We start from the raw sequence: 59,347 nt of genomic DNA, 5'->3' as shown, positions 1-59,347 counted from the left end.
TCTGTCTGTCTGTCTGTCTGTCTGTCTGTCTGTCTGTCTGTCTGTCTATCTATCTGTCTATCTATCTATCTATCTATCTATCTATCTATCTATCTATCTATCTATCTATCTATCTATCTATCTATCTATCTTTTTTTTAGGCGGTTCTGGGCTTGAGTTCTGGTAATTGTATTTATGATTCAATGCAACAAAGTAAACAAATTAAAAAGGTAACAGATATTTCTAATACTTTGTTTATTTACATAATGAATTTAATTGCTGGATGTCCGGCCCCTGAGCTGCTGGCTTTCAGTAACTGTGGCCTCCAGAACAGTTTAGTTGAATAGCCCTGCTTTGGGTGGAATTCAGTTTATTCCATTTCCAAAACCTAAACTGAGTCTGGAAAAATGCAAAATATGGATAAAGCCCTGCGGCCGACCCCACGAGGAGCTGAACACAACAGTGGTAAACAGGAAGTACTGCATGTTCATCTTTACAATGGTACTGCAGGTAAATCCTCCATTTTCTGTCATTGTATGCTTAATGGTTAAATTAAAAGTTAATGCTTGAAGCTAGTTGCACTTTGTTTTGTGTGTTGGGTATGTAGATATACGTTGTAACTTCTGGTTGTATAGTCTTTGTTTGTTATGATCAATTAACACTAAACTGATTTTGTGCAAAGTGTTTATCAGGTTGTGTAATGTAAAGCAGAGTGCTACATCTGTAGCATCTTAGTTAGCACGTCTGTATTGCAAGCTGCTAGCTTAGCGCTACTTCTTTTTGTGCCGAGCTCTCTAAAATAGTTATTGAATTATGTGTTTACTTATGTAGGTAAATGCACCAGAATGCAGGAACCAGTATGTCCCCCCCCCCACACCACCACCACCCATATCACGAATGCTTCTGATGCCAATGTCCACCAAGCCACGAAACATTGTCAGCACTGGGGGCTAGGCACCCCTTAAGGGAAGATTCTAGGATCACCCCTGGTTCTTAGTCTAAAATCTGTCAGAGGTGGTGGGCGATATGCATTCAAGGAATGCTAGGATTTGTGTTTACGTGAGGGGGAGCAGATCTTTGACTTTATTTGTGATGATGAGAGAGAACAGACAGTTTCATCTTGTTCAGGAGGAGAGGATGCTTCAATCTCTCCCTCAGAGGACCGAACTGATGCTTGGGTAGGTGGTGGAGGTGGAGGGGGTGTTGGTGGAGGCAGAACTTCCTGTCTGTCTCTCCACAACTCAGAGAAAGCCACGCATTCATTCAAGGACCTTGACTGGCGCTGCTGAAGCCTGGAGTGTGCGTGATTCAGCAGCACTGAGCACCGGACAGCAAGGAAAGAGGAGAGAACGGAGGGAGGAGACGGCTTTTACTCCCCAACAACAAAACCAAAGCATGCGAGCAAGGACTCCCCCCAGAACAGATGAGATTTTGTCTTTTTCAGAAACTTCTTGAACCTCGTGCTTTCATTTAAACTCATCCAAACTTCAGAGTTTCTGTGGATTTCGCGGATGCGTCGAGCGCGCAGGAACCATCCAGGGGTGTAGCCGCCGTGCGTCTTTACGCTGCTTGATGCGCTTTGGATGACCGAGTGATTGTGTGAGCGCGTGAGTAACAAAGAGAGGAGGAGGAGGATCAGCCGGAGCAGTCAGGAGGATGCTGGAGGGCAATGCCTGCAGAAAGAGAGGATGAGATTTGTCGAAAGGCGCTGGAGCTGCTCTCCGACCTGTGCTCCAAGGGGGAGGTGCAGGACGACAACTGCCTGGATTTCATCTACTACTTCAGGGACCTGGCCAGACCGCGCTACACCGACTCAGGTCAGCCTCGTGCGTAAATTACGCGTTTGAGATCCATTAAGAGCTCCAGAGGCAGACTGACAAGAACTTTTATTTTCAGGAAAACGAGCAGATTTCAAGTCTTTTATTGCAGCAGCTGTTGAGCACGACTGCGAGAAAACAGAGTTTTTCAGCTCATGCATACAGATTTAAAGCGATAAAAAATGATTGCAAACTGCATACATATACATTTAAAGGATCTTTACAAGAAAAAGTTGTGGGGAATCTAGTGATGAATGAGTCTAAAACACCCAAAGAAAAACTGTTTACATCCAAAAGTGCAAAAAAAAAAAAAAAAAAAAAAAAAAAACGCGCGTGAATCACTCATCACTGTTAATTTCGCTGCAAATGCAAGAGAAGAACGAACTGTGAACTTGTTGTTGGATCCATTAGCATTAGAAGATTTCCCAAAGTGTTTCAGATCTGTGTGTGTGTGTGTGTGTGTGATGGAGAGCGTGTGCGCGCGCGCGTGGACGCTGCAAGAGGAGCTGTTCTCCTCGCAGGCTGAATGGAAGTGCTGGTTTGATTTGTCTTTGCAGCCTGGAGAGGAGGAAAGAGTGAGACAAAGCCCCACCCAGCACATGGCTGTGTAGCCATGGATGTGGAATAAATTAATAAATAAAAAGATCAGCCACGTAAATTAAAAAAAATAAATAAATAAATAGACCCCCAATCTGCAGTTCACATGAATTTCTCTGATGATTGAAAATATATTAAAATAAAAGTCCACATAAATTTGTAAAAAATCAAAATAAAGGTAAACCACATTGATAAAGGACACTTCCTAAATATGAGACTTTAAAAAAAAAACTTATTAAAGCAGGATACCATAGACAATTCCTTATTTTCCTTTGGAATTAAATGTTTAATGATGTGTTAATATGAAATAAGCACAGGACTTTATGTGGTCCACAGTGTGAATGCACACATTTTCCCCCACTGTTTTTTTTTAATGCATGTGAATAGGCAGAGACTTTCAAAAATGTTACAATCCATTATTAAACATGTATGATGGAGAGAAGGTTCAAACTACCAGATTGGCTCTCCTGAGACTTTGTGACCCACTTCCTCTTGTAGTCTACCATAAATGTACGCACACACAGCTTGATTTGCAACAACCAACTTTCCCTGCAAGCATCATGGGAGAGGCTGCAGCCGACCAGAGATACTCAAAGTTTTGGTTGGTGTCTTCGCAGCTTTAGCGTCTCTAAAGAGTCCATTCAACTGAGACACAAACAAATGATTCACAGATGAAAAGCAGAGCCACAGCTGGAGAGGAGAGTTCTGCTCGCACCGTAGGAAGCGCATTATGCATCAGGCTGTGGTTTGTGCACTACTTTGATTTGCGTTAAAGGTACTCGTCGCAAAGTATGAAATGTAACAAATGGTGAAGCTGGAAAGAGTTCACGCTGGTTCACACTTAATATAATCAAAGCATTTGTCAGAAGCAGCTGAAAACCACATGGAAACTTGAGTCATGTGACTGACCTACATTGGGCAGGCTGTAGGTAAACAAACATGGCCGGTAAGTTGAACCTATTTTTAGTCAGTTCAGCTGTTTCTGTAAGTAAACCAACGTGCTACTTTGCATTTAGTCACACTTTTTGCTTACATGTTTTTAAATAAGGGACACAAAAAACATGAACATACATTTATTTTTGTTCAGTATTTATGCCATTGCAATGATTACTTTTATGTATAGGCTATCCAGCATGTAATAACATTAACTTTGCAATTAGTTCAGTCATTTATTAGTGATGTGACTATAGTAGTCAATCAATAGTAGCAACTGACCCTACTGCACGTTTTAAAAACTACAAAACAAACATATGTAATTTAAAACCCTTTACCATCCATCCAGTTAGATCCCCTTCACACTGGATGATGACCTTGCTACACTCTTCATGTCATTCATGATCGATTAGAAAATAAACAAGCTGTCACTGATGTCCCGTCGCTGTGGGATCTCAATAGTGAATGTTTTTTGGTTTTTTTTTGGACTGGAGTTGAAAAGGGAATGCAAGTAAACCTAAATGTTTTAGGTGCAAGATAATCAAGTGCATTGGAGTTCCATGGTGGAGAAGAACAGAGGTAGTTTTGCTTTTCTGAGGCGGAGCAGAGTGACAGATTATGGCAAGTGGAGGGAGCCTCTTTATCCACCACCAGGTGCAATGGAGGGGCCAGGGGGCGGGGTGGGGGGATACAATGGTGACCTCTGTCATCCACCACACCGGCCGCCCAAATCATTTGAGCAGAAAGCAAAGTTTCCAATCTTTCTTATGTTTTGATATAGCCACACACAAAAAAGGAAGTTGGTACCTGATTTATTTTTCAAGTTCTCAAGATCACAAAATGAATGGATGGCTGGATGGACGGGTGGACAGGCAAAAGTCGAGTATTTCCAGTTCCCCACGTTTTTACGCAATGAGAGTCAAAAAGAATCTGAAGCTCACTGATCAATTTTCAACTTCAATATACAAACACGGTTTTCACACGACCTGTGAATTCAGAACCAAAGTTAACCTGTTTCCACATTAAAGCTAAACATGACTCCGTAAACTCTTAGCATTTCTTTAATTTTGTAAAGGTTTGTCCTAATTTTGAGGCACCTGATCCAGTCGTTTACAGTCAAACTGATGTGCAGAGGACCATTTGCTAGTGATCCATTTGACCATGTCTGGATTACAGCAACCTTTGAAAACTTGCTTCAGTGTGAAACAGTCGTGTCAAGTTTATGCTCTTTGCACTGTTAGCTATTCCAGCTAATTTTTTCTTCTGAAATACCCTCGTCATGCTCTGTACACTCACCCTGTCAGTACTCTCACAAACCACAGGATGCAGCTTCGTGCAAGAATATTATGCCAACACTTGTTTAAGCCAGGTTATGTTTAAAACCTTGTTTCAACCCCTGCCTCAACCTAAAGGCTGCATCTCTTGTTAGTCGGCCACCAGCATTCATGACGTATCTTCTTTGTGTGACTAATTATTTCTCAAAATAGTCAGAGTGGTTGTGGGTGTCTCAAACCCATCACACATCCTTTTTGATTTTAAAAGTAAAGGGTAGCTGCTAAGGTGGGTGCAGAACAGGCTGAGGCAGGTTGATGTGTGCGAAGGTGGGCAATGAATCAGTGTGCATGAAAATAGTTTTACAAACAGGCCAACATAAAAAACATGTCAAACATCAACCACTCACTACCAGAGATCGTAACTTAAGTTGTTTCATTTAGAGAGTATTCAGACCTCTACTGACCCAGGGCCGTCATATTTTGTCATCACAGTAATAAACCACACAAGTTTTGTGCACTAAACTGTTACACATATGCAAAGTCCACTGCACTTTTAATCTGGCCACCCTGCAAAGACCCTCCATATTCTGGTGCTTTTTTTTTTTTTTACATCAGCAAAGTCATCATGAAGTATAAAGGAGGACATTACATTTAGCAACAATCAGTTCATAGTTTGATCAACTGGCCCTCATACTCTAAAGGTCCAATCCTGTGCTCACCACAGTGAAAATCATAATACAATCAGATAAATTGTTCCCCTCCTGTGTCACTATGTTTGTGAGGGCTGCCTGCTCCATCAGAATCAGAATCAGAATAAGCTTTATTATCATTGCACTGAAGTACAGCGAGATTTTATTCTGTACAGTCGTCTGAAAGATGGGCGGCGTGCACGTGGCTGCAGCTCCTAGGAGCGTGGCCCCTTATTCTTTAGATAGAAAAGGGGAAAGACCATGAGGATAGTTTAGTGGTATTAAAAAAAAAGATCTCTTCACACCTTATCCTTGTGAGGACACCATTTCAGACATAAAAAACCTCTACGAGCAGGCACATTAACACATTACATATGCGTTTGAAAACAAGACGATGAGATTTGTCCATGAAGGACTTCCAGATAGCACCATAGTCCTGATAAGATGTTAATGTGTCAGCGGTACAGTTCTGTTAAGCGTTCACAAAAGTTCTCGGGGGGCGGGGGTGGATAGAGCAGAGCCTTCTTAGTTTACACATCCCCAGGAGCAGTTTGATAAGTTTGTCCTATTCAAGGCCAAACAGGGAGGCCAGATTCAGATATAGGCCACAGTTGTTTTTTGTGCAGGCAGACTGTTTTTCTCTTCATCCTTGAGTTCTGCTGGTACTCTCATGATCCAAAATGTCCAGATTTGTGGGATTTCCACTGGTCCATGCTTATTAGCCTTCTCCAACATCAACCCCAAACATGCTGGTGAGTTCCAAAGCTGAAAGTGGTCTACGATTCTCATAAATCACTTCTATCTTACAGTTGAGCCCATAAATCAGCTGAGTCTGAGAGCTTGAAGCATGAACTAATCCTTCACATAAGATCGGCACCTTTGTCATGGCCGAAACTGCTGCCGCCGTCTTCCTTAAAAGCCAATAGCATAGGTATACGGCGGTAAATGATGTGGTGAGGTAAATGATGGACCGCAATGTTAGCGCCAGCTGTGGGGGATAAACTGACAAAATTACACAGTTCTTTTTTTTTCTTGGCATCATTTGTAGCCATACAGAAATTGTATCTTTCCACTGTAACACCGGGAGATTTAAGGATATTTTCAGATTTTAAATGATATTTCAGTTAAATGGGTTGAAATTGGTGATTGCACAAATTGAACGAAAATGAGCTACTCAGTCTCCTACCTCGTGCTGCATGTAGAATGGAAATTTTCTTTTAGTTTACGCATCATTACTTACCTCAAGTCTTTCCTGCTTGTTGTTTCCAACTAAACTCACTGTGCGCTCCACTTTGAAAACAGATTTACTTTACGAGTTTTGTTAAACTCCAAACTCTAACATCGTTTAGCATCTAATCTGATTGGAAGGTAATTATTCCCCTAAATCAATGTGTCTGATTAACTCTGGGCTTCTGGTATGGCTTCGTTCAGGATAATATGCAAACCAAATTATGGTGACGCCCACAAGCCTTTCCTCTTGATCTTCTTGTGAAATGTCAACAGGAACTATTGTGCTCTTTGAGTTTAGTACTTTTGTGTTTTACACCATTTCATTCATTTAGATCGTCTGGTGTCCATTTCCTGAAGGGGCAACTGTTCTGCATGTTTTGGTTATTTCTTTGATACAAAACTTCTGATTTAATGAATAAATTACCTCCTCAGTATGTCCTCAAGCTCTATAGAAGTCTGCTAATCACCCATTCATTCAAATCAGGTGCTTTAAGCAGAGAAAACTAAAATACCCGCAGGAGCTTGGCCCTCGAGGATCAGGATTGGAAATGACTGCTCTAAAACAACCAGAAATAGGCGACTGATTAGTTTCGCACAGAAAACACTTTTCTGAGCTCATCTCATCTGTAGTCCAGGATTTTGCTTCTTTAATTTGACGACGGTCGCCTGAAACTAATCTCAGATGACAAATCTACCTTTCAGTCCAATGTTTTATACCAAGTAATGGGAAAGAGGTCTTAAAGAAACAGAAGTTGAATCCAGGGAGCTAATGCTTAACAAAAAAACATTTTTTTATTAACGACAAAAGTGGCACCCAAGTGATTTTAAAAGAGCCAAATAATGTATACGAATACATCCCATAAACCAGTACAATACAAAAAGTAAATTCAGTATTAGCATAAAATAAACTTAATTTTATGTTAACATGTAGTTTGACTGATGGTAAATGGAATGGACTGTACTTATATAGCGCCTTTCTATCTTATTTCAAGACACTCAAAGTGCTTTACACTACAGTCTGTGTCCTCATTTACCCATTCATACAGCACTCTACTAGATCACTACAAAGCTAATTGAACAAATCATTCTAAAGAGACTAATCAGTGCTTTAGATCCCAGTCATACACTGATGGGACACACATCAGAGGCTATGAGGGGTTCAGTGTCTTGCCCAGGGACACTTCGACATGTGACTGCTAGTGGATTCGAACCCCCAACTCTCGCATTGGAGGACGACTGCTCTGACCCCTCAGCCACAGCCGCCCCATCTGATAAGATTAAAAAAAGGCAGACACTAACTAATAGGAGCTAAAGGAGCAAACACTAGTTAAAAATGTTCACAGCCCAAAGTAGAAAAATACTAGTTATAAAGTATCAAAATACTACGTAAAAGCTAATAGGGTAGCTTTAAATTAAATTTAGCAAAAAGCTAGGTAAAGGTGACACTACAGTAGCAAAATTGTTTGTAGTAGCAAAATGGTAGCTAAGTGCTAAAAGTAGCAAAATGCTAACTAAAACAAAAATTACCTTTAAATATAAAAGTTACAGAAGTATAGCTAAAAGTACCTAAAGACCAGCGGCTAAAGACTAAAAGTAGCTAGAAAGTAAAAGTAGCCAAAGGTTAGCAAAATGTTAACCGTTGCAAAAGACAAGGAAGAAGCAACAATGTGCAAAAGGCAACTAAAACTTTAAGTGGCAAAACGATAACTAAATGCTAAAAATAACAAAAATACTGAATAGAAGCTACAAGTAGCAAAAAGCTAAATGTATTGAAAGTAGCAAAAGGTAAGCTAACAGCTGAAAGTTACATAAGAAGACAAAAGTGAAATTAAACAACTTTTGACAGAATCAAAATGATCTCCATGTTTTTCTAGGTGGGAAATATTTAAATAAAGTAAAATATTTTGAAAAGTATAAAAGTTACAAAGACAAAAAGCCTGTTAATTTCTAGGCTTCCTTTTTTGAGGGCTTGATTAACTGTCAGGAGAAATAGGGTAGGTTTCATTACACCCCTGATTGCATTATGGTGGTGTTGTTGCCGGGCAACATAACATTATTGGATATTCAGTTTAGAAATCTTGGAGCCTCTGGTGATATTTTTGAATGAGCCCAATAAAGTTAATGAGTTATTCCTTCTTCTTTTTTTTTTCTCGTTAACTGCTCGGCTGTGTAAAACATGATTTTAATATACGACCACCATTCCTGAACTCCACACTCTCTTGCCCTTTTACCCCTTACTGCCTTATTGACCCAGTGCTGACTTGGACGGAGCTGCTTATTGACCTGATCATCTCTGGGCTCTCTGGAGGATGGTCGGCAGAATGGAGAAGCGTTTAATGAGGCGGCCTCAGACTGTGACTCAATATCTGAGAGAAGTGGGCATTAAACTCTCCAGAAAATAATAATTCTAGTGCTATCAGTGACGTTACCTGCTGCCAGTAATTGTACAACCTGAAGGTCAAAGCATTACTCAAGGATTCAAGGATTTTTTAAATTGTTATACCAGTTCACATTTGCATGTTTATGGTTCGAAATTTGTACTTAGTTCCCAGATCAAGAAGCCTAACAATTAACAAATAAATAAATACAAAGAGTATATATATATATATATATATATATATATATATATATATAATTAAAGTTTAAAAAATGCAAGATGAAGCTGAATTAAGTGTAGCTCGAGTTCAGCAGTCTGACAACTGCAGGGAAGAAACTGTTTCTGAGCCTGGTGGTCTTGCTCTGAATGCTCCTCAGCCGCCTGCTTGAGGGGAGGAGCTGGAACAGACTGTGTGCAGGATGAGTGGAGTCCTTCATGATGCGGAGCACCCTCCCCCTGCATCGTGATGTGTAGAGGTCCGAGGTGGTGGGAAGGCTGCTCCTCACAGTTTTCTGTGCAGCCTTAACCACCCTCTTCAGAGCCATCCTCTCAGCAGCAGTGCAGCTGCTGCGACACACGGTGATGCAGGTGCAGAGAACGCTCTCCACCACACAGTGATGGAAGCTCTTCAGGACAGAGCTCTCAAGTCCAGCTCTCCACAGCTTCCTGAAGGAGTAGATGCTGGTGGGCATTCTTGACCAGCCATTATGGAGCATAGACCATTATTTCCATTATGGAGATATTAAAAAGTTAATTTCCTTGAAAAGCTGTCAGTACGGTAAACCTCTTAATATATACATTCAAATAATATCATTTAAACCAAAACAAAAAGGAGAATGTTGGTTTTGCCACAATAATGTATCAAATAACAGCAGTGAGAGAAATTTTAGCTCATAATGTATATACGTACAGTATTCCTCATACTGAAGGATTGCAATGGAATTCAAAAACACACTCAGCGTTGCAGATCTTAGCACTGAACGAACGTCTGTTGGGGATGACTCTCAGCTACTACCATGTCGTTTAGCTCGGCTAACAGTGTTATGGACACGTTTGTGTTGTGCTCAAGTTGATAAGCTGCGGTGGCCATCTTGTATTTGTTTAACTTAGAAAGAAATCATTAGATGTACATCTACAACTGATTTACTTTCAGCGAGCTCTGGTAAAATTCATCCAGCGTCTCACCAGATGCTTTGTTCATCATCAGACAGGGTCATCTCCAAAGTTTAATGCAAAAAGATTTAACGAAAGATCTTGCACAACCTGTTTGTGCTTGACATACGTGCTCTGGAGGACTCTGTGCTTCTGTCACACCAAACTTTAGCTAAATGTCTGTAAAAATTATTGTGTGAAACTTGAGTTCAGGCTCCAAACCAGTAAACTCACATTTTCATCTGCTGACAAGTGACAAACAAAGTGGGTGTTTTGTTTTTTATTTTGCAAACACATAAGGTCATTTATAGCTAATTAACTGTGTACTTGACCATTGTATTTAAAGTGATCATTATAATAAATTGAATTATTCAGGAATAAATTAAAACATGGGTTCATTCACATATTTGTGTTACCTTTTAAAATCTACAGTAAGTGGTCACAATCAGACCTTTCCTCTTTCTGGCATATATTTGAATAGGCTTGGCTGCTGGTTATATAAATTTTAAATAATTTGTAAACAAAAGTTTGACTTTGCAAAATTGTTTTAAAGGCAGTTTTCATTTTTTAAAATTGGTTTGTTGCACCTTTTAAATGCTTGTTTAACTAAGACTTCTGAAAAGCTATTTAAATTATAGTTTTTGTTAAAAATGTATCCTTTAAATTGTTTTTCCTTCTCTTTTTGACATATGTATTATTAGTCTGTTTCTGCAAAAGCTTCAACATCCTAACCAGGCAAAAGAAATCCCATTTTAATTTAAATTTGGTCAGTAAATTTAGCTTGAAATCACCTCATTAGAAATGAGAAAAATATAATTGCATTATTTTATTTCAAGTTGTTCTGTTGTTTGTAACTATTGAGGGTTGACAGCCAAGGCCTATGAGCTGCTTCTGTTTTTGGGCCATATTGTATCCATGCATGGTGTTGGTGATGTATATCAGTTAAGCATTGCTGAGAGGATTTTGTGTCTGATCAATGTCCACCCTGCTCAGAGAGTGATGGACAGGTATTAAACCCTCTTCAGAGGGAGAGGAACGTTGGTCATCACCACAGAAATGTCTGCACCTTCAGAAACAAATGGAAGTTTAAAGTGACAGACATGCAAAACCAACAAACAGCATGAACTCTGCCAACCATCATCAGCTCCAATAATGCTCATGTATGCTATTATGATGGATAGAAGCAATAAAAGAAAGCAAAGAGCTTTCAGAGGATTAACTCAGGGAATAATGTAGCCGTAAGGAACAGAAGAAAAGGTTCACCTGTATACATTAATAGGAACTTTATACTTTTTTTGCTTTCACTTTCCCAACACTGGACTGTTAAACAGCACAGTCCACAAAAATTGAGGTAAGTAAAGATTTGTAAGCAGATTTTAACAGAATAAAGTCAACACTGGCAGTTTCTGCACAATCAAAGCACCATCTGCTTCTCTTTTCCAGCTGATCTGAAATGTTCGCAGGCAGCACCTTTTAGTCCCACTGAGAAGTTTTAGGCTTTTAAAAATGAGAAGGCTCTTTTTTATCATGTTTTCACAGCAGCTTAATCTGTTTTTTGTCTCCCTTTGTTTGAATTATTTTGGTGTTTTTGACATAAAACAGTTCTATGAATATTTTTTTTATTTTTAAAAGTTGAGTTCTCAGGAAACAAGGGCTTTATTTTTCTATCACTGATCAACAGTTAGAACTTTTTTAAGAATTTTTTTTAAAATTCATGTCAACAACCTTTGATTCAGTTTCAATGACAGGGCCATCATTTACTGAATCTTTAACACTTGAAGGAAAACCCATACAACGGGGATAACAGTAAAAAAAAAAAAAAAGTAAAGTAAAAAAAACAAAGGATGCTGCCAAAGTATGGAATCTAAAATCAGAAAATCCCTTCAACCACAAAGTTAGGCAGAAATGGAAAATATGAAGCTGGACAGTGATGGAGCTGAAGTACCTGACAGAAAACAAAGAAACAAAACAGGCAAAAGTAAAATGTACACACAGCCGAAAGGTAAAAAAATAAGAATTTTGTCCTTGAATAATACAAATACATCTTCAGATATACAACATAGAGTTTTTATACTATCCAAAAAAAAGGTTAAAAAAACCAAACAACTAAAACAACTGTACTTTTATTCTGAAGATGAAGACATTTTGCTTCCCGTCCAGGAGTCTTTATCAATTTAAAATGCCTGGTGTGTGTGGAGTTCACAGCTTTATACCACTCGTCTTCTCTGTCTAAAATATACTGGTCCACAAAACAGGCAGAAGGACTGAGAGGGGATGATGGAAGTCATTTATGTCAAACGAGAAAAAAACAACTTTAAACAGAGGAGGAGGTTTCAGATTTCATCCATTCATGCAGCGTTAGGCCTGATTCCAGGTCAGTTCCATTACAATCCACATGTTCATGCAGGTGACCCAAACATCTCTAAACGAGGCTGACAAAGAGCTTCACGAGCCTCCACTGCACGGGGTGAATAGTCTAACCTGCATGTGAATTTAAGAACTCAACCAGGCCTCTTGCAGTTTTATGAAGCTGTCAGCTCCAAACACTCCAGATATTTCAGAACTGATACAACCTCCTGGATGGGAAGCGAAACGTCTTCAGCTTCAGAACAGAAGTCCAGTTGTTCGTGTTTTTTAACCCTTATTATTATTTTTTACTGATCATGGCCTGGATATCTGTGTATATTCACCAACAGTTTGATACTATAATTTTATTTATGGAAATAAAACAAAGCAAGACGATTGCTGCATAAATCCACTTTGAGCAGAAGATTAAGTCCTCAGCGCTGCCGATCAAGACCTGCTGTATCACTTTACTACATCACTTTCTTTTTCCTCTGCTTCTGTTTTCTAAAAAAAAAAAAAATAAATGTGCTGACAACTAAAGACCAATAATTGGAAACAAACAAACCAGAGAAAAAACCTGAAGCAGTCGGTTTAATAAAAAATCTTCTGTAACTTGCAATCTGTAGTAAAACACTTTGTATTTATGTGTGCATGTTGTTGTTTTCCTATATGCTCCCTTCTCTGAGAGTTAATTAATTTATTAACCTTTAAAGGCAAATCCCATTGAGCTCCCTGGGCATGAAGGCAGCCTAATATGCATGTTTTTGGTCTGTGGGAGGAAACCGGAATACCCGCAGAAAACCCGTGCGAGCACGAGAAGAACATGCAAACTCCACCCAGAAAGACCCCAGGTCCAACCGGGGATTGAATCCATGACCTTGTTGCTGTGAGGCAACAGTGCTGAGCCTAGTTGCCACAGCGAGCCATTTCTCATGAAAAATTGGAACTTGTTTTACCCTGGATGCCCTTCCTGAGACAACTCAAACCTGCAGCCTCAGTATTACAACCACTGCACCGACCACCAAGCTATTTAAGTGTGCAAACATACATACTACAAATCCAACTTAAGCAAAATTATACACCTTTCAAATTAAACCGTAAAAATAACATGCATGCCAAAGGGTGTCTTACTAGTCACTAAGACACGACTAGTTGAGGAACAACATTTGCCCCAAGTCTCCAACATGTTTCAAAACGTTTGATGAGATTCTCACTTTTGTCACTCGAGCTGCAGAGGCTTGCCGCCCTGTAGCTGTTATAACAGTTGACAGGAAACATTGTGTCTAAAGCGCATTCTGATGACAAATAAGAATTATTTAAAAAACAAGTCCAAATCTGCCTGTCTTCATTTCAAAATTGTACTTTAGTAGATGAAATCCTGAACATGCGGGTGACTGATGAAGTGGGTAAGATGTGAGAGGAGCTGGACAATGAGCTAATTTGCAGCCCTGTATCTTAATGCTTGTTTTCATGCATTCATTATTCTATTTATCATTTTGTAAGAGATTGAGAAAGTATAAAAATTCAGTATGCTAGTTTACAAAAAACTATTTTCAGTGACAAGAAGTTAAAAGAAAACCAAGCTAGTTAAACATATTGTTTTGCATAAATGTATACATTAATGTAAAGGTTTTATCCTTTTTTTATTCTGATGATTATTGTTCTTGAAGTAAAACAAAAAAAATGGCTTCTGGAGGAAAAGGAGCTTTCACTTCAGCTGAACCACTAAAACTATGTTCAGTCATTGACAAAGTCTATAAGGATGATAATAATTTAGTTACCTAATTTTTTATGGTTTAAACTCATAAACAAGAACAAAACAAAACAGAGTTATCTTTGGAAAACCTTTGAAAGATTCCAGCGGCAGTGTGCAGTGTTGGTGCATTCATCTTAAACGAGTGAATAAAACATGTGGAGCTGGCAGGGAGATATCTGGTCCACAGTTAGAGCTGCAAACGCCTTCATCACCTCAGAGATGATGGACCATCACACCGCTCAGTCCAAATAAATCTTTAATTATCACCAGGCTGCTTGAAGCATGTTGTTTGTTTGTTTGCTCGTTTTCTCATCAAATGGAGATTTAGTCCAAATCCGTGAGCCAGTTCACTTTGAGGCTTAAAACTAGATTTAGTTGGTTTATATTTAGTGTGATTGGAGTGTATGAATGAATGGGTGAATGAGAGACTATATACAGCATGTTGTAGAGCCTGAGGTTAAAAAAGATGCTATTTAAGATGTGGACCTTTTACCAAAACTCACACAGAGAAATTTAAACCAACAAAACGTATGTGCAAAGATTTTTATGAAATTTAACTATATATTTGAGTTAGTGCATTTAGACCTAACCATTTTTTTTTTCATGTGAACATAAAAGAAATGGCACTGGTTCCAGTCACATCTGCAAGCCTCATATTCTGTCTCATCTCAAAACATATTTCCCATTTGGTTGTTTTAATCGCAATAATGATTTCCTTACCATCTCAAAATTAGTTGTAAAAAGTCGTTAAAGTTAGAGAATGATAAGTAAAAAGAACCTGCATGATTGTACGTTGCAAAGCTAAGATGAGGAGATGAACATACCCTCCATCTCTCTGTGTTGTGAGCATGACCACGTGAGAAATAGGCGAAGAACTGACTTCCAGTTAGGTGTGTGGCTGCATTGAGGTGTAAGAAAGGTCACGCTGGAAAATTGGTCTGACATGCCAAAATTCAAGATGGCCACCACTGTTCACCCATCATTTAAGGAAATTATGATGTCTAGTTGTTGTAGTGCTTAAAAGTATATTTTCCTCAAATAATTGAGGTGACCCTTGGGGTAGCCAAAGATTAATCTATGGGGGTCAAGGTCACTATTGGCCACCCCCTGGCTCCACCACCGCACCTGGTGGTGGATAGAATTGCTCCCTCCACTCACTAGGGTCCATCACTCTTCACTGCCTTAGACAAGGAAAAACACCTGACCTCTCCTCTTATATATACGGTTTAACTACTACTCAAATATATTGTACCAAAAAACATTAAGGTTTACTTGCATTCCCTGTTCAATTCCATCCATCCATCCATCCATTATCTTTAACCCGCTTCTTCCTTTTTGGGTCACAGGGGTCACTGGTACCCATGTCCAGCAGTCATTGTGCGAGAGGCAGGATACACTCTGGAGAGGGCTCCAGTCCATCACAGGGACACATCGAGACAAACAACCATTCACTCTCTCACTCACATCTACTGTAGGGACAGTTTAGAGTTACCAGTGATTTCAATATTCATGTAGATGTTGAAAGTGATAGCTCAAGCATAGCCTTGACAAATTTAATAGAATCAGTTGGTTATACCCAAAGCATCCACACATCTACTCACTCTCATCATCACACTCTTGACCTGGTTCAGACCTACGGCATAGAGATTAATGCATGTTTTTTTGTCTGTGGGAGGAAACCGGAGTATCTGGAGAAAACCCACGGATGCACAGAGAAAACATGCAAACTCCACCCAGAAAGGTTCCCAGCCCGGATTCGAGCCGGTAGCCTTCTTGCTGAGAGGCAGTAGCTCTACCAACTGCACCACCGTGCCGCCCCCTGTTCAACTCCAGTCCAGAAAAACACTAATCTCCATAACCAGAAACATACATTTTTCAAATTCCTCAGCGACGAGGTACATCAGTGTTTCGTTTGTTTATGTCTGCTGTGGCATTATTTTCAAATGAACAACAAATGTTGGAATTTTGGGCTCTTTAAAAACCAAAATCCCACAAAGTATTCAAGTTCTGGGAATATAAGAAACATTTCTCACTTTACGTCTTCTGTTGTAACTTACATCCCAGTGGATGTTTGTTCTTGTTTCTATATTTGTCACTTAAAAAACAATCATGGCTGCCGCAGACTCATGAAAATAACCTCTGTAACCTTTTTAATTATAATTGTCGGCTTCCTTCAGTGAGGAGTGAGCTCGCTGATTAACAGAATCCAATTAATCGAGAGCAGCATTACAGAAAGCCATCCTCACAGTTTGACTGCAACCTGCAAGAGGACATGAAAGGTGTCGACAGGCAGCGACGTCAGAAAAGGTGTTTTTTATTGAATTTCATGCAGATATTTAGAGAGAATTTTAATGCAAAATTAAAGTATATGTAAATGCAAATGATTATGTGGAGAAACTAAACAAAAATGAATATAAAAAACTCTTGTCTTGTTTTACAAATTTTCGTGCTGATTGTGCTCCCATTCAAATTCAGTTCCAGTTTATTTATATAGCACCAAATCACATCAGAAGTTGTCTCAGGGCAAATGAGAATAAGCAGCTTTAAGACATTTATTTTTTAATTGTTGGCTGCCGCCATGAAAGGTGCATCATTCAGTTTTTGCTTTGTGTGTGCATGTGTATGTGTCAATTAGCAAAATATCTCAACTGCAACAGCTAACTGATCAAACACTAACACGGCTAAATGTCTGTTAGTTTTACAGGTAGTGAGTTAAACTCTGGTGCGGTAGGAGCTGAAAGTCTTTCATAAAACACACTAAGTGCTAACAGGCTGCCAAAGTTTGTTGTTAAAAACTGTGGCATGAAAAGTAGTGGCAAGAAATCATTGGAGGAGTTTAAATATCTGGGCGTCTTGCTTCTGAGTGATACAGGATGGGGCAGGAGATAGAACAGATTGAGGCCTGGTCATCAGTAATGAAGGCGTTGCTTCGGTTGGTCCTGGTAAGGAAGGAGTCGAGTTGAAAGACAAAGGTCCCAATATACTGGTCTGTCTATGTTCCAAACCTCATCTGTTCTCATGAGGTTTGGATCATGACTCAAATATTGAGATCCTGGAAACAAGCATGAAATGAGCTTCCTTTGTAGGGGGACCGAACTCAGCCGTAGAGAGAGGATGAGGAGCTCTGCGTCATCTGGAGGGAGCTGTGGAGCTGCTGCTCCTCTGCATCCTAAGGAGTCAGTTGAGGTGGTTCATCAGATTTATGATGTCTGCTGGATGCCTACTTTTGGAGGTTTTCTGTGCATGTCCCATTGGGAAGAGGCCCCAGAGACTATCTGTGAACCAACTACAAAGAAACAGTAGAAGATGGAGATGAATGGCAGTGGGCGACATGCATTCCTTGGAGGAAATTTACTTTCATTAAGAACATTTTTATTCAAATTACTTTGCTGTGACAATAAAACAAAACAGTAAATTTATGTTATGAAACCAATGTCAGTTCTGTTTTGCTCGTCATACATTTTTAGCATCTTTATGAGATTTATTTTGTCTCCACTGAGCTGCAGCTCTGCAGAGCTTTAATTCTTCCAGTGCTGCTAACAAGTCCCAGTAAATGCTAACAGTCAGCATAATTGCGTTCCATAATCAGGAACTCTTCAGATTTGTTGAACTGTCTCACTGAAAGAGGTGTCCAAGGTCAGAAATAAACAATATGAGGACATTTTTATTTCACAGTGGCAAGATTTTCACAAGATTTTCATCTGAAGTTAAAAAACAAAAACTATACAGAAAAAGCTAAAAAAAAAAAAGTTTAATTGAAACCCAATGAAACCTTGACTCATTTGATAATAAAATTGTTCTTTAAATTATTGAACCCTATCGTGTCTGATGTTCGTCCCGTGTGTGACAACATGTTCGGTTATAGTGAACTACACACAAACATTCTGTTCACTTTATCAAAACCAGAAGTGGTACCCTTACAAAAATCACATTTGAGTGAGACGTTTGTCTACGTGTCCTTGAGACAGACCTGCGAACTGTCCAGGGTGTCCCTCGCCTCTCGCCCATCAACGCTAGAAATAGGCTGCCAATATACATATACCGGTATATATTCTTCTTCTTCTTCTTTTGTCTTTTTTCTGTTCAGGGGTTGTCACAGCGAATCATCATCCTCCATCTCTGTCCTCACTCCAACTACCTCCATGTCCTCTCTAACTGCATCCATATAGATCCTCTTTGTCTTTTTCCTGGCAGCTGCATTTCTAACATCCTTCTACCAATATACCCACTGTCCCTCCACTGGACATGTCCAAACCATCTCAGTATGTCCTCTCTACCTTTATCTCCCAGTTGTCCAACCTGTGCTGTACCTCTGATGATCTCATTCCTAATCTTATCCATCCTTGTCACTCCTAAGGAGAACTTAAACATCTTCATTTCTGCCACTTCCAGTTCTTTCTCCTGTCTGTTTGACAATGCCACCGTCTCCAGACCATACAACATGGCTGGTCTCACCATTGTCGTGTAAACTTTTCTATACTATACAACCATATTCCTGGCTTCATGCAATTCCTGTTAACAACCATCTGCTTGCAGAACAAAAAACAGCGATCGTCGCTATGGAGACCATTCGAGACCCTAATCTTTGCCATTTAATTTTAGGCTCTATAGCATAGCTTGATTTAGCAGGTATTGTCATCGGCTGTGCAGCATATCATACATGTTGTGAAGGTTTCTCTCACTGTGTGTGTTCCAATTGTTCAAACCTCTTATTTTTTGTCACAGAACCATTCAGAAGTGACTGAAATCTAATTGGTGTTTGTGATTTAGACACCGCAGCCAAAAGTCAGTATCGACAGAACCTCAAACAACTGAGCTTTCTGCACAAACACTGCTGGAATTTATGATTCATAAATGAAGACTTCATTGTGTTAATTAGAAACTTATGCAACTTATTTGTTTTAGCTGATTCATGGGATGCTTTTCTGTAAAGCATTGATGCAATACATCATCAAAACACCAACTATGTTGAAAACACACCTTTTGTTTTTAGCTTGTTCCCTTCTGTTCTGCATTATTGATATGAAGCTGTGTATATTATCTTTGAATTGCAGTTTTCCCCTTTGTTGCGGTCTTGTAATTATTCAAAAGAAATATTAAAGACAGTCGTTGAATTTTGCCAAAGTTGGAAATTATAATTCTAGTTCTTGAAGGAAAATAAAGATTGTACTGACATGACAAATAAAAAAATTCAAATAGCTTATAGGTCATCCGTCACAGAGCGAAGAGGAAGATATGGAAATACCCTTTGTTCATCCTTCTCTCCTTCCATTTACAAAAAGTAAAACCTTTTCTTGGACACTGAGGATGGAAACTCAGTGGATCATTGATTTTGTTGCTTTATTACAGAACCTGCTGAAAAATTCAGGCATTTTCTCTTGCTGTTGAGTCTGATTCAGAATGACTAGCAGCAAAGAAAACAGGCCAGAGAGGCAGACACAGAGGACGCCGTCATCTCTGAAACCATTCTTCTGAAAAGCTTCTTACCTCAGCAGGCAGTTCTTTCAGACAACTTTCTGAAAGGCTGCTTCCCAAGAAAGACGTCTCAGCGAGCATTACTGTGCTATTACCCAGCTGTTAAAGGAAAAACCGCTCCTCTGTTAATGGATAACATCACTCATGCTTGATGATCTCATTAAAGCCACTTGTGGATATTTTGTAGATCCTCTATAGAGATGGAGTCTAATCATGGCCAATAAAAGAGAGGATAAGCATCATTCTGATTGTTTTCATTCAAAAATAAGCTAATTACAGTGTTTTTAATAGAAGCTCAGCTGAAGCAACAGTCTGCCCAATTTTCCATGCTGGGTTCTCACATGTTATGAAGCATAAAGTTGTTTTGGAGTGTAACCGAGACCCTCCTCTCATGTTTGCGTATCTGCCTTTCATGTCGCTTGAGATGTGCTGCTGCAGAAAATATCTCATTGCCTCTTTACAAATCAGAACCTCTGGGATATCCAGCAATGCCAGGTGGCAACAGATTTATCTGTCAAGTTCATACCTTTCATGATATGAAGGCAGCAACTTTGAAATATCACATTCACCTCACATGCACGTCCTAATATCACAGCTGATGTAGCTGTGACCCAGCAATAATGTTTTACAGCCGGATGCTTCACTGTGCAAACAGTACCTGTTGCATAATGCAGCTGCTGGCGTGACAGATTTGCCTCCATCTTTTTAATTTTTATTCTTTTTGCGTGCTTGATGTCAGTGCAATGCACAGGTGTTGCTGGTTGTCATGTTCTGCGGTTGCTCTTATTCTGGGTAAAGCAACAATCCACCAGCAGTGTCAAGCAGGACACACAACTTCACAGTAAGTCCTTCACAGTAAGAGTCTTCAACATGTACACTGAGCGTTGCTTTAAAAAGACTCTAAACACCAGCAACTAATAAAACAATATTGTTACTGTTGTTATTCAACAGGGACAAATGCAGCAAACAATATTTCTCATCATCATAATATTTCAAAGCAGATGCATTGTGTGAGGCTAAAAGCTAATAATTTCCACAACAACCACCGTGTGAGCCTCTCCTTTATACTCACCTGTGAATGTGGCTGAAAAAAATAACCACACCAACAAAAACAATAATGAGGTTATGACAAGGCTACTTGGCACAAGTGATTCTCAAGCTGTAGTACACCAACTTTTCCACCGTCCAACCAAAATACAGAAGTCCCCCGATTATTGCGGTGGTTAAGTTCCAGACACCACTGAGATCGGGGAAAAACAGTGAAGTAGGAACAATATATTTATTTTAGTATTTATATATACAGTATTTCAAGGCTTGATAAACCCTTCCCACACTCTTGCAACGTTCTTAATGTTCTAATTTTAACTACATACGTACATGTACCAGTGAAGATACTACAGCTTGAAGGATGAGTTCAGCTTTAGGATTATTTGTTAGTTTCCTGCCAGTTCTGTGAGTTAATAGATAGATCGTTGCTTCTGACTCTGCAATGCAAAACTATTTTTACCACACCGGTTTCTCCACTACTGTTAGCTACCTCCATTGCTGTTCTTTTTGGCAGAAAGCACTGTTGGCTTCTGGGACATGTAGTTCTTTTGACTTGCATTACAGTATACAATAATTGAAAGAAAACTACAAAATGGTGGCACCTGTCCTATTGGTTGGTTCCCGCTCCCGTCACCTTTTTATCCCATACCGTCCCAATCATGTGAGTAATATTAAAATTGACAATCATGTGTCGTGTACAATCGTGTAGTGGTCAGAGCAGTCGTCCTGTAATACAAAAGTTGGGGCAAGACATTGAACCCCTCGTTGCCTCTGATGTGTGTCCCATCGGTGTATGAATGTGATAAAGCACTGATTAGTCTCTTTTGAATGATTTGTTCAATTAGCTTTGCAGAGATCTAGTAGAGTGCTGTATGAATGGGTACATGAGGCACATATTGTAGTGTAAAAGGTTTCGAGTGTCTTGATAAGATAGAAAGACGCTATAAGTACAGTCCATTTAGCATTTACAATCTTACGTTGAAAACCCGCGAAAGAATGAGTCCACAAATGTCGAACCACAAAGTATCAATGGACTACTGTATACAAAGTAAACGTAACAGGAACACGTCATGATGTTTACCGTTTATGTCACAGTACTTATTCTTCACAGGGATAGTATTTCACACTTTCGTTTGTATTCAGGACACCAGAGATACACACGTTAAAGTCAGATTTTTAATGCCTACCTTGTGGAATGTGGTCCACTATTTGCATACTATAGAACCCCAGCATCTGCTTACTGGTGTTCAACCTAAATGTGGACAGAATATCTACTCTAAAGGCACGAGGAGTAATACCAAATTCTGCATGTGGTTACAGGTTTCAGAGGCTTGATCTGATCAAACCCAGTAGCTCTGAACACAAATGGTTGAACACATAATGGATGGCAAAGACCTAAATTAATACATAAAGATAAAAATGTAACCAAAAAAAAAAAAGGCTTAATGCTTAGAAGTGTCTGATGTTTTTCCTCTTTATTGCTTTTCTTTGACATGCTTCACAAAAACTGTAATGAAAAAGACAATTACATTATTTTACTGATATACTTTGTAGAAAGCAACACTAGCAAAACTAATTAAAAAAATATTGCTTAAAAACATGCATTTATAACGACGCAAATTGGTTTTAAGCAGTGATGAGAATTCTCTGCTGCTGGCAGTTCCATTTTTCTGTGTTCTGATGAACTAATATGTATCTGACGTGTTTGCCTTCAGAGAGAGAATGGTTCACTTTTTTAAATTCTCATTTATAAAATCAGAATAAACACAGTCTGTCCTCTCTGGAGCTCTGCTGTAGGTTTGTCTGAGCCAACAGTTTTCCCTGGCAAAGCCGCGTCGCCTCTTCACTGAGCACCTGTCCTTTCTCTGTAGATGTGTCGGTGAGCCTGTTGTCCCTGCTGGTCACCACTTGTGGTCTGGCGCTTTTCAGCGTCTCCCTTTTCGTCTCATGGAAGTTGTGCTGGGTGCCACTGAGTGGTCGCTTCCTCCCAGATGTCCTCAAAGGGGCGCACTTCTTGGGAGGCGACCAACAACCAGTCCTCACAGAGGTAAGGAGTCAGACTCAAACTGGTGTTTGAGGAAATTTAAAATACAATTTTAAGGAGGTTGAGTCTCTGTTGAAGGATGAATCCTCTGGATGGATTCTTCTTTGTTGAAATGCTTTGTCTTTTATCTAAATGACATCTTCAGTCTTTTGAATATAAGATGAAACATTTCAATAAAGAAGAAGAATCCGTCCAGAGGACCTGACTCAACCTTGTGAGATTCATCCACCTGGATTATTGAGCATGCATCAGGACATTAAGATACAGTTGTTGAAAAATAAAAGCATTTATTGTTTCGATAAAAATCCTCCTGGGACACTTTTGTTTAAATCCTTTGTTAAAATTCCAGTATGATCCAGAGTCTGTTTGCAGTTTCAGAAATGTTTGGCTCAAACTCATACAGCATTTAATACAACGTGTCCCACTCTTACAGAGTCTTCTACAGTTCTATTGTTCAAAATCAGGGCTGACGCAACATACCATTTCACAACAAAATGAATATGACTAAAATTATTATCAATAAAACTGTTTCAGGATTTAAATTATAATGTAAATTTTTTGGTACCATTTTACAATAAGGCTCCCTTTATTGATATTAAACATTTCAGACTAAGTTACTACCTTGTAAGCACAAAAAGCATCTGTAAACCTATTTTTTTAGCATATAATATTATACTTTATCACTGCATTATAAGCATTTACAACTATATATATACTTATAATGCAACAATAAAGTACAATATGCTAAAAAATAGGCTTACAAGGTAGTAACTTAATGTTTAATATAACAACTCTACATGAAATATATGGGTGGCAGATATGGCTCACTATTTGGCAAGAAACTGGTCAGTTTTCTCTTTCTCACCCTTAATTAATGCATAATAAGCAGTTATTAATGATTTATAAAGTATTTTTAGAGGAATTAATAGCATATCTATAAACCATTTATTATAAGGGGAGTCTTACTGTAAAGGGGTGTCAAGTTTTTTAATCCTTTGGAGTTTTATATATTCATAGCAATATCTTGATATTTGGGCTCATAAGTACTACTGTAAAAGTAAATATATGTAAGCAAAGGTGTCAAATACCACTACCAATTCAAAGGTCATGGTCAAAAATCAAATTTGACCATTCACAAACATCTTTAAAGATTTAAGCTCATTTTCATTTGAGTTTTTGGTGGATTGTCTTACATACATTTGGTAACTTTTACCAATACAGCAGACTTGTGCCCACACCATGATACCACCACCAGCACCACAGTATTTAACTAATTCAATTAAACTTTTCCACCATGATGCTCTATTTTTATTTGCCACATCACACATTTTATTTGCACCATAAAGTCTTGTCCATCTTCCGTGTATATTCCAACAGTATTTTGTTTCATCTATGATCTTAAAGAAAGAAGAAATTAGTAGAAGTCTTAATTTAGAAGATTTATTAATATTTTTCTTGTAGCTCAGGCTTGTTAATTAGTTTATTTAGAGTTGATCTGGTGAACATTGCCATTAGTGATCATAAGAGAGACCATTTTGTTTAAAGTTTAGGAGTCAAGTGATTACAGACTTTATCGCTGGCATCTGTTGGTTAACCAGTTTTTAGTAGGGAAAAAAATAATCCTTTAAGTTTAGATCACTTGTACTCAAATCTGATTTGCATCTAAAACTATTGGAGTCCAAAATGTCTAGGTGATTTTTGTCACCCCTTGCTCCCTTGTTAGATATAGAAGACTAAAGAACATAGTTTAAATAAACAAAACCATGAGCATCATCTCACTTAATTAAAATATTTGTCTTCAACTTCTTTTCCACATCAAGACATATCCTAAAGATTTGTATACTTGTTTGAAACACACACAAAATCCTGGTTCATTTCCTACTAGAATGAAAGCTTCAGGCTGAACTTTAGTCTCATTTTTGGATTCTTGGATAAGTGGATTCCATGTGTCAATCTCCAGAAAAACATGTTGTCATTTCACAAAATTTGAAATCAGAAATATGTGCAATGATCCATATAGATGTTAATTATTTTTTCTAAATACTGGAAAATATCACAGTAATGACAAGGATTTATCAAAAGCAAAAAAAAAAAAAAAAAGAGAGAGCTGTTTCCAACTGTTTGTCTCTCTAAACTACCACTGCCAATGTGATTAATTTTTTTAGGTGGATGGAGAGGAAAGGGAGTACAGTGAGGATGGCTGTGTAAAGGAGCCTCCGGGTCCCCCGTTGGCTGTGGCTGTTCCAGAATCAGCCCTAAAGATCAGCCACACATCGCCCGACATCCCACTGGAGACCCAGACTAAGGTGGAGAGAAACCAGGTTCACACTCTGGCCAGGGACAGGGTTCAGAGGCAGATTACTGAGCCTACATCGTCTGTACGGTCAGTACACATGAAAACCTGAAAAATGAGTTGAATTTAGGTGATGAATGCAGATGTTTCCTCCACAAACATCTCAGCATGTGTGTGTACTTTACCAGGTGGTAGACACACAACTGGCTTGAAATAAAAAGAAGTGAAGTTTACAGAATGTTCAGTGTAAAAAGAGCTGATGTATAACAAGTTCAAACTTCTTTCCTGCAGGCACAACTCCATTCGTCGTCAGATGAACTTGTCCAATCCTGACTTCAACCCTGCTCAGTTCCAGCGTCAGGACTCCCTTTCAGGTTTGGGTCGAATCAAACCAGAACTGTACAAGCAGCGGTCGGTGGATGCGGAGGACGGCCGTCGGACCAACAGCTGTGGGCGCCTTTACTTCATCTTAAAATTTGACTTTGATCTGGAGCAGCTGATCGTGAAGATCCACAAGGCCCTGGACCTGCCCGCCAAGGACTTCTCAGGGACCTCCGATCCTTACGTCAAGATCTACCTGCTGCCTGACCGCAAAAACAAGCACCAGACCAAGGTGCACCGCAAAACTCTCAACCCCGTGTTTGATGAGGTGTTTCTTTTCCCCGTGGCATACTCGGAGCTGTCGAACCGTAAATTGCACTTCAGCGTCTATGACTTTGACAGGTTCTCTCGCCATGATTTGATAGGCCAAGTGGTGGTGGACAACTTCTTGGATCTGGCTGACTTTCCGCGGGAGACGAAGCTGTGCCGGGACATACAATATGTCACCTCGGTGAGAACATCAATCTTCTTCTCTAAATTCTGTCTGTCTTTCTTTCTTTTCTTCTGCACAATTACTTCTTTACAGCTCTTATCAGTGAGCAAATGAGCAGCTTTTCAAGTGACTCAATTTGCAGATCTGCTAAACCTGCAGTATCATATAAGCTTAAATGCTCATTTTTTGCAGTCGGTACAAATCTGCCCAAACAATTAAAACAAGCATAAACTGTGCTTGTCTTTGACAAAAGCAGAGGGGTTACATATATACCAACTACCTTGTGTCTTATTCTCAGTCCCAAATGGAAATGATCTGCAGTTTGAGAGGCGAAGACACAGAAATATACTTAGAGGCAGTTAATGTTTCATGAAAGCAGTAGAAGACACTTGGGGGTAGTGACCCAGATCTACAGTGACATAAGACTGGGGTTGACAGAGAAACAGCAACCTGTCCAGATTACATAATTCACTTAGATTAAATCTATTGAAGAGGAATTTTGGTTCTCCTGCCAGGAAATCCTTTACGGTTTGCCTTACTCATTTAGAGAAAACTGCAGCTCTACACGGCTCATTTGAGACATAAAAACTGTTTTTGTTTTGTTTTGTTTTTGTCACTCAGCTGTGTCAAATCACAATAATCTGTGATCATGAACCTGTTTACACATAATCAGGTTACAGTAGTCCCTCGATTATCATGGGGGTTGCGTTCCACACACCACCGCGGTAGGTGAAAAATGCAAATATTTTAGTATTTTTAAAATATTTTAAGACTTTATAAGTTCTAGAATTGCGCCACTCAAGGCGGCTGCATGTTGGAGTAGCTTTGTTACATTCATTCTGGGATGTTGCTTTTGAAAACTTTAATTCCTCTTTTTTTCTGGATGTAAATCACATTTTTTGGATGATTATTTCCTCTGATATCAGATGATGTGCAGCTGGAAGGATTTTTACTGAAACCTTTTTGCTTTTGGATATCTGTTATGATGCGTAACCATGACAACAAGGTGGTTATTACAACAGGGAGCAGCTGATTAACATCTCCAAAGCTCAAATAATATCTTTGCTACAGCCTCAAATCACAAATGAGTTAAAAACGAGGTGCCGTGGATGCATCCCCATCTACCTGGCTGAGGTGTTTGAGTACCTGACCGCTGAGACCCTGGAGCTAGCAGAAAACGCTAGTCGTGACTACAAGAAGACCAAGATCATCCACAGACACCTGCTGTCTGTCCGCAATTATGAGAAGCTCAACAAGTTGCTGGGAGGAGTGACCATCGCTCAGGAACGAGTTCTGCCCAAGATTCAGGAGGTCCTGCTGCCCAAGAAGACTGAGAAACCCACCAAGTTCCAGTAGACAGATCAACATCTGCAGTTTCTTCAGATCTGCTGTAAGACAGATCGCTTCAAGAGATCCTTCCTGTGCACAGCCATCAGCATCTATAACAACTCTAATGAAACCAGGATGATGAGTTACAACATTTAACTTCCCTTTGGGTTTAATAAAGTATTTTTGAATGGAATTGAATTTAAACCCTTCCCACACTCTTGCAATGTTCTAAACACTTAAACCTATGTAATTGTAACAACATGTACTGTACAGTACTGCAAATTTTTACTCACCAGCTCTGCAGACCAGCAGCTCAGTTCCGGTCTGGGCAGACCTACACTGCAGCGACGACGCCCACCGCCCTGTCCAAGTTGATGTGCGCGTGGATAATTGAGCTTCAGGAAGCTTCAGGATTATTTGTGACTTTCCTGCCAGTTCTGTGAGCTTCATAGATAACGTAGATTTGCATTGCAAAAAAACTTTCCCTCCATTTTGGCAGAATGCAGCGTCTGGAAGCACTGTTGGCTTCTGGGTAGCGTAGTTCTTTTGACTGGTTTTACAGTATAGATTTATTGAGAAAAAAAATTTACAAAATGGCAGCACCTGTACAATTTTTTTGTCCGTTCATTTTTTATCCCATACGTCCCAATCACGTGAGTTATATGAAAGTTTACAATCGCTGAAAACCCATGAAAAAGCGAGTCCGTGAAAGTCAAACCACGAAGTAGCGAGAGACTACTGCCATGACCAAGCCATGATTACCTCTAGGTATTCTGTTTATTTGATGAGTTTTTCACAAACTGGTAGTGCAAGTATGTAACTAATTAAGTTTTAGATATTTTTGACCTTGCATCAATACAAAATACATGCATTTTTATATGCCAATCAGTGGCGAGACATAGTCTAATTTTAACTTCTGACTCGCTCAAGTTAATTTCACGAAAAATACATACAACATACACACATGCATCGTTGCTAGACGGAGTATTGCGAATACTTTTCAACCCCTCAAAATCAAGGTCACAAATGAGGTCAAATGTTATACAAGGCTTGTCCAGGCCATTGCTGCATAAAAGATCGTCAACCGGCGAGTAATGTGATACTCTTGTTTCATAATTCACAAGAGTTAAAACAATATGACATTCAACTTTGAATAAGTAGTAAAAAAATAAAACATGAAGTATCATGGCCTAGTTTTTGATATAGTACGTACAATCCCAATTCTGAAAATGTTTGGCATGTTGTATAATGTGCAAATAAAACAAAACACAATTATTTGCAAATCTTATAAACCAATATTGTATTCACAATGGAACACAGTAAACTGATCCATTTTGGTGGAAAATATATAAATTTACATTATACTTGACAACTTTTTAGAATTGGGTTTGGAAGATTTACCTGCATCTTTTGTCTTTGCTTTTACTAATGATCTATTAGAAAGTCGTTATTCCTGTCACATTAAAATCACTTTCACCCTTTAAGTACAAGTATATGCTGTACATGTTTTTGGGTAATTTTTTAGCTTTAAAAAGATTAGTTCATACTTCTCTATTTCTTTGAAATATAGAAAGTTTGCGCACAGTAGTTTACTTTTTTGTTTTTTAAAGAACAGATGCTAAACTTAGGTAAACTCATAAGCAACGGGCAAAGTTAGATCTTTGATTGCAATATTGTGCCTGTAAACATATACACAAAGAAACGAGGTCAACAGACTGCTAATTTAATCAATGTTTTTGCACTGTTTACCACAGGAATGAAAGCAGCAAAAATTGCTGTTCTGAGAGGATTTCTGAAGTCACTGCAGGCTACACTGGGCAATTTTTCACCCTGAAAAACACCAACTTATTCACAGTGGCTACATTTTTTTTCAGTCTTTGATTTCATCTTCTTAAATTTTTAGTTTTAAACTTACAAAAAAACAAAACACTATTGTCTTTTACATGGATTTTTGACAGTTTATGCTGCAAATTTATCTTTTCCTAGCTCCAAATGTTGTAAAAACTTGACCAGATTCCTCAGAAAGCAAAGACGAGCTCATTACTTTTCAATGTTCTACCACACTAAACGATTATAGAAACACCATTAAACATTACACCTGTAAATTATTATTACCTGGTTGTGTTTTCTAAGATAAGCGTTTAGCTCAAACCAAACCAAGGTAAGCTGACCACAAGATGAATAGTAGTCTGTAGCTAAAGCATGAGCTTGGTTTATTTTCTGTTTTCTTTAATTAAAATGTTGAGTAGATTACTGATTTAAATCAACATGCTTTGACTTGCTACTGCTGTATTCTTTGAGTAGTTTGAGATGTTTTTTATGGGTGTTGCTAAAGCTGTTTCATTACCATTATGTCCTTTTCTGCAAACAAGTAACTGTAGTTTAGTGTCTTGCAAATTTGTAGCATCTGGCTCCAGTTATTGTTGGTTGATGTTCACGATCATTGCATAAAGAGCCACTAAACATGAGACACAGCAAGCATTTTACCATTTTTATCTGTTTATGATCACAGTTTGTTTTACCTGGAAACAAATACATGTATGACAAAAATGTCATGAGAATAAAAAAAAATAATAATAATTCTGTTGAACTTGACTATTATAAATCATCTAAACCACCGTGGGGTTGTACAGCTTTTTCCAGAAATGACAGAAATTAAAAAAACGTTTCAGATTATGTATCGATTATTAGAAACTAAAAAAAAAAAAATCACTTTCCAGATTATATATAGATTATATAGATCAACACAAATGAGCCCCAACAGATAATAAAATGCCCTAATAAAACAGCCTGATATTTATGATTGAATTAAAAGGCACACGATTTAAATACGACACAGGTTGCAATTTTGCACAATATGTTGCTAGGCAACACAGCGATCGTTAACGAGAGTTGGTGCTTTTTGAAAGTGAGCAAACTCCTGCACTTTTCTGATCCTTTACTCACTTGAAAGACAAAAACCCACTGTCCAAATTCAGAAATTGTGATTTTTAAAGTACCCATGGCAACAGCACAACTGCAAACAACAAACACAAACAAACCCACATGGTGAAAATTATATAGGCTATTTTTTAGTTGCTTTTATAACAGCAAGTAGTCTGGAAGAACAGGTTGGCTGAATATGTAGTTTAAATTCAAGCAGCGACACAAGTTAGTTCAGAAACTGGGAGAGTAAAGAACGAAAAGGTCGGAATGTGAAAAGGTGAACCAGCCTTATAGCTCAATAATGTGATGAAATGAAGACATGAGGTCTGTGCAACCACCGGCTGCAGGATTCAACACAGGTTTTTTTTTTTTTGTTTTGTTTTGTTTTAACCAAAAGAAGAAGATCAGTGATGATGCACAGCAACATTCAAGGTTCAAAGTTCAAGGTTCAGGTGGAACAAAATTGTGTAGTCAAAGTCTCAGTTACACCCCAAAATAGCAAAAATATAAAGTATAAAAAGAAACAGTATGTAAGAATCTAAGATATACACTAAGATATATGCTAAACGAACGCCAAACGATAAGCTAAAAATCCAAGATATACGCTAAATACTAATAATGTAAAATCATTAAAACAGCAGCCTGAACATGAGTCTGTAGTGAGCAGATGGGTATGAACACAGCAGCATAAAGGCAAGAGATCAGCAGCATGGATAATCAGCAGCACAGATAAGTCGCATATCATCAAAGTGGCATTACAATGATTTAAATTTTTCGTCTTCTTTGCATTTAGTTAAATAAGTTAACCACAACAAATTGTTTAATTGAGTTATTTGTTATGATTTGAACCCGCAGCTTAAAGACATCCCGGTCTGCGAGACCATTTTTGTCGAACTGTTTTATCAAACAGCTCAGCGTCCACTGTGGCATGACCAGAAGGCACAATCCTTGATGTGGGTGTGGTAGTAGCCGAGACTGATCCCCAACATTTATCTAAAGTTTTGCCAATAACTATTTGGAATCAACAACTATAACTGTTGCTTCTCAGCACGAGATGATCTTGGTGTAAAACTGACGTGACAGCCGATGGCTTTATTCAAATAATTTTAAGCTTTTAATTATAGCTGAAACAATATCTGATCGGGTCATAGGAATGCTGCAGAAAATAAAAGTCTGGAATAATTATTGGGGAGGACAATCTGAACAGAAATCTGCCGTGTTTTGTTTTTATTGTTGCCATTTTCTCTTCTTTTTGTGATGTCAGAACAGAGACTCTCAGTTTATAATAATTTTTCTCCCTTGCTGTTTGTATTTATATGTATGTTATTTATGCATTGAAAAGACATATATGAGCTGAAAGCAGAATTCTGCACCAAAAAAAAAGCCTAAACAATTCTTAACAAAGGACTGTACACAAAACAAATCTGCATGGATTGTCTCCATCTTTTCTTTGTAAATCCATAAAGCCTTTCATGCATGTGGCTCCTAAAGGCTGGAGTTTGGCCACTTGTCTACTAGAATAGTTTTATTACGAGGATTTGAAATGCACACAAACATCACAGCTGCTCCTCTTCAAGTAATTAAGTTCAAAGGAAGACAATGATCGTTAGCTTGGTCAGCACTAAACAAGCTCCAACCTGTTTGTGCTCGTTAATGCATAGACCCAGTGGGAAAGAAACACCCCCACCTCTTAACACACAGACGCAGCTTGTTTGTTCACAAATATTGTTCATCCCCTCCAGAATCAAGCAGCATCCCCAGCTAAATGAGGCCAATATAAATGGGTTAGATGCTCATCTGAGGCATCTGATATGGAAGTATATCTGCTCCGTCTCATGTGTCCAAGTCAGAGGAGGCAAATCTCCAAATATATTCCCTTATTAATCATGCATGTTTCACCACAGATAACAATAGACAGGGCTGGCCTTTCACAACTTTAATTAATTCATAGTTAAGCAAAATGTTATTCAAAAACAACAAAACTGTGCAGTGACAGATGAATATGCATTAAATATTTTACCTGCTCTGATCAGCTGGGGTCTTTCTGTGAGAAGTTTGCACGTTCTCCCTGTGTGTGGGTTTCCTCTGGTACTCTGATTTCCTCCCACAGCCCCAAAACATAAATATTAGGTTGTCAAGATTGTAAGCTGATGGTAGGACTGTGTGCATGTGTGAAATGTGTGTGTCTGTGTGGCTGTGAGATGAACTGGCTGTCTTTCATCTGTTGACCGCTGTCAGGCACCAGCTCCATGCAACACTACACAAGATTAAGTGGGTACAGACACTGAATAAATGGATGGATGGATCCCTTTTTATCTGGGTCTGTTACCTTGGTAACTTGTAATGCAAACCTAGCTTTACTATACAGTTCAACATCAGAAAGCCCTCCTCATTTAGAGCTGTGAAAACAGTCAACAGTCTTTGTGTCAGCCTGATGTTCAAGTTTAAACCAAGCTTTATAATAATAATAATAATAATAATAATAATAATAATAATAATAATAATATTAATAATAATAATAATAATAATAATAACTGTGTTGTGTATTGTCATCATTGTATGTTCCCATACAATGGCGAAATTGGCTCTTTGCATTTAACTCATCCACCACCAGGAGGAGCAGTGGGCGGCCTTTGGAGGCTCCCAGTAGAGCTGTCATTTCTAACCCGAACCCGGAGCACGGCCCCGCCCGACCCCGATTCGGACCAGGCCATAATAATGTGCTTAATGTGTGGGCCGGGTCGGTGTCGGGTTTTTTATTGCATCAGGAACACGTGTGGCCGACGATACAATATATGCAAACATGGCTTGCCATACTGCACCTGCCGCACGTGGCCATTTGACCGCTTGCTGACCCTTTGGTTGAAAGAGGTAAAAAGTTCAGTTAAGCTTCAGATGGACTACTGCCAGCGATCCATCAGCCCAAATGGACGTTCATTCAGCCGCTGCACTCATTGGACGTGAGCGCAGTCGAGACCCAAACAGGTGAGATCACAAAATATCCGACGTGTCACAGCAGAGTCCAATGCAGGCAGAAGCAGGGGAAGCATTTGAAGCACTTTGATGGCTCCTCAGCTCCAATCTTCTGCCCTCTCAGCAGCGCACATCTGCCAACTGTTAATAATAGTCGGTGGTATAAGCAGTCAAAGCTTAATTTAATATGTAGGGGGGTTTTCCCCGGGGTTCGGACCTGTAAGTACTGTTAAGTCGTCGGATTGGGTGGGGTTTGGAGATGACGTCTATGGGCTGGGGCCGGGTCGGATTATTTGGACCCGAGTGCAACTCTAGCACCCGGGGAGCAACTGGGGATGGGGTGTCCTGCTCAGAGACACCACGAGATGTGCATTGACTGGGGATCAAACTCAGAGTCCCGAGTCGGCTGCCCTGCCCCTACACTATCTATAATCATATCATGATTTGAATGTGATGCATGAAACCTAAAAGCCAAGATCAGATTGTCAAAACTACAATTTTATCCCCCATTTCTTTGTTTTCTCTTATTACCATATTTTTTGGACTATAAGGCGCACTGGATTATTATTAGGTGCATTAAGCAAAATAAGTTTGTTTTGACAGATTTTTGAGCACCGTGTACCACATACAATTGGTTCAAGGTCAGTAAGCACAGCCAGAATTAATACATAAGGTTCATCAGATTATAAGGCTCACTGTCGATTTTTGAGAAAATTCAAGGATTTTAAGTGCAGTTTGAAAAATATCAGAGTCAGAGTCAGAGTCAGAGTTTCTTTATTGTCATTCGCACCTCATGTGGTACATGTGGTGGAGCGAAATTATGTACACAGGGTCCCAGTTACATCCAACAATAAAATGTATAAGAAAAACAGTAATAACATCTAAGATATGAACTAAGAAATGCATCAACTAAATATACACTAAGCACTCATAACATAAAAACATTGAACATCAGCACAAACATGAACATGAGTCTGTGAGCAGATGTGCACGCATGAACACATCAACATTGAAACAGATCAGCAGCAACATGAAACAGATCAGCAGCAACATGATATGGTTTTTCACAGTGATTATTCTAGTTAGAGATTCATGAGTCTAACAGCCTCAGGGTAGAAGCTGTTCCTCAGTCTAGTGGTTCTACACTTAATGCTCCTTAACCTCCTTCCTGAGGGGAGTGGGGAAAAAGTGTGTGTGCTGGGTGGGTGGGGTCCTTCATGATGCAGGTGGCCCTCTTCCTGCATCTGGAGGTGTAGATGTCTGTGATGGTGGGGAGACTGATTCCAACAGATTTCTGTGCAGCCTTCACCACTCTCTGCAAAGCTTTTCTTTCTGCAGCTGTGCAGCCTCCATGCCAAATATGGTATTATTATTGTACATCCATTAAAAAGTGGTCATATTATGGTATAGTCTCCATCCACCCCACAACGTCAGATCTGTTCAAGATTTAACAAAACTTCATTCAAACTTCTACCACCACTAGGATTGTTGCGTGATCTTTTCATTACCTCAGCTTCAAGGTCAAGGTCACAAATCAAGGTAAAAGGTTATACAAGGTCTTTGCTTGTCTGGACCATAACTTCTGATCCGTTCAAGGTAATTTAATAAAACGTGATACACATTTTTACCACTGCTAGATGGAGTATTGTATAACATTTTCATCATCCCAGCTTCAAGGTCCTTCAAGGTACACTTGTTTTGTTAATGTCTTGATTTTAGTGACACTTACTGTTGGTTAAATTTAGGCCTCATTGCTTAGATTTTTAAAGCATAGTTTTAGTTAGACTTAAGAATCTAAACCATTTGGTACCAAATAAACAATAACTTGGCTTTAAATGCATTCCGACCTGGGCGGGTCCTGGAGGCCATCTTAGTACTAGCAAACTGTTTTTCCCCACTGTGGAGTATGTTGTTTGTGGGAATCAGTTTTGTTTGGTGGCTCCTCAGACTTCTTCAGACTGAGGAGCCACCAAACAAAACTTTTCATCTTTTGGATGAAGGACGAAATGTCTCAACAAAAAAAAAGAAACCATCCATTGTTGGATTATGTCCTGGATTATTGAGCATCCACTTTGGTGTTTCACAAATGTGTGAAACAATAGCATACATTTTTGTAGTTCTGGTTCACATGGATAAGTTTTTTTAATTAATTTCCTGAATTAATCTTTTGTTGTTATTGTTGTTCACAAAAATATTCTTAAAAACTGCGCCATTAAAAAAATAAAATAAAAAATAAATCATCCACTCAATGAAAATGAGCCAAAACACTGTAGGAACTATGCTAGGCCTGTATGTGATGCTGTAACAAAAATACAGCAGAAGCAGACAAAACGTGACTTAACGCTCACTGTATGTAAACAAATGGCAGTTTACAGTTCTCTGTACAGTTTTATAATTCAAACTGCAAACATGAGAAGAAAAAATGAGGATGATACAAGAGCATGGATCCAATCCTTTTTGTGGATCGACAAAGTGGAACATTTTCTACTATGTGTCATATTAAACCACAAGACCACAAAAGTTCAGTGTATTGAACTGTCAGTCATAATCTGTGAATGTAGATTTCAGACCCAGCATCAAGCAAGGAACGTCTGGATGAAAGGGTTTTCCTCGCCCTGTTCATATCAGTGTCCATTTTTTTTATTTGCGAGTCTTAAACTTTTAAAACTATTCCCATTTCCCACAATTTTTGAATTTGCATATGATGTAGTTGTTGTTTTCTACAATGTTTTGTGTTGCTGAGTTTAAAGAGAGATTAAAAAAGGTTTTTGGTCTTAGATTATTTGGTGTAATAATAAGAGTTACTTTTAAGTTCTGCTTTATTTAAGATGAAGTTATTGTTCAGCCTTGTCTGCTTGTTGAAATATTACCATACAGTATGTAAAGGTTTTGCTGACGATCTGGCCTCCGTGACACAAACATAATCTGATTATGTGTAAACGTGTTCATGATCACACGGCATGTAATCTGTCATTGTTGTGTTGTTTGTCACGCTTGGAGTCGTTGGTTAGGCAGAAGACTTTCCTATGATGTTGTTTTCAGAAGGTCCACAGGACAAAGAAAGAGTGGAGGTTGAAGAATTTTTTATTTTTGTTTAAAATTCCAATATTCCAAATTTAGGAGCTCAAAAAAAAATCTTGTTTCTGTTTTGGCTGAAATGACCCCCCCCCCAAACTTTGTTGTACTAAAATATAAATAAACAAATAAATAAACATTACTGTGTGGACAGTCAGTGCTGACATGAAAATGTCAGGCCTGGTTTGTTGCTGCAGCTCCTTGGAGCTCGATTGGTTCTGCCGTTTTGTTTTACAACAGGAACAGGTTCTCAGGTGAGTTTTGTTGTTGGAAATTCAGACATTTAAAAGTTTTGGGGTGGCTGTGGATGAGTGGTTAGAGTAGTCATCCTCCAATGCAATAGTTGGGGGTTCAATTCCATCAGCAGTCACATGCCAAAGTGTCCCTGGGCAAGACACTGAACCCCTCATGGCCTCTGATGTGTCCCATCGGTGTATGAATATGATAAATCACAGATTAGTCTCTTTAGAATGATTTGTTCAATTAGCTTTGTAGAGATCTAGTAGAGTGATGTATGAACGGGTAAATGAGGACACAGATTGTAGCGTAAAGCACTTTGAGTATTTTGATAAGATGCTATGCAGTCCATTTACTATTTCCTTCAAACCATTGAAAGTGTGGCCTTAGCACTATACTCCTTGGACATTTTTTCACGTGTAGAAGATGTGAATGTACATCCCAGTATGAATTCCTTGAAATATAATTTTCATATGACATCATATGTTAACAGCACAATCCAGTTCAGCAACGTTTTACTCAGTAGCTTCCTTCCCCCAGGCAGATATTTTCCCGTTAACACGGGCAGGTCAGCCGTTTATCAGTTTGTGGAGCTGCAGTAACAGATGCCGTGGATGTGTGTGTTTATCACATTATATCGATTTAGCTAAGACTTTTTATCCAAAGTAACTTACAAATGAAAGAGGAGCATAAAAGGACTCTGGAGTGGTTATTGCACTGAGTGACTTTGCAAACAGAAAAGGGTTGAAAATCTTTTCCGAGGAGTCTAAACATCCACAGAGCTCATTTCTGGTCAGTGGAGAAAAGAAAGCTCTATACACAAATCCATATCTGCTATTAATACACATGTATTTATTATTCATGCACCCAATATGATATCCATGTGCAGAAAGGAGATATTTGATAAAATATGTAAATGAACAAAACTGAAAAAATGTTGCTCACAGCAAAAATGTAATAATATTGTTCTCCGAACAAGCAGCAGTTTGAAGTTTTTTCCACTTCATCTTATAGTATCATGGTTGGATAGTCTGTTTAAGCTAAAGTATTGCCCGCCCCTTTATTTTTGGTGCCTTTACATGGCACAGTAAAAAAATCTCTCTGCCTGGATTGGTTCACCCAAAGGGACCTCACAAATGTCAAATAATGAGTGAAAAGAAGATACATTATTTGTACTTATTGTGCAGTCCAACTCCAAGTTTGATCAGATGTTTGGTTTAATGTCGAGATTTTCTGTCTGTGAAGAAAAGAAATGTAGAAATTTAAAAGTTTTTGCTGTCACTCTTTCACTGTCCCCAGAAAAAAATAAACTAGGTTACCTCCCTCAGGCAATCAGGCAGGGACCCTGGCTTGTCCACTTTCCAATGTGTGCATGCATATTAATTATGACTCCTGGGAAAGAACCTCTATACCGATATCAGGCCATATGTATTGGACTTAATGTACATATTTTGCTGTAACTTGAATATTGGAAATTAATAAAAATTTGGGGCTAGACTATATCTCGTGAGGTCAGCTGAAGGAGCAAAGACAGAATAAGAACAGGCTTGAGCTTGTCATGCAAATCAGTGTTGAAAGTGAAAATTAGCTTATGCCTTTTGTGACTTAATAAACCACAACCTCGAGCTTGTGATTGTGAATCCTTGCCATTGAGGCCAGAACACCTCCTTGTTCATTTACATACTGTTAATTAGTGAAACATTAATTAAAATCCCTCTCTTGAAATCTTGTGTGTCTGACAGCTTAGCACAAAATCCTCTATACTTCCATTTCTGTGCAGCTCTATATTTTAATATCTAGTGATAGATTATGTTTCTGGTTCTGTATGTTAGTCTTCGGCTCTTATGATGAGCCTGTGTTGACCTACAGAGATCATTTTTGTGAAGTTGTAGATTGTGATGTGCCAAAGTTCTTAATGGACAAAAAGTACGTCATGTTCTAAAATTTCTTTTTTTTTTTTTTAGTAGAGCACACTTTGAAACAATAAATACTTTCTACGGAGGCAATAAACTTCATGTGAGGTTTGTTTAATGAGTTAAACTTGGGTATTAATTATATAAGACATCACTGTTGTTGAACATGTCTAGTTTTCACTGCCTCTCTTAGTGCAGACAGTTTTTGTCCCCCATCGCAGAGCGAAAAAGGAGAAATTGGAAATGACCTCCATCCGTTCATGCTGACTATGATAACTTGAAAAATAACTGCGGTACCAACTTCCATTTTGGTGTGTGGCTGCATCTAGTGTAAGAAAGTTTCCTAATAAAATTGGGTTGTTATGTCAAAATCCAAGATGGCCGCTGCCATGAAATGTAAGCATGCCTCCCCAATTATTTGAGGAATCTATGCTTTCTAGTTTTTATTTTGCTTAAAAGTTCAGTTTCCTTAAATGACTGACTGGGGTGGCTGAAGATTATTCTATAGCGGCCAAGGCCACCTCGGCTCCACCACTGCACCTGGTGATGGATAGAATGCTCCCTCCATTCACCAGTATCTAGAAGAAAAAAAAAAAAACTACATCCATTTCTTTTTTTTTTACATACCCACTTGAATATATTGCACCAACATTATTAAGGTTTACCAACATTCCCTGTGCAATTCCAGTCTAGAAAAACACTTATTGAAAACTACAAACATCCATGTTCAACCCCTCAGCATACTGTTTCTTGTTTAGGGGATGAAGGACTAGAAAAACAATAATTCTACATTTTATTGTTAAACCAGCATAAAAAAAAAAACTTAAAGCTATCTAATTAAGCTTGAATCAATGCACAAAATAAAATACTTTGATTTGTGTCTTAAACTCCTGGTAATAATCAGTTTAATGACCTGAAAATCTGGCAGCAGGATGACTAAGTGGTTAGCACTGTTGTCTCACAGCAAGAAGGTCCTGGGTTCAATCCCCAGTTGGACCTGGGATCTTTCTGTGTGGAGTTTGCATGTTCTTCTTGTGCATGCGTGGGTTTTCTCCAGGTACTACGGTTTTCTCCCACAGACCAAAAAAAACATGCATGTTATGCTGCCTTCAGGCCCAGACCTCCCTTGCAAAATAGATCTGTGATCTCAATGGGATTTGCTTGGTTAAATAAAGATTGATAAATACATCAGTTTTTAATTTATTTTATACATTTTTGTATATAATGTTAATTTTTCCAGGTTAATTCAGGTTTATTGGCATCATCTGTCTTGTTCTGCATGTTTCTTTCCTCTATCCGTCTTTGTAAGCTGATCATTTTGTTTTAGACAAGGACAACAAAGATGTTGAAGATGCCGTAATCCTGCAGGAGCGATCAATACTATTGACTGCAGGGTGGTCAACATGTAATCTGGACTCTGATGAATGGGGTCAACATGGACGTTCAATGTTGTGTGTCCGTCGTTAATTCCACAAAGGAGGATCCTATTTCACAGCCATAATAAAGGGCACAACGTAACAAGCAGTTGCCCTCTGATTGACCTTTGTTGATGAAGTGAAAATGGTCAAAAGACTCATTGGGACATCGACCCTATATAAATAAAAATACAATAGCCACACCGATTCTGCTGATAATGTTCCTTTATTTCAGCTGCATAATTTAACTCATAACATCCAACAAAACTCAACATAAAAATGATGATATTTTTGTTTATTATGAAACTGTAGACAGATGTAATTCATATATAACATAGCAGAAAAACAAAAACCTGTAGTTTCTTGCAATGAGTCTTAATCCTGACAAAAGCTTTACACAAACTTTGCAGCTCTGAACTCGTCGCATGGAGCAGCTGTTTGTAATGCTGGCATTAAATGGGTTTTTGTAACACATCATTTTTCTGATGACTCAAAAGTTTTTCTGTTAAAAAGACTCATAAACAAAACAAGTAAAATAAAAGGACAATTTAAAGACCTGGCATTCCTTAGAGGAACGCATATCGTCCTCTTCCGTTCATACCAGAGTTTCAGACTATATTTATCTTTTGTTGAGAATACTGTGGTCATATCATGAAACCAACAGTGCACAATCTCATGCAAGATGGAGATATCTTGTATGATTCGTTAAAACTTGGTGTTTTGTGAATGATTGCCAGCTACAACGCAACAAACCTACACGCCATATAATTCACTGAGGTATAGTCAATGTTTTGTGGGCTAATGTTGATGAGGTGTAGCAGCCATCTTGAAGTGGATTGACTAATCAGTTGTAGAATTACAACCAATGAGAATTTGTGTTTTAATAAAACCCGTCTGGTGGTTCATAAGATATTTTGCCAACGGACAAACTGGGTTGACTCCAGCAGGTAATGGGCAAGGTTTTTTTCCTAACATGTGCTAAAAGTATGTGTTCAGGACAATGCTCAGCTACTACCACACCAAATTGTAGGTCAACATTTGTTAAACAGACAGAGTTGTAGCTGTTTTCGTGCTCTGCTGTGGCAGCCATCTTGAAAATCAAGTTGACATCAAAAAAGTTTTGTCATTTGTAGATGCACGTCTGGTTATTTCCTGAAAGTCTAGAACATCTCGTTCTGTCCGTCAGCAGCAAACTGGTTGGTCCACTTCTCACGTTTGTTTTTTGTATAGATACTCAGGAGTCTGACCATAAACACAAGAGACCAACGAATAAAGGCAAGTGACTTATTTACAATGTGTATGTACAGGAACTCAGAAACCAGCTGCAGGAAGAGAGACAGGATGTGTATGCTGGAAACAGGGGTGTAATGATTAATTGTGACTTGTGCGGCTTACTTGAATATTTCATTTTATAGAGTTGGATCCAGATAAGTATGGTGAGCGAGACAGACCAAGGAAAACCAGGTAGTAGGCGAGTATAGGCCAATGGTGGCAGGATGAACCTTTGAGCTGGATGGTGGTTGGATGGAGAGTAGTTCTGTTCAGCACCTTGAAGAGGGAGACAACTCAACAGGGAAGGTCCAGGTGCATGGAGGCAGAACAGGAGGAGAAAACAGTTTTAGTCAAAGCATAAAACTCTGGACCTAATCTAGGCTGGACACAGGACTGTAAATGGGACAATGTTCCAGCAGAGTCCAAATGCTTCCCAGGCTCTTAAGTACTGGAGTCTTCTCATCAAGGAAATGGTGTCAGCTGGGAATAATCAGCTCCCTCATGGCACTCAGGAAACTGAAAGCAAAACCTAGAACTAAAAAATCTAGAATCCCAACACCACTATGACGAGCAGTTATTTATGATAGAGTTTCTTGCAAGGTTTCAGACTGAAGAAGTCTTTTGGATAAAAGACGAAACTTTTCAACAAAGAAACTGCAAATCTTACATCCTACATCCTTCACCTTGTTTCATTCTGGTTCCTAAACCTAACAGGTTTCAGGAGTACCAATATGTGCACTTTAACATTAGGGATTTGAAATAAAGTAAAAGCACTCTTCAAACTCATTGGTCAATATTTGATCAGTCTTCAGATGGTTGATTACACCCTACAACTTTGTAGACTCTACTAAAAATGGCAATTTAAACAAAATGGCAGTCGCACCGTTCTTTACTGTCAGTTACAAAATATCCTTTAGCTTAGCCTGATTCTGCCAGGGTGTATTAATCCAGCTACAGTTCAGTCAAGGCAATGATTTATTTACTTCCACCATGTTCATTCAGGCAAATATCAATTTTACTGTATGGCTGGCAAAGATCTTCAGCCTTTACACTTTGAATAAACTCAAATGTTGCCCTTTTGTTCCCGACGTACTCAAAAATAACCATTGTTTAATTTAGCTTTACCCTCAATCTCATGTTTTATAAATGACACAGATGTGAGTTTAATATTTAAGAGTTTTTCAATCATGAACTCATACATTGCTGCTTGCAGCAGCAGAGAAAAATTAAACTGGATGGACTAAACTTGGTGCAAAATGTAACACAAGCAACACTAATAAGAATAACAACAAAAAAGGTTGAATCATGTCATCTGGACTTCGTAATAATAATAGTTGTAAAGCCGTGCAGAGCCTGTGAATAAAAAAAAAATATTATAGGTGCACAATGATGAAATAATTTCATCAATATTCACAGTATCCAAATAGCAAAATTTTAAACTTGAGATACATTTGCAGACTGCAAAACAAATTAACATCTATGTTTGGAGATTTTAAGATGACTTCAAGTGTTCTGGCATCGAAGTTGATTCTGTTTGTTATTTGTGGTCAAACTTGGCTGGTCAGTGTGGCGTACATTGGTGAGGAGGGAGGAGACAAAAGCAAAAAAAAAAAAAAAAAAAATAGACCTAAACTTGATGTGAGCTGATAAAACAAACTGTACTGAAGTCTGTGAAACCAGGGACTATAAATATACTGAGAAAAGATAACAGCTGACAAGATGCAGGTGTGATGATTGGTTAATGAGAAGCAGGTGTGATAGAGGAGAAACGGAAAGGTGGAGAAAGATACCAGAGGGTTAAATTATGAAGAAAGTTCAGCACAGCAGAGCTTGACAAAACCTGAAACACCTCTAAGAGGAAACAAGTGCCACGACAATGGTTCTGATGTTAAACTCATCCTGTAGTTTCTTTGCACATTCACATGAAAATGGGTCTCTGGGCCATCATTTGACAATTTATCACTTAAAAGCACAGTATGAAACAAATTATGTTACACGAAAAGAAAATTCAATATGCCAATAGTTTCCAAACTGCTTTAATCACAATTTCATACGATGATATAGATAACAGAGACGGTTTTTCTTTTCTTCTTAATATGATGGTCCCAAGTTCATTATTTGGAAAAACTACATGGAACAATTAAAACAATGTTTGTTTTTTCACTCTAACAAAGGTTCACATACATGTACACCTCCAGATGCAGGAAGAGGGCCAGCTGCATCATGAAGGACTCCACTCACCCACTTTTTGCGCCGCTCCCCTCAGGAAGGAGGTTGCGGAGCATTAAGTGTAGAACCACTAGACTGAGGAACAACTTCTACCCTGAGGCTGTTAGACTCATGAATCTCTAACCAGAATAATCACTGAAAAATCACATCATGTTGCTGCTGATCTGTTTCATGTTGCTGTGTTCATGCGTGTTCATCTGCTCACACAGACTCATGTTCGTGCTGCTGTTCGACGTATTGTTTTTGTACTACTAGTGCTTAGTGTATTTTTAGTTAATATTTTTCTTAACTCATATCTTAGATCTTATTACTGTTTTTCTTTTGCATTTTATACTTTTGTTGGATGTAACTGGGATCCTGTGTACACAATTTCGTTCCACCACATGTACCACATGTGCGAGAAGGTCCTGGGTTCAATCTCCAGTTGGACCTGGGGTCTTTCTGTGTGGAGTTTGCATGTTCTTCTCGTGCTTGCATGGGCTTTCGCCGAGTACTCTGGTTTCCTCATGTTAGGCTGCCTTCAGGCCCAGGCCTCCCCTGCAAAAGAGATCTGTGATCTCAATGGGATTCGACTGGTTAAATAAAGGTTAATAATGGTAAATGTAAATGGTAAATGGACTGTACTTATATAGCGCCTTTCTATCTAATCAAGATACTCAAAGCGCTTTACACTACAATCTGTGTCCTCGTTTACCCATTCATACAGCACTCAGATCTCTACAAAGCCAATTGAACAAATCATTCTAAAGAGACTAATCAGAGCTTTATCACATTCATACACCAATGGGATACACATTGGAGGCGATGAGGGGTTCAGTGTCTTGCCCATGGACACTTCGGCATGTGACTGCTGGTGGGTTCAAACCCCCAACTCTTGCATTGGAGGACGACTGCTTTAACCACTCAGCCACAGCCGCCCCAACAACAATGCAACTTTTCAGCTCTAATTAAATATGTAATTTAAACTGGATTTATTGTTGACCAGTTTAAATGGCACAAGGCGTTCTCTTAAAATCTAGTTCCCAGTTTTCTATTTGGAAACACGTCTTGCTAAAATATGTCCCAACCCTTAGAGTTCATCATTCTTCTGATACGTTCATCACCACCAGAGAGGCAGTGTAGCAGAGCTGCAGCTCGATGAATTCTTCTTTATTAGGTGGAGTGCACGTGTCCTTATGGGCTTTAGTTTGTTGCTTATAAACTATAATGCTTCTCATTTATTTTATTCATTGTGAACTTTAAACTAAAAAGACTGTACCATAAAAACGGATTTTGTCTAAAATCCCTATTCCCATTGGTGCTCCTTTGTAAGTCTGTATTGTTAAATTCTGCATTTTGAATTTAAAAAACTAAGCTCTGAGACTGTTTTATAAGACATGCAGACTGGTTTATTTAAGGTTTGGCAGGGTGACACTTTACTCTATTGCATTACTGTGACTTTTACATGAACCGCTGAGAACAAGTAAACCTTTACAGATAATTTAGGAAAACAAGCCCCTTGCTGTAAGTTGGAGGGCTTTGTCTCTTTTATCTCAAGGCATCTGGCTACATGCTGCATGAGCAGAAGTTATCTTAATGCAATGTCTTTGACTAGCGAACACGTTCGTTTTCCACAGCAGAATAAACGCATGTTTTTGTCACTTGGGTTCGAATGCACAGGTGAAATAATTTCTCAGTGAAATAAATAAATGTAAATACATTTGTTTAATTTAATATACACACTGACGTGAACATTTTTATTAGACTTTAAACACAGAAACAAAGCGGTAGTGAGAATATCAGGTTAGTCTGACTTTGTGATTAAGAGACAGCAAGACAGAAGTTTGTATCTCCAACCTGGCTGTGGCTGAGGAAGCTCATGTGTCCATACTTTGATCAGAGAAGATGGACTGTCCACACTCTCTCTGCTTTATTGGGATGCTTCAGAGATCCAGTGTAATTTCATTGGCAGAGCACAAGTGACCATAATACAAACCGCAGGCTTGATTTGAGTGCTCATAAGAGAAGTGACCGACACTCTATAGCCTGTACTCGGGAGTCTATAGTCTGTGTGTGTGCGTGTGTGAGATGGGAGAAGGATATTACATTATAGGTGGAGAGCTGAAGGTCTTATTTATCCAGCATCACTTTGCTGGCCTGCCTGTGTATGTATGTATGTGTGTGTGTGGAGGGGGGAGTATCAGGTTGCAAATTCTTGTGCTCCTTCCAGAACTCCTGTGTTAAACCTCCGAGCTGCACGTTCATCATCGCTGACTGAGCCTCAAAGCAACACGGACACTCCGCTGTCATCAGAGGTGGATTGTGCTTCTGTAACATGTGTATGAAACAACTCATCGCTCCGAGCGTCAAAGAATCTGGTTGTTTCTCTCTCTCTTTGTGTGCGTGTGCGTACGCATGCATCCGTATGTGTAAGCATCTTGTGTTTGTGAGTGCTTCAAGGCGTGAAGATACTGTCATCTGTGATGAATTAACTCAATTTAATCAATTTGATTTTCAAATATATTGAGCAGAAGACTCAGAGCAGCAGGCTTCAAATGTGTTTTAAGTGTGTGTGTGTGTGTGTGTGTGTGTGAACACTGTCCATATTACTCTAATTGGTCTTAATCAGCACAAGAAGGAGCACTTATTGACGTTTGAGTGAGCCAATGTTTTTTTAAGTGCAACCACTTCTTCTGGCTTTTAAAGAGATAATTTGTTGCTTTTAACAGAAACTAAATATAAACTCACCTTTTTTATTGTTCACTGCCGGAAGGAGGAGGGTGAGCATGTAACTGCTTGTGTCTGTGCATGTGTTTGTTAGCAAAACACTGCATGAGCTGCTGAATGAAACTCTCAGGTAGCCATCATTTGATTTACATCTACAACTGATTTGTTTTGGAGTCAATCTGATAGAAGATGGCCTCATACGCCACAGCTGATTGACAGTACCCAACACAAAAATGGCTTTAACTCAATACATTTTACAAACATTGAGCTAAAATTACATATGGAAGTAACCAAGAGTTGTTCACAACACATACTTGCAGTGTGGCATCTCACAGTATTGCATAACATTGTTCATAACGTTATTTTCAAAGTTAAAAACTACAACTGTCATTAACTGGCATGGATGGCAGAGGGTGATAGGGATTCTTTCAATGAATTATTATATTATTATTATAATACCGTTCAAGTAAACTATTAAATACTTTTACAGAACAATTTCAACTTTCCTGTAGAACTGTGTTGCGACTGCGTCCAAAAAAGAAGGAACTTTTTTAGAAAAATACAAGCAGTAGTATGCCCATGTCTGCCAACACTGAGGGATTTGATTAGTGAATGTTTGTAGTTTTTGAGATGAGTGTTTTTCTGGACTGGAAATGAACAGGGAATGCAAGTAAACCTTAATGTTTTGGTGCAAGATGTTCAAGTGGGTAGGAGTTACACTGAGTATAAGGAGAAAGGTTTTTTTTTCTTGTCTAAGGCAAGGCACAATGGCGGAGCCAGGGGGTGGCCAGTGGTGGCCAGATCAATCTTTGGCCATCCCCAAGGGTCACCTCAATCATTTCAGGAAAGTATACTTTTAAGCAATATAAAAACTAAAATAAAAATAACAAACTCAAATATAAATAAAACAATAATTATATATGTATATTTTATTTTTCTTTCTTCACTAGCTCTCGAACGAGGCGCACGCATTCTTTCCCGCTCCCTGTTTTCCTCCTGTTTTTTTGCTCTCTGTCTGTGTTTCGGAGCAACTCCTATATTTTACACATGTCCCGAAATGGAAACTACTGTTTTGGATCTGAACAACTGGACTTTTGACAAATATTACAAATTATTTTCAACAAAGTGACAGGGTCCTGGAGAACCCTCATCTGCTCGGGCGAGATGCATGCAGCTGGATAAATCTCTCGGGGGGGATGTGTCTACCTCTGCTATCAACCGAGGATGCTGAAATTGCCAATAAGTCAAGTCAAGTCAAGTCAGATTTATTTATAGAGCACATTTAAAACTGGATTTATAACAGGTTTCCTGTTTTTGGAATAGTCTGGATCCTGGTTTATCAACATACAAAGAAGACGGCTGAGCTAATTTGTACCTCAACAGGCAAAAAACTATGTGAAGGTTTGGTTCGTGCTGGAGGACTCAAAATCAGCTGATTTACGAGCAAAACTGTAAGTTGGAAGTGATTTGAATCAAATGCCACCTGCAGTTTTGGGACTCGTCAACATGAAAAACCATCTTGGAGAGGCTTGTAAGCACGGACCAGTAGAATACATCCTAATCTGGCCATTTAGGACCTTGGAAAGTATCAGTACAGACTCTAGGCTGACGGAAAATAGTCTGCCTGAATAAATCAACCATTGTGTTTGTTTGAATCTCTCCCCAGCTGGCCTCGGAACAGGCCAACTTATCAATTTCTCCTGGGACATGTGTAAACTAAAGAAAAGGTTCGTCTATCGCAACCCCCTAAACTTCCTCATAGGAACTTTTCTACGAGCATTATTTATGGATGAGAGAGTGAATTTACAAATCAGAGACTCCTGTAACTAACCTGGCTCGTGCCTCGGGGACACAGAGCTCACCTTCACACCATCACGTTATTTTCAGATGTGCTAATTGGGGAAAAGGGGCTTGGCGTGTGCGGATGTGAACAAGTTGTGAACGCTCTCATAGAGAAACAGAAGTAGTTAAAAGGTGATTTCAGATTCAACGAGTTTGAGCACAGTTTTATTGAAAACAGCAGCCGGATTACAATCCATAACCGTCAAGGATTGATTTTTACTGTAATATTAAATTCAATTATTTTGTGCAGTTTTTGCACGAAGCAGGTGTGATTAATAAACGCCCCTGAGATTTCCTCTCCGGTGTGATCCCGATCTGTGAGTGTGTCAAACCCTTTAACACGTTGTCATTTGGTTTTGTTTGAATCGACCACAACCTCATCATAATTTTATTATAAGCCTTAATCCTCAGCCACAGATATTTAGTCTCGGGCTGCTCTAAACCCTGAAACAGATTTTAGTTTTTATTGTCTGTCTCTCAGGTAGTTTTGGTTTTATTATTGATTCCATAATGTTTACTTTGATCAGCTTTAGCTTTTACACCAACAATACTCTGGACTTCAGTGTGTAAATGCAAACATGTGCCTTTGACTTTCAGAATTAAACTTTCATATAAAAACGTCCTGACAAGATGAAGTGAGAATGAACAATTCTAATATAAAAACTCAATACGTTCATTTTAGGACAACGTGGATCTTGGAGAGCTGATGTTCTCGTTGTGTTATCTCCCCACCGCTGGCAGACTCACCATCACCATAATCAAAGCAAGAAACCTCAAAGCCATGGACATCACCGGAGCCTCAGGTTGGTGCTGACGGATGGAGGATGTTACAGTTCAGAAACAACGTGGGAAGAACCCACAACTGCTCAAGTGTTTGATTATTAGTGATCTGAAAGAGTGTGAAAATGTGTTTTTCAGTTCTCTAGACCTTACATGTCTCAAATAAAAATGAATTTGCCAATATGGCTGAAGCAGAATGGCTTCACAGCAAACAAACTAAAAAACAACCTCCAGACACTTTAGCTTGCACAGTCAAGAACACCCAAGTTTTGTTTAATTCACAACTAGATTTTTAGCCAGATGCTTCAAGTTTTTGTCTTTTGTGATGCAGTTTGGTCACACTATGTGCAAGATTGTCTGGTCTAAGAAAAACGACTTGACAAGTTTGCCTCTTCCCTTTCTATCATTTAATACATTTAAACAGGGGTTCTCAAACTTGTGGGGTTCAGGGACCTTACAGGGACCCCCTCATAACCCTTGTGTTTATTAAATAATTTTCTTCAAGTTGTCTCTTTAATGCAATGGAAATATTTGTGTAACACAAATACTTAAGACCTGTTCTTTAATAGTGTTTATACAACTTTTATACTTTTAAACATGGGGTATTTTTTCATTCGATACACAATTAACAAAATCTTTCATTTCAACTTCCAAAAATTACAGTGTTGAGAAAATTAACAGCATCAAAAACCACTTTAAAACTTTACCTATTCACATAATGAACATCGCCACTCTTCTTCTATTGTCACATCAGATTATTACAGAAAACTCTTGACATAAAACTGAACAGAATCATAACAGCAGTAGTCGTACAAAGCAACAGGGCTTGATTTGTAAACTGATTGATGCTGGAAAGCAAATAGTGATGGGGTGGGGGTGGGGGGGATCTGGGGTCCTCCCCCAGAAAATTTGAATAAAGTAGATGCGATTTCCTGCATTTGAGTATTTTAACGGAATGATTAACATCTACATGCTTGTAATAAACAAACAATTTTTTTTTTTTTTTGTCGGAACCCCAGGCACCAGCTCGTGGACCTCCGAGGTTTGAGAACCACTGGTTTAAACAATATGAACCTGATGTTATCCGAGTTTGTCTTCTCACTTTCTTAGTTGAAAAGTTACTGATGGACATGTAGCGTTATCATATTTGAGCTCTACCATCTTAACGTTTAGTGAATGATGTCTTTCAGATCCATACGTGAAAGTGTCCCTTATGTGCGATGGGAGGAGGCTCAAGAAGAGAAAGACTTCGACCAAGCGGAACACGCTGAACCCGGTGTACAATGAGGCCATCGTGTTTGATGTTCCCCCTGAGAACATCGATCAAATCAGCCTGCTCATCGCAGTCATGGATTATGATCTGTTTGTACATCCAGACACCCCCCTATGTGGAGCTTTGACCGATAAACACTAAATCTCAAGGTTTTATTCTCTGCTGTCCCGCAGGGTCGGACACAACGAGGTGATAGGTGTCTGTCGGGTCGGCAGCGAGGCTGAAAGTCTGGGGCGAGACCACTGGAACGAGATGCTGACGTACCCCCGGAAACCCATCGCTCACTGGCACCCCCTCATAGAGGTGTGTTCCAAAGCAAATTACAAGATAATTTATTTTTTACAGGACAGCGCTTCACATAAAAGAGTGAAGACAGTTTATTTTATTTTAATACAGTGCCTCATTAATATGCTAATTAGAACTAAATAATAAATGTATCTACGCTAGCTAATATTGAATCATATTAAAATTATCCCACTCCCCCCAATAAATAAATAAATAAATAAATAAACAGTTTTGAAAATGGAAATAGATGAAAAGATGAGGAACTACAAACACATTTTTGCATTGATCCATAGTAAAGATAACTCCCTCATGGCAGTAAATCTAATAGAAAGACATGATTTGACAGTAAAGATGTTTTACCAGAAATAATTAAATCTGCATCAGAGAGGACCAAGTTAAAAATCACTAAAATATTTAGGATTGATCATTTTATAACTTTAAAATTTCACATCAATTTGCATGTTATTTTCCCTTCATTGATAAATTCAACTTCTAATAGATACTCCGTAACATTTTCTCCAAAAGACGCATGAGAAGATCACGGTCAAAATCTAACAAATGTATAGCGCCGGTATTTGGAAGTGGGTTTCATCTGTGTAGTTAATAGTAATCAGTGTGTTACCTGCAGCAGACAGCAGTCGTCTCAGTTGGAAAAATCAGAGAGAAATTCTCATTACTGAGTCACACAGAGTCTATTCATTAGGGGCCTCTTTAAGAACAAATTTAATCTATTTTAAATAACTCAAACTATTAAATAACTTTAGCAGAGCAGGTGAACGTTTCATTGTAAACTTTACCACTGTGTCGCTTTTGCATCATATGATTATTTACATAAACATTTATCACTATTTAATAAAGATTGGCCATGTCGAAACAAACTTTTTTTTTAATACAGCCACTGAAAAACAAACAGTGTTAAAAATAGTTTATGCAACAGCACAGTAAAATCTAATACATCTTGTTATTGACGTTCTTGTTGTTGTAAAAGTTATAAAATTATTTTTAAAGGTGCCTATTTTTAGCTAGTCATTAGCTTGGCTCCCCAATAAGAGTTTTTCCTTGTCTTTTTCCAAACAATGATTGTGTTGACGGTTATCTACTGCAGGTAAGATACTAGCGATTAATCACTACTCCATTAACATATATATTTAAAACATCTGAACTTCACTGAGCAGTTTTTTTAGCTTTAATGCGCTGGTGCATGTATTCCCACACAATACTGGAAGCTTTGAACTCCAGTATCTGCAGCTTTTTGAACTGAGAAAGATAGGATGGGAAGCAAAACGTCTTCAACTGGTGAACAGAAGTCCAGTTTTTATTTTTATTTTTTATTAACCATGTGCTGGGTGACTGAGAATCAACACCAGTCTACAATGTTGATAAAACAGGTACGTTCATTGTGACAGGTATAATACCACATTCATTTTCTCTGCTGAGTTTGATTTTAATTGTGACGAAACAGACTTCTGGACACGTGAATCTTTTGTTACATGCTTGATTTTTTAAAAGCTATTTCAAAAGTTAGCATACGTTTTTACAAACACGAGGAAAACATAGAACTATTACCTACTTATATTGCAAAAATGTTTTGTTTGACTTTAATCTAAATACCAAATCCACTAGTAGTCACTTTAATGGATCACTTCCATGCTAATGAGTCTCATATTCTATGTTGACATGTTCAGTGTTCCATTTTGAGGTACGATGTGGAAAAATAGAAAGAAAACAATTACGTAACCGGAGATACTGCATAACCCTCGTGCATATTTGACTTGTTTTGCTGTGATTGCCACCACTGAGGCGCTGCTTTCAGAGACAGAGAGGTGGCTACATTTACAGAGCCGTTTCTATTTCTGAATCCCCAGCCCACACTCATTAAAAAAACAGGGCATGCTAAAACAGATGCTGAACCAATTCATGTAAATTCATGTTGAGTTGTCAGAGCTTATTATAGTGGTATTCGTCTAAATGGGTGAAAAGCTGAAATACCACTAAATGGATAGCTGTCCAAGTTTCAGCCATGACACCCATTTGGATTTGTCAGAATATTTTTGCACCGTCTCGTCTTTGCAGAATTTAAAGTCTCCAGCTAGCGAATGTTTAAGGTTTCTTGACATGTTTAGCAGTTTTTACTCCTAGCTATGATGCTAACTTGTAAACTCTTCTCTTCATAAAGTATGATGTCTCCAGACTTAATTTTTTTCCCATCTGAGGTTTGGTGATGCTCACTAAAAAAGAACTCCTGGGATATTTTTCAGTCCCCAATGAAGATTCATGCACAAGCTTTTTTCCCCAAAAGATTAATGACATTACCATCTGAAATAAAGCCAAGTAATGCATAATGAGCATAATCTATTTAGATTATTCGCCCTCCAGATGGCCGACGTCTGGATCTTTGGGATGAACCAGTCTTTGCCGTAATGTATTTTGGGGTTTAAAAGCCACTGGGACGTTATGTTTAGAAAATAAACGTCTCAGTTTCTCTGATACCCCCTCAACATACAGAATGACCACTGGTCTGGGTCTGGGTCCAGTCCCCCGGCACAAACAGAGTAATGTTGTGTATGCTGTTCAGTGTCAGGAGGGCTGTGATCAGTCTTATTTCGGGGAAACTAAACAGCCACTGGCCAAAAGGATGGCCCAGCACAGAAGATCAACATCATCAGGCCAGGATTCTGCGGTTTACACTCATCTCCAGGCCAGCGGTCACTCTTTCAAGGATGAAGATGTTCACATCCTGGACAGAGAGGAACGATGGTTTGAGAGAGGAGTAAAGGAGGACATCTTTGTGAAAAGAAATCGTCCATCATTAAACAGGGGTGGAGGCCTCCGGGTTCAACTGTCCCCCTCTTACAATGCTGTGATTGCTAGTATCACTCAGCCCTCTGTGAACAGTAAACAGCCATCAGTGTGCTAATGATCCATTGTTAGGCTGATGGTCCTTCTTGAGCATGTGATCAGCTGGTTTTGGTTGTCAGCAGCAAACTGGTTGATCCACTCTGAGAAGGTGCTATTTAAGAGACTGAGCTGAAAACAGCACCTCAGACTGAGGAAGTCTCTTGGATGAGAGACGAAACGTTTCTAGATTTCTTTGTTTGTGCGTAAACAGTGGCCACAGTGGTGTCACATATTGGTTTTTGAAGTGGCACTTGTAAGAAACTTTACTTGCATTAGTCAGATTTGTGGGGGGGTTTTGTCACTAAAATGCTCCCATTATGACAAGATGAAACTGCAGGGAGAAATACAGGCTATAGAAAAATATGTTCTGCTGTGAAGGTCAGTTCTCCGTCTCACACCTCTACGATCTGCTTTGCATGAATCATTTCATTTCAGATTTACACAGACAGATCATCTGAAACGTAAAACTAATACCAGTGTTACTGTTCCCCAGATTATACAACAATTATACTGGAATGTCCGAGTCAGTCAGTCAGTAGACTGTCTTTATACTTATATTTTATAAACTCCTTGGTAGAGACACATGCTAACAAATACTGTGCGTCCATCAAATGATGTTCTTTTCTGACGCCATTACCAGCAGCTTTGAGCTGCAGCTGCAAACTCTGAGATCACAGCTAATGGCTTATTTGTATAGTTTTTAAAAGATCTCCACAGAAGCCCCGAGGGAGCTTGGATGGCTGGGCTTTTCACACATGAACACACACGCTCAGACACCGAGAGACATGGATCCACGGGAACGCACATGCGTCAGAGTTTGACACGAAGAATCGACATTTATTAACAAATGAATCCAAAAACATGCACATTCAGCATGCACACTCACAGGTCACTGACCTCAGTGCTTCTCACAATGACCATTAATAATTCAACCACTTGATCTTTAAAAGCGTGGCTGTGAATAAACACACGAACACAGCAAAAACATGAAACAAACAACAACAAAATGCTCCCGGATCCCCCTGGGTAAATCACAGCCAGTGCTCATGCTATTGGGTGGAAAGGAAAGGATGCACAGAGAGATGAAAGCTTAGTGTCCTCCACTTTGTCACATGAATGAGTGGCTGAATAACAAACAGGCCCAGCGCAGGGACCGCTCATTCAAAGAGGGCTTGGTGTGTCACAGTCACCTCTGAGCTTAAGTCTCTGGCCTTTGGGTCCCACAGGGCTGACTCCGGTTCAACTGCTTCAGATCTGTCAACCTGCTCCTCGACAGGTGAAATCTAGATCAAACGACTCTACAAAAATTACTCTTCTAAGCTAGTTTTTTTATTTAGACTCTTTTTTTTTATGCATCAATTGAATCTATAACTTTTAAGCCTTTGCTGCACGATTGAGCCGGCTCCAAACTGACCCCAAAAAGTGGTTAAAATATTTTTATGTGGAGTAAGTGGTCATATAATTCTTTAATAAAATGTAAACAAAAATACTTCCTGTTGTTGCGACTGAGCTTGTGGTTAGAAAAAGAACTGAACAAGCACATCGTGTATGTGACGTTATAGTTAATGAAAAAGAAATTTCAAATTTCATCGCTAGCGTTGTCTGATTTTTATTTGTCCAAATTTGTAAACTTTCTATCGTCCCAACCAAAACTTCTATTTTATTTTAATATGATCTACAGTAGTGACTAAGCCAGATTTGTGCACAAGCTGTAGCAAAGAGGAATTAATCTTTTTCATTACATTTTAAAATATAATAGAGTAGAAATATTTACGGCAGAGTTTACACTAAATACAGATTTTTTTAATGCAGCTAAAGTAATTCAAATACATTTTTCATTTATATCTTGATGAGATCAGAGTTCTGGATTGGCTTTGGGTTTTTGTTTACTGCTGGGAAAATAGATATTTTCCCTTCTATGGCTAAATTAATTACCTGGTGCAAGGACATATCTCTTGATACTTTTATTGTAAAATATTCAATTTTTAAGAAGGAAAAAAAGAGTCATCTTTTTAAAAAAAATATTGGTTTCTTTTATTTGAAAAATGAAGAATGTTCATCTAAGCAATGTAATAAGTGCGGACGATTTATTACCTGCTCTGTGTAATTTAAGGTGTTCCCTGAACAGCAGGAGGATAAAGAAAGAAATGACAACGTAAGAACATCTTTGAAGAGGTTATTTTAATAGTTATTGAACCTAATCAGTATCAGCAGCAAGTCAAAATGTAAAAATTCCTCCTAAATTACCAAATCTAAACTACTATTAAACTTTTCAGACAAATCAAAGGAAACGTTCTTTCAGCTTTCAGCATGAGCTCAAAGTTTGCTTATCTGTTGATTTTGTAGGTTCTCACATTTGAAAACGTTAAATGATTATTCAGTGTCAGTTTGTAACCGACTTCTTTTGTTGTGCACCAGTGGGTTGGACAGGGAGCGACAGTGACCGGAAGCCAAGGAGGATCCACCAACTCCCTGAAGGCACCTTCATCACCATGACAGTCACACACAGACGAGCAGCCTCCGGGTGGTGAAACGTTGGACGATGCCACTAACCACTCTAACAGTAGCTATAGGTCCTTACTAAAACTGACTTGTCATTAGATTAAAGTAAGTTTTAGAGACGCTTGAGAAGACTAACCCCCACCCTTCTATGTCCCTTTGTGTCTTCACAACTAAAATCTAAGTAACATTCCAACTGAACCACCACTATGGTCTTATTTGTCATATCATTCCGTTACTAAGAAGGTGAAATTATCTTACAAGTTGAGTGCTTGTTTTATTGTTTTGTCTTTATTATTATTATTATTTGCCTTTGCTAATTGCTCTTTGTGGACCAAAATGACTTCTTCTTAGGTAAAAGTGTAACGCTTCAACTGTTAATTTGAGTGACTGGTTTGTTTCCAACGGCCGAGTATTTAAAATGAAAAAAAAAAAACTGTAACAGAAAGAGTCGGGTAACACAGAAGTAAAAAAAAAAAAAAGTGCACCGTTGTTTAGATTAATTAAATTTAAGCCTTTTGTACAATTGTTAAACTGCTGTGTGTGTAGAGTGATCAAATTTTAACATGCACATTATGTTGTAATGGCAGACAGAGAAGTAAACTACCTTATGGGAGTAATACATTATACAACCCAATACATGTCTGCTACGTAACAGTCATGTACTGGGTACTCACATGGTACATACATGGCATGTACTAGGTACTTATAAAAGGTACAGACTGTGTACTTACTAGGTATGTAAGTGGTTCTTACCTGATATGTACTGGGTTCTTACCGGGTAAGTATGCATTACATACCTTGTACGTACAGGCTACATACCAGGTATTTACAGAGTACGTACCTGATACTTACAGGGTATGTACTGGATACATACTGTAAACGTATCTGGTATGTAGTGGGTATATACTTGGTACTCATGTGGTACATAATGTATCTAGTGTGCACAGAACACATAGTTGGGACTTACAAGGTATTGCATTTGTAACAGGTGCTTAGCAAGTACATGCCAGATATTTTCCAGGTATTTACAAGGTATATTCTGGGTACATGCAAGGTATGTTAAGGGATATACCTGGAACTTACATGGTATGTACCGATCCATACTTTGTACAAACCTAGTATGTGCTTGATAGGTGCAGGTTAACTAGTCACATCAAAATACTGCCCAGTCTTTGTAGATAAGTATTTACCAGGTACGAAGTAGGTACTTACCTATTACCTACCGGGAACAAACCTAATACTTATAAATTGTATCCTCTGCAAGTACTAGGTACCTACTCAGTAAGTACCAGGTGAGAAGCATGTAAATACAATGTACAAACCTAGTAAGTACCAGGGAAGTACTGGGCTGTATTATGGGTTGCTGTCCTTTGGTTTTACCTCAAAGGAAAACTTTCTGCACATTTTCTGTGTTGATTTGCCACAAGAATGTGTGAAACATGACAAAAATCATCTTTCATTTAGTGCATGTTAAATTGTCATACTTTGTTAACAGCGTTTGGTCAAAATAAAGTAAATGTAAACCTGAAAGTTGGTTCCTCTAGCAGAATGGCAATCAGCTATTGTCTTTGACGAATTGACACAGGTTCTCTGTGATCTCTCATCTTTTGGTTCATTGCATCCTGAGTATTCATTCTGCAATGTCAAATATTTGTTTAGTGATGGTTTTACAGAAATTACAGAAACTGAACCAGGAAAAAAGAAATACATAGAGCACGTCTTAATTCAGAAATATTCACCCACAGTAGGAGCATATCACAACACATTACCACAAACTCAGGAAAACAAATTAACCTACAGCCAAAAGGTCAATATGTACCCACAATGCATTGCAACTACAGTAACATACTGTAAAAACAAAATGTACTTGCACTTGGTGAACTGACAGTATTTAGCTTTAAATTTAGCAGAAGATATTGTATAGTCTCAATTTAAGAAATATTAGAAGTGTCACAAAATGTGTGAACAAAATCCAGTTAATAGTTGGCAAAACTTTCCCAGCATATTTGAATTTGTACTTAAAGCTACATTTAAAATTTTTGACCACTTGGACAAAGGAGAACAAGCTGTAAACAAAACCATTATGTACTATCATAAATCTTTGCCATTTAGTGATGTTTCCATAAAAAACAACATTATCAGTCGTGGTTCCTCTAACGATTCAACTACAGCTGCGACTGAAACATCTGGCGCATTATCTGATTAAATGTCTTTTTTTTACGTGCCATTTGATGCTGGGTTTGCTTGATCAGAAAATGGTTGCAGAAGCTGATGAGAGCAGTAAAATAAACAGAAAAGGTGCAGACTTTAAGCAGTTGTTGAAATATTCTGCAGAGCTAAGGGGGACTACAGAGAAACACCTTTTATAACACAGCTGAAAACTGATTTAATCTAAAACAATCAATTAAAAATCATTAATTGATCTCTAGTTTTACACTTACTGAAAAAGTTCCTTTAGTGTTGTAGAAAAAGACTAAATTGACATGCAATAGTATTTTGCATGCAAAGTTAGTAATTATTTCAAATGAGCTCACTTGCAGAACAAGGAAATGATGGCTCGTGCACGCATGCAGCACTGTCAACACATTTCCAAAAGCCAGATTAACAAAAAACAAACTTCTATGAAAGACTATAGTATTATTTTTTTTTTTTATGAAAACATCAACACTCAGATGTAGTTGTGTGGGAAATCCAATGTGCCTTTGTCAAGTAAAGACCCACGAGGACAAGAAATCCACACATAAGAAGCTGATCACACTGAATCTTGTCAAAATTCATTTATTTTTCAATGAACTGAGTGAACTTTGTTAAAACACTTGGAGTTCTTCGGCTGTTCTTGAATTGGGACCACTCTGGTTTGTTTTAATGAGTCAGCGTTTGTTTTTAGATTGATATCAGTATCATGTCTTTGTATTGTCAAAAATGATATTTTTTCCTGTTTACAGGAACGATGCATGCATCATTTTTCTGTTTTTTTTTTTTAATGTTTTTTGCTGTGAGATACTAATCATGCTGTAAACACAAGATGTATTATGAACGACTGTGTAAAATGCCCTTTCAGATGTTATTAATAAATATTTGTTTACATAACACTGACTGCATCAGGGTGAGATTGATTGATGCAAAATCATTTATCACAACTTTGGCTTTTTTCTCTTCTCTTACTTTGACTGAAACCTGTCTGAAGAGTTTGTGACACGCATATAGAAATTAAAACAAAGACCTCACAGCAGCTGGAGGGCGAAATGTTAACATCTGTAAGCAGATGTGACTCTCAGAGTCACCTAGCTGTAAAGCTGTAAACTGCTTTTGAAGTTAAAATGTATCCAAGGGGTGAACATTTGTCAACTTGCATATTTCTCTCTGAGCATCTTCTGTCCTCTCAGCATGGGATTTGAAGAAGTTCCTCTTTTTCTTCAAAGGAAACAATGTCCACCACAACAACATCTTACAAAACTGGCAAGGCGTATGTGCAAAACATTTTATAAGCAATTTCTGTAAAATTACTAGCTATATTTTGTATGTCTCTTAGAAACATTTTAAATCATTTTCTAAAGTTATGTAACTTTTTTATCACCGCAGCGTTTCAGTGTTTAACAAATGTCCTTCACTGTGGCCATTTGAAGTTACTACTTCCTGCTTGCTTTGCATTTCTTGAATCTGGAAGGAATGCTGTCAGAGACTGAATGATACTGAAAATCATTAAAGGGAACTCAACTAAAGTGTTCCCTCAAAAAAAAAAAAAAAAACATCACTATCCATACAATTAGGATCCTATTACTGACACAAATGTCCCAAACCCTGATTAATAGGCATTCTGTTGTTCACTGCAGTGGAAAAATCTTTTAAATTATTTATTTATATTTATTT

General features: G+C 38.5%; 1 protein-coding gene across 1 annotated transcript; it reads left to right on the top strand.

Moving 5' to 3' along the window:
• Nucleotides 1-1,240: 1,240 nt before the first annotated feature.
• On the top strand, nucleotides 1,241-55,684 carry syt9b (synaptotagmin IXb). Its single transcript, XM_037682639.1, has 8 exons — nucleotides 1,241-1,796; nucleotides 22,544-22,719; nucleotides 24,882-25,099; nucleotides 25,301-25,841; nucleotides 48,422-48,542; nucleotides 49,710-49,881; nucleotides 49,966-50,095; nucleotides 55,394-55,684. The coding sequence occupies exons 1-8, from the start codon at nucleotides 1,649-1,651 to the stop codon at nucleotides 55,469-55,471; spliced, it is 1,584 nt and encodes a 527-aa protein (XP_037538567.1). The 5' UTR covers nucleotides 1,241-1,648; the 3' UTR covers nucleotides 55,472-55,684.
• The last annotated feature ends 3,663 nt before the right edge of the window (nucleotides 55,685-59,347 follow it).

The sequence above is a fragment of the Nematolebias whitei genome, chromosome 10 (assembly GCF_014905685.2).
Source record: "Nematolebias whitei isolate Nwh7 chromosome 10, NemWhi1, whole genome shotgun sequence".
NCBI lineage: Eukaryota > Metazoa > Chordata > Actinopteri > Cyprinodontiformes > Rivulidae > Nematolebias > Nematolebias whitei.
The sequence above is the reverse complement of the archived record's forward strand: the minus strand, read 5'-3'. Positions and strand labels throughout refer to the sequence as shown.

Coding starts and splice junctions, on each gene's coding strand:
- syt9b (XM_037682639.1), top strand. CDS start 1,649: ATGCCTGCAGAAAGAGAGGATGAGATTTGTCGAAAGGCGCTGGAGCTG. Junction 1,797..22,543: donor ACCGCGCTACACCGACTCAG/GTCAGCCTCGTG, acceptor CTTTCTCTGTAG/ATGTGTCGGTGAGCCTGTTG. Junction 49,882..49,965: donor GCAGTCATGGATTATGATCT/GTTTGTACATCC, acceptor GCTGTCCCGCAG/GGTCGGACACAACGAGGTGA.